Source organism: Colius striatus, chromosome 13, assembly GCF_028858725.1.
Source record: "Colius striatus isolate bColStr4 chromosome 13, bColStr4.1.hap1, whole genome shotgun sequence".
Classification (NCBI taxonomy): domain Eukaryota; kingdom Metazoa; phylum Chordata; class Aves; order Coliiformes; family Coliidae; genus Colius; species Colius striatus.
In genome coordinates, this window is record NC_084771.1 from 6,736,032 (window position 1) to 6,805,918 (window position 69,887).

General features: G+C 45.8%; 3 protein-coding genes across 9 annotated transcripts; 1 reads left to right on the forward strand and 2 right to left on the reverse strand.

Annotated features, from left to right (window-relative positions):
* Positions 1–274: 274 nt before the first annotated feature.
* On the reverse strand, positions 275–9,366 carry LOC104559170 (V-set and immunoglobulin domain-containing protein 4). The gene is made up of 9 exons (XM_062006490.1): positions 9,277–9,366; positions 8,201–8,465; positions 6,857–7,213; positions 5,984–6,265; positions 5,115–5,183; positions 4,425–4,493; positions 3,615–3,728; positions 2,867–2,888; positions 275–1,843 (listed from the first exon to the last, which is right to left on the reverse strand). Exons 2-9 carry the CDS (start codon positions 8,253–8,255, stop codon positions 1,651–1,653), a joined length of 1,161 nt encoding a protein of 386 aa, XP_061862474.1. The 5' UTR covers positions 8,256–8,465; positions 9,277–9,366; the 3' UTR covers positions 275–1,650.
* A 2,550-nt stretch (positions 9,367–11,916) lies between these two features.
* Positions 11,917–27,992, reverse strand: LOC104559171 (heat shock factor protein 3). Its single transcript, XM_062006612.1, has 13 exons — positions 27,837–27,992; positions 26,458–26,566; positions 24,828–24,955; positions 21,984–22,108; positions 21,034–21,109; positions 20,249–20,310; positions 19,730–19,811; positions 19,314–19,447; positions 18,230–18,475; positions 16,890–16,995; positions 16,310–16,375; positions 15,116–15,182; positions 11,917–14,539 (listed from the first exon to the last, which is right to left on the reverse strand). The coding sequence occupies exons 1-13, from the start codon at positions 27,954–27,956 to the stop codon at positions 14,208–14,210; spliced, it is 1,653 nt and encodes a 550-aa protein (XP_061862596.1). The 5' UTR covers positions 27,957–27,992; the 3' UTR covers positions 11,917–14,207.
* A 219-nt stretch (positions 27,993–28,211) lies between these two features.
* Positions 28,212–56,012, forward strand: HEPH (hephaestin). Of its 7 annotated transcripts, XM_062006553.1 has the most exons (22): positions 28,223–28,272; positions 28,639–28,712; positions 31,781–31,977; positions 34,106–34,350; positions 35,069–35,281; positions 35,769–35,948; positions 36,100–36,354; positions 36,940–37,108; positions 38,325–38,464; positions 38,837–38,968; positions 39,550–39,761; positions 41,345–41,495; positions 41,757–41,969; positions 42,725–42,935; positions 43,192–43,331; positions 44,358–44,489; positions 45,388–45,494; positions 46,237–46,462; positions 47,832–47,971; positions 48,319–48,481; positions 49,641–49,673; positions 51,274–56,012. In XM_062006553.1, the coding sequence occupies exons 3-22, from the start codon at positions 31,814–31,816 to the stop codon at positions 51,510–51,512; spliced, it is 3,465 nt and encodes a 1,154-aa protein (XP_061862537.1). In that variant the 5' UTR covers positions 28,223–28,272; positions 28,639–28,712; positions 31,781–31,813; the 3' UTR covers positions 51,513–56,012. The 7 variants fall into 7 exon arrangements, with proteins under 7 accessions (XP_061862538.1, XP_061862537.1, XP_061862540.1 ...); XM_062006554.1 differs by lacking the exon at positions 28,639–28,712 and having other exon boundaries at positions 28,212–28,272; XM_062006556.1 differs by lacking the exons at positions 28,223–28,272; positions 28,639–28,712 and adding an exon at positions 28,306–28,462.
* Positions 56,013–69,887: the final 13,875 nt, after the last annotated feature.

A 69,887-nucleotide genomic window follows, 5' to 3' on the forward strand; every position in this document is an offset into this window, starting at 1 on the left:
AGACCTGTGTGTGCTTTGGGTTTCCATAGCACTGCCTCAGTAGTGTTGCCTTCCACACACATTTCTGTATTGTATAAAAGTAGTTCATTTCATCTCCCTTTAAAAGTGCCACTAGATGATATTAGCTAATGTCTGCTTCCTTCTCTCCTTGGAGAAACTGTAAACACAGAGTCCTTATTCATCTTCTCCCCTCTGCTCATCATGATTACACTTTACTCATTTTGCCTCATTCTTTTTTTCCAAGGCAAGAATGTACACCACATTTGCACAGAAGTGGTTTCATATCTCTAATCATCCTTTATTCTCATTGTCAACAGCTATTCTAGCTCTGGTAAAACTTTGCAAGATGGGAGACTTACACACATGCACAGGTGAAAGCATTCCATGGGGTTTTACAGTATCACAACCCTGTTTCCTGGTGCACCTTTAATGCCTTTCTTAATAACACCTCAGACTCTTCAAAATACACCAGCGTTTGAGCTGATGCTTGCAGAGATGAAGATCTTTCCTGAGTGTGAACAGAAGCTCTGGGGGCCCACTAAGCCTGTATCTGTGTCACTGATGTCCTCCTTGCTCCTCAGATCACTCATTTTGGTTTACATCCATCCTCATGGCTTTTAATCAGACGTGATATTGCCCTAGCATTTGTTGTAAAAAGGTTCTTCCCTAACTCTGCAGCATTCATGTTACAGATTTGCTCAAGGTAGTAGAAATTGTGAACAAAACTCTTCAGGTTCCTACTTACCCTTCAAGCCTTCTAAGCCAGGAGGAAACTCTTTCATGTTTTTCTACTGAGGAGCTGCAACTGAGTGCCTGCTGGCATTTGAAAGATGAGCTTGGTCATGCAAAAGTACTTGTAGCAAAATAACTTAAGCATGTATAAGCAATCCTATCCACATAGTTATTTGGGAGAAACTAGATACTTTTGCATATTAAACATACATTAAAAGAGAGAATAAAGAAGGTGAACTCAAATATAATGTGTCATGTTGCAGCATCAGAATGGCCCAAACTGTCCAGTGCCAAGACTATAGAAAGTACATTTGCATCCAATGACAAGTGCTGCAGAAAGGTGTATTGAGTATGGCACAGTGAGTGCACAGGAGAGTGCTTTTTGTACTGCTGCTCTGTGTGGTAGAGTTCTTGGATTTATCCTGGCTTTAATCTCCATTTCAGTGTTTAAGTGCTATGTTAAATGCAACGGACATTCTACCCCCAGCAGCACTTGAGGGGGATAAGAGAAGCTCCCACTCTCAGGGAAGCCTCATTCTGCACCTCTTACCCATAGGTTACTCTACTCACACCACATTAAGGCTGTGAACACAGATCCCTTTGGTCATATCAGTGGTAAGTTTAGTACAGTGCCCTTGTCTTGAGATCTGCATACTCCAGCTTTGAAAGGGCTTTCTTCTGCTGAGGTGGTGAAAGGGACCCAAGGGAAGCAAAATCAGAAGTTCTATACAGCAGTCTAACTGAAGTTCCTAAAGGGTTTTGTATTTTCACTGCAGAGATTAGGATCCACAGATCATGGAGAGGCAGAAACTGCTTGTGCAACCTGTTTTTCCTCGGACGCAAAGGTGAATAGGAAGATACATTTTGCTTGGACGAAGATACTCTTCAGGACTGCTACCTGTAGAACACTGTAGGTTCTCATACAGTGTCTCCTATTTCATATTCAGATTCCTGGGTGTTTTCAACACAGTCATTGCCATTCTTTTTTACATCTTCAGATCTTCCATCTGTCATGGGCTCCATCACATAGTTGTTTTCGGTGGAGATGATGGCTTCCTCATAGTGACCTGTGCTTTCAGACCTTGGAGAAGCTGCTGCTCTCGAGTTATGGCTGAAATCGAAATACAATATGAAAGAAGAGTTGCAACTGGAGTAGACAAAGCATCTCCCAGCCAGCAAGATTTTGAGCAAGACTCTGCTCTGACTCAAACACATGTAAACCCGGGCCATTGGATTATGACAGTGTTCTGAAGGAGAGAGTCTCCTTCATTGCTTCTAGGGACAAGGGAACCTTAGACATTATAGCAGCATTGTCTCCAGTCCAGGGAGACTTTCAGAAGCGCAGAAGGTTTGTAAGCAACACAAGGATTACCATCATTTCTTGGAATGGCACAACCAAACACTTGCTCTTTGCAAGATAAATATGTAGGTTTATGTATTAAAAAGTGGTGGAGGAATGGCACACGTTGAACTGAATGCAGCCCACATCCACCACATGGCATATGGTGTCTGCCACCTTTAAAATGAAAGTAAATCCTCTGAGGAGAAATGCCATCTCAGGATTCTACTATTACTTAAAGTCTTTGGGTAGCACAGCACTCAGGCAAACTCTGGCACATTCCACCCTGGCACTCCTCATCAGCGCTTCAGTTTGCACCTAGATAAGTGGTGCTCCTGGTATGTTTTGACTGGATTATTGGGCTTTTCAATGTATCTTCCATAGGTTAAAAGTAAACCTGAGTTTAGAGATAAGAAGCAAGTTCATCCAAGGATATTTCAGGGCTAAATCAGACTGTGATCTATACAGCAAGAGCCTTAGCTCTCTAGACGGGCAATTCCTGTTCTTTGCATATGAAAAAGCACTGGGAATTTGTCCTTGGCAGTGCCCTTCAGTAGGCTTCTTTGGGCTGAGGAGTTAATAAATGGCTCTTGCTTATTTTTATGATTCTAATACTGCCAAGGAAAAGATCCTTCTTCCTACATTTTATGTTGATGTGGAAAGCCCATAGATCATCAGTACAATGTACTACTGAGCAGGAAGCTTTTCATCTTGACAACTGAGTAGCACCATTTTTTTCTGCTCTGAAACAGCCCCAAAGATTGATCAATACGTTAGACAAAGTCTTATACTCACAATTTTACGTCATAGACTTGAGCTGGAAAAGAATAATCAGAAATGTGTGTCAATAATCTGCATTTATATTCTCAAAAAAAGAATTTCTACTGTTTTGATACAGGAAAGTGACCTCTGAAGACAGAATAAAGCCAGGAACCTTAGAGTTCTTGTTAGTTGGGTGATGCCCCTTGTTCTTAGGATTCAGTCCAAGAAAATGAAAATAACTCATATCCCAGCTGTAGCACAACTGAGTCAAAATAACTGGCTCAAGGTCAAAGGCAAAGTTGAATTTAGAAACTAGAAGTTCCCAGTTCCAACAATTTTCCTATTAATTAGAAGTTCAGCATGGAACAAATTAGAAAGAGGTTATTCTGGCTTCCCTTAAAAACACAACAGAAAGAGACAGAAAAAGGTAAAAGGAGTATTTGATAATAATCATTATCAATTGGTATCATGGAGTTGTAGAAGAGCAATTAAAGAAGCAAAGGGAGAAGGAGAAATACTAATACTGGCCATCACCATCAGTAAACCCCAACCCACCCCATGTGCTCTCTGTACTCTGCAAAGTGCTGCTGGTGTGAAAAGGGGCCCTTAAGGCAGCATTTGGCCAGGATCTTTCCAGTACTAGTACAGAAGAGACAAAAGCCTTCAGGGAAATACATCCCACACCTGGAGATAGGAAAGGGAGTCCCATCCCCAAACCCTCCAGGGTTACCCCAGCTGGGCAAACACCGCACAGGCAAGTTTTCCAGAACGTGCTACTCACTGTCTTTGGGCTTCCGAATGCAAATGATAAGAAAGATGACAAGGAAAACCACAGCACCACAAACCAGAGCAATCAGGATGACCAGGTACAGAGACAAGTGAGTCCCTTGGAGATCTAGAGCAACACAGCAGAGGAGTTTCAGACAGAGCTGCCCTCCCTGGTGACAGCAGCAGCAGGAGTTGCTCGATGCTGACTTTGCCCACCGACAGCCACAGCCAGCCCTGCCGTGGGCACACAGGGCTGTGCTGCATCTGCCTGTCCCATCCCCACAGCACCTTCTTCCTAGGGCTCTGCAGCCACCCAAACTCACTGTGCCCACCCCCATCACCGAGGGACCATGGCCACGAATGAGCCGCAGAGCCTCAGTGCTGAGGCCAGCTGAGGCTGTGAGGGGGCAAATAGTTGCACTACACCATGTAATGCAGGGTCTCAGCTTTTCATTCAAGGATACTGTTCAGTTGTGTTTGGAACACGTTTAAACCTACCACAGCACTGCAAAGCTACAAGAGGTACAGAAGATCTGTGTGAGTTGCACACTGAGGCTTTTCTGCCCTTCTAACATCGACACTCAAAAGATTTAAATGAGCTACTGCTCAGGAGCACAGCAACGACTCTGCAGGCTCCAGCTATGAAAGCTCTTTTCTTCATCATCAGTACATCCAGAGTCTTTTAAAAAGTCACCTTGGATCATTTAGATGCCTTGAGAACAGCCACTAAAACAATTTGCAGGCAGAAGGCAGAACACTAATTTTGAGGCTGAAGGCACTGACTGCTGTCCCTAATTTCAGCTCTGTTTTGTTCTCCACTTACTCTGAGTTGTAGAATTCTTTTCTGGGTATCCCACACCATTCTCAGAAATCACTGCTGTTACAGGCAGATCTGCAGAACAAACAGATGTGAAAGGCTCACAGTGCATTTCCAGTCCTCATTTTAGCCCCAGGAGATACAGGACTAAGTTTCCATGAGCAGACCTGCTCTAGCTCAGGTCTGCATTTCCACATCCCACAAAAAAACAAACTGCAAATCACAGGCCCTCCTTCAAAACAACTGTCCTTGCTAAGATAGACTGCTTCCAGTCCACTGGGAAGCAGCTTTTGCATCGCTTTATCTGCCACTGGAGGCACTAGCTCTGCCTCACACTTCAGCTGCTTTCATTCAAGACCAGAGAACAAGTTTAAAAAGCCCTTAAAAAACCCCCAGAAAATAGAACATCCTGTATGGTCCACACATTAGGACACAGTATTTCTAGCAGCCCCAAAACACATGCAGAGCCTGTCCTGCAGCCACAACCTTCCCTGAGAGCAAGCCAAAAGCCCTCTGCAGACTGGAGAGTAAAGGACAACGTTCAACACTCAGAAATGTCTGGATCGAGAAGCGAGGCACATGGACTAAAACACAGTATTGTCAAGACTGTATTCCCCAGCAACAAAATCCCCTGCTAAGCACTAGTGTCATCTCCCACCCCGACTCCTCGTCAGCCCTAAGTGCTGTTTCCCAGACCTGTGGTTGGGGGGTGGCTCGCTGAGGCTCCCACGTCTGTCCAAGAGGCCACGGTTGTTGTCAGCACATCTGCAGGGTGAATGAGAGAGAGAGGCTCACACAGCAGTTTGGCTGTTTGTGATGCTGCTGCAATACAGAACTTCTCCACTGGTGGGATAAAGCCATGAGGAACCAGCCAATGGCGTTAACAAGCACAGCCATCACTACTGGCTGCTCCCTTGCTCTGTGCCCATGTGTGCAACTGCTGGAAAAAGCAACACGTCCTTTCAGACATCATGACCTCCCTTCCACCGAGAGCTCAGCAGACTTTGCCTCTTTCAAAGGTCACTGTGTGGTATCTGTGCTTGGCTCTGTGATCACACACTTCATGGCTCTGGTTACCTGTCACAGCTTCCACTGGGCACCCGTCATGCACCACCTTGCAGAGCCTGGATACACCAGAGCAGGGTGTGTATAACGTGGCACATGTTTTCCAGAAGCATGCAGCCAGTCATAAGGAGCAAAGGATGGTTCAATTTTTTCACCTCCTAAGTTACCACTTGTACATTCCTCATACTCAAAATGAAGACCTGGTTCAAAACTTGCTAAACTGCAACAGGCAGCATGACACAGCCAGCAAGAATTTTAAGAAGTTTTAAACACAAAACTTCTTTTGCATCAGAAAAATAACCAACAGTTCCTCTAAATAGGAGAGGGAAATTTAATACAGAAGGTAAAAAAAAAGATAGAAAGCCAGAGCCAGTGATGAGAAACGTTTTAGAGAGCAGAAGGCCACGGGGTTTTTGCATTTTCTTCTCTCAGGGAAGTGTTCCTTTCAGTACACGAGGATTCCAGACATTTTCCATGCAGCTGTGGCTCCAGGGACTCACCTCTCACTATCAGCTCCACGACGTTGCTCTGCTGTGCAGTCCTAGCCCCAACCCCGTTCTGTGCCTCGCAGTAGTACTGCCCGGTGTCGGAGGGCTGCAGGCTGTCCCACGCCAGCTCAGCCTGGCTGCTCAGGAGCAGGGCTTTCCCTCCCGGGGTGCCCCTGAACCAGCGGTAGCTGATGGGGGGGGACCCGCTGGCCACACAGGTCAGGCTGGTGCTGGCTCCTGCCGGGACCGTCAGCCCCAGCTCGCCGGCCCTGACGATGGGCTTGCTCACTGCAACTGGAACACAAAGCAGATGGGGCCCAGGTTGAGGTGTGGAAGGGGTCCTCCGTCCCGCTTCCACGGCAGCTCATGCTCTGGCTTCCAGGGCTTTCCCAGGAAAAAGAGGGGCTGTGCTGTCACATCAGCTCCCTGCACAGGTCAATCTTGGCTTATCTGTGCCCGTACCAGCTATATCAGCCATCACACCTCCTACACGATAGCCTGCTCTGCTGCCTTGATGCCATCTCTGTTTATACGTCACCACTGCCCAGGCAAAGGGATATCGGGCACATACTGATAAAATCAAAGCGATGCAATGCCATTGGCACTTCCCCTCTGGTGTGTGTCCCTTGGAAACATTGAGCCATTGGATACAGGTACAGCCATGGACAGACAGGTAATGAAAAGGCCACAAATCCTCCTCCAGCTCCCAAACCACAAGGTGAGGCATCGTGGCAGAATTCCCTCTGACCCATTGCTGCTTCTTGCTGCAGTCTGGCTCCACTCAGCAAACTGCTCCTGCATCACAGCAGATGGTCACTACCTACCTGACCTGTTGAGCTCCTAAAAGCCTTCCTGAGCCAGGTCTTACTCTCCCAGGCAGTTTACCTTTAACAACCTCCACTTGAGTGGTGATCTCTTTTGCTATCAGGCTGTTGTTGCTGTTTCTCCAGGTGACCTGGCAAGTGTAGGCTCCCCTGTCAGAGATCTCCAGGTTCAGGATGTGGAGAGACACATTCCCTGGGGCATCCTTCAGGACGCTGACCCTGCCCCTGTACTCCGTCAGGGCAACGTGGTCACCGGTTTTATCCCTCCGAAAGACGGTGCCAGAGCTCTGATCGTGTACCACAGTCCACAGCAGCGTTTCCTGCACAAACTCCTTGACAGGCACATAGGCACATGGCAAGGTGGTAGATCCTTTCCATACACCTTTGATCTCATTGGGGCCAGTCAGGTCTGGAAAAGCTGCAGGAAGAATGCAGAAAGAAAATAATTACCAAAAAGTGACGAGAGTGAAGGCAGCTCCTGGGTGATGAAGCAGTGGTGAGAGCATCAGCAAGTGGAATGCACCAAATCAGCAGCACGGGCAGTCAGCATAAACTCTGAGGGATGATCTGTTCAGGGATGAGCTAACAAAAAAGCACTGTGGCATGAGGAAGGCAGATGGGAGACAGCTGACTGCCAGGGCCACCGATTCATGCCCTGTGTGCAGCTTGGCTCTCATGCTCTGCCTGGTGCTTTCCTGCAGGCAAGGACCATGCAGAGCACAGGATCAGTATTGGCAGCCGACTCAGACCTGAGGAAAGGGGTTTGTGTCATGCCTGAGCTGCACAGCTGCTGCTGCTCCCTCTGCCCCACGTCACCCTCAGCCTTTCCTGGGAACACTAAATGTTATCAGCTAACAACAGGGTTTGTGGTTTTCTCTGTTGCCCATTTGTTCATCTAATAGACACTGGTTTTTCAGACTAAGCTGAATTTAAGCAGCTTAAGCATTGGAACAAAGAAGTCTAAAACTTTTAAGGTTTTCCTGTAAGACAACTCTGTTGCCCTTGTCCCAGGAGTTTTCCCTCACACTTAAAACTGAACCTTTGCTTCCATAGGCACTTCACTCTTTTCTCCTGCTTTCCAAACCTCCCCTTTCTTGGGAACACAAACACTAACCAGGCTCTTGGTTCTGGGCTTCTCAGGTGCTCTGGGAAATAACCACCACAGTGTCTACGGGACATTTGTACTCTGAGTGGGTGGGCAGCATTTCCATGGCCTTCATGCACTGTTGCACACAGCAGCCACTGGCTTTGAAACAGCTGAATGCTGAGTCAGCAGCATGCAAAGAAGTTGTCCTTTTTGCCATATTTCTAGTCCCAAAATAAAACCACCCCTGTACAAACACACACAGACACATCAATACCAGGGAGGAACTGCCCTGAGCAGGAGACCTTTCCACAGACTCACCGTTGCAGAGGAGAAGAAGAGTCACAAGCACGGCTGCTCTCACCAGCAGCCCCATCCTTCACAGGCAGCAGCCTCTCCCTCTCAAGTAGGGGAGACCTCTTGTCTCTGAGTCTCTCTGAGTCCGGGACCAAATCACAAACACTTTCCTTTCATCACTCACTTTGTCATCGAGAGCCCAGGACAGATTCTGATGGTTCTTCCTTCTGCTTTTTCGGAAAGAAGGTTCTTGGTGATGACTGTCAGAGGTGTGGGCGGAACAGAAGTTCTAAGGGAGGGTGAAGGGAAGAAAGTTTAAGAATTACTTCTCCTCTGTTTTGTATTTCCCATAGAGTATGCTTTTTTCCCCTTCTCTTTTTTAATTCCCCTTTAAAAAAAGTTTCCTTTGTTTCTTTTTGTTCCTAGGCACCTATTTCTTCCTCTTCTCCTGCTTGCATTGCTTTATCAATCATAGGTTTTTAACAAGCCTATTACATGTAAGAAAATCTGAGAGAGTACTCTTAAGAAGCTGAACACCCAATGTCCTTAACTATTCATTTTCTTACAGCTTTGTTGAGGAGCTCACCACAGCATTTCAAACTAAGATTCATGAAACACCCTAAATCGTCACATTACCAGTGCAAGACAGATGGTCCTTTTCAACTGAAATACTCTATTCTGTATCATCATATCTGCTTTAAGAGATAGAGAACTTAGATATACCGATCTGAAAATTCTTTCCAAGAGCTGCCCACACCTGGTCTGACCCTCCTACTCCACCACAGATGGATCTTCCTTTCTCTGGAAGCCATTTAGCTTCTTGGTTTAATTGATTAATTGCATTCAATTAAAAACATGGATTAGGGCCATATACACCTGCATTTCCCTCATAGACTCTACTTCAGAAACAGGTAAACAATTATATGCCTGGAGAGGAAAAAAAAGAACTTGTGAAAGTAGAAAATCTTTGGGACTATGGGAAGCTTCTTAATGGGATTAATGGGATTCATCTCTTAAACTGAGATTAAATGAAATCTGTTGTTGTTGATTACAGGTGATATTATAGTTAATCTGCATTATTAAGAAACTGAGTGCTAAACCTGTCTAGGAGAAGTATCTGTTCTCCACTGAAGTATTATCTTCAGGAGATTTTATGTTCCCCCTTCAGTCTTCTGGAGCCCTTAATCTTTCTTACGCTCTAATGACAGAAGTCTCTTCTGCTCCATTGTGGTGAGATAGACCCATATGAGCACTTTGCTGTCGTCACATCCAAACTCAGCATCCTGTACTCAAATGCAAATAGCCAGAGAAATTAAACACAGTTACCAAAATCCCAGACCATTTTGTGAAGTACCACCCTCCTTTAATGATAGCAAGACAATGTTTGCATCTGCAGAAGCACAGTGCAGGACACCAGAACAATAGACAATAGTTACTGCCTACCTGAGTCTGAAGTAGTGGGAGCCATTTCTTCACGCTGGTTCCACCTACATTGTCATTTGTGAGCAATTTTGTTAGGTTGTTATGTAATTTAACATTAAAAACAGGAGACTTGTGTAAACAGGCCTGGCAGCTGTGATCTTATCTTGTTCCTTTTGAGGTCTTTGGTAGTTCAATCTGCAGAACAATAGTGCTTCAAAGCATATACAAAGATAGAAGTGTGGATTTTTTTTCACCTTATTTGTTATTAACATGTAGGTAATTATAAGAATGTTGTTGATGTGAGTTTGAATTTTGTTCTTTTCAGGTTATAACGTTCTGATCTCTGTTTCCCTGAAGCTGGTGATTTTACTACAATTTTCATGCCTTTATTTGGTTAGAAAATCTTTATATACTTGTGGTTGCTTATCAGTCGTGGCCTAATCACCTGTTCAAATAATTTCTTACCATCTACTGTATTTGCAGTTACACCTATAATTGAAGAGGACATCTAACCAGCATGAGTTCAAAGTGCTTCAGAAAATATCCTACCTGATAGAGCTGAAAAGATGTTCAGTGGAGATTCAAGACATCTTGGGACCTGATTTCACATGCTCCTCCCTTGTAACCCTGCATTCCTCCATCAGAAATACTCTGTGAGATACAACTCCAATCTGTGGTCCTCAGGATGGAGAGAAGCAGGATGAGCTTGTGGGGGACCACAGTGTTCACATACTTCTTGGTTCAAAAAAGGAAGAGAAAAGAACACGTTAAATTCAAATTAATGAAACTCCTTCTGGGGAGCACAGCTGGCAACAGGAGGGCAGAAGCCAAAATTGACTAAGTCATAAGGGAACCTACAGTAGCAGAGTAAGTACCAACCAGGAAGCTAAAACTCAAACTGTGTAAGAAAAAACCCCAATTTATTTATATATTTATACTAAGATTCACCTTTTTGGCTGGGGGCAGGAGGAATCTCTTTTCCTTTCTATGCTTCAAGTAGACACCTGTACACCAAGATGACCCTTGGTAGCAATCTCCTGCTTCGGCTTTGGGGAACTATTGTAACACAGATACTACTTGTCAAAACAACTGTTGTTTTAAGAAGACAGCAAAACATTTTGAGTGTAGGCTGGGTGAGGTGGCATCATACAGTCCAGGAAAGATGGATCAAAGAAAGTGTTTCTGGTATTCTGGAAAGCTCCATGTTAGCAAGCACTCAGCATAGGAGATAAAAATGGATGGCTCAGCTGACACAGTCAGTGTGGGGAGGGCTAGTCTGGGACAGCATGTGAAATGCTTGTGAAAGGGATGTGTGACAGGCACTTCACTTTCTCAGGCAGCAGCTGTGTATGTTGCGGAGTGGGGGAAGGAAACTTGCAGTTTAGTGAAGAGACTGTGGTCACAGGTAACACAAATATGTCCCACATCCAGTTGCAGGGGCAGAGTGGTCCTGAGCAGCACTCTGGCCTGGGCTGAGAGGCTGGTGACCTGCTGCTGCTGGCCCCTGGGCCAGGGCTGTGCCAGTGGTATATAGGCATTTGGCATATAAACATTTGTTTTCTTGGCAGCAGAAATGATAAACAGAGCTCTTTACCTCAAGGATAATACCATAAAACCTGTGAGGGCTGCAATGCCCCAGCACAGCTCTGCCTGATGCAAAGGCTGTCAGTGCTGCTTCCTCTCCTGTGTCTCCAGTAAATGTTTTAATCAATACCTGTCTCCCTGAACCCATGAAAAACCCTGGCACTGGTGCACTGCACCTGGTAGAGCCCTGCTGAGAAATGGCTTTTTGGGAAGGGCTGTGAGGGGAGGACAGGGCAGGTGCTGAGGCCCCATACACAGCCTCCATCTGAGCAACTGCCCTGAGAGTTGGCAAATACAGGGGTACCCCTCCTCAGCTGAAATATTGTCTGCATAAGGAAAAGGTGGTAAAAAATCCACAGCAGAATTCACAGTGTAGTTGGTTGTTATGGAGACACTCTCCAGAGCCCTGGACAGTTTTGACCAGGCAGGGAGTTACAAAAGACAGATGCAGGAGGAGTTCACAGGGGGACCCAGTGGCAAGAACTGATGAAGAGGAGGAGCTGCATGGTTAAGAGTGGCCAGTCCCCTTCCCAGAAGCTCTGATTCCATAGTAGGTGCCAGGCTGACCTTTGCATTTCTGTTAGTTGTGAAGCACCAGCAGCAGCTGCACAGTGAGAGCCTCAGGCCTCAGGCAGCATTAAAGCTCTCCTTTCTAGAAAAGTCAGTAAACAGGTTTGGGAAATATTGGCACACACAGGAACACACACAAAAAGAATGTACAAGAAACACAGTCATGGTTTTGCAATTCTTGAGTTTAATTACCTCAGAATGTGGGTTTTTCTTCAGCCTCCCCCGTTCCATTGCAATCTTTTTTAGGAAACTTGCAAAAAACACACTTTTCCTAGACCAGTACATAAACCAGACACAGATGCACAAGTTTTTATTTGCACTTTTCTTAAGCCTTGGTTTCTTAACTTCTTAAGAGAGAAGGTGAACTAAAAAACTACTATGCAATCAGATCAAGTATCTGATGGTGAGATGCACAGAGATCAGAGGACTCCATGATGGAAGAACATGACAGTAATCCATAACAGGAACTACACTTCAGTCTAACCTGTTCAGGAAACAAGAGTTACAGAAGATCAGCCTCTCAGAGAATTTAATTGTCTGCATTGTGCTGTCAAAAGAGCTCAGAAGAAAAGTCTGGGTTTCTGTTCCACTCTTTGCAAAATTGAGGCCTTTGGGAAGAAGCTAAAAAACCAAACAGAACCCAAGACAGATATGCAATCCACCCATTTGCCCCTCTCCCTTTTGCTCACAAAAACTTGAGGCTGTCCAGCCCTTTGTCTCAAGAAGTAAGCAAAAGAAAGGCCAGAAAAGGCTAGAATAAGAGGTACTTCACAAAAGCAATTCATAAGATACAAACATGAAGGGTCACAAGGTAAGGAACAGTTAACAAGAGCCTGGGAATAAAAGGACACTGAAGGCATTACACATATACACACACTCAGTATGTAGCATGATCAGTAGCAAGATCCTCCTCTGCAGCTCAAGAGATTTGACAGCAAAGCACAAATCCAATTGTCAGGCCAGTAGAGATGACATGCATTGTGTCTAGTAAGCTTCAGAATATCAAATTACCTTGGATTCTTGTATATAAAAGAACTCAAAACCTACTAGTTTGGAAACTTCAGAGATAAAGCCTCTAAGTAGCCTCAATTCCTAAAAGTGAAATAAATTTCAAGTAATCGCTCTGGGAGGAAGTCACAGAACGGTGGGGGTTGGAAGGGACCTCTGAGCTCATCCAGTCCAACCTCTGCTATCATGTGCTATTATCCAACAGGTTTTCAACTTGCCTCGAGGCTTCTTCTAGCCCCAAGTTTTGTATCACTGCTGCAGATTTCAGTTTGTGTGGGCTAGTGCTCAACTGCCATACACCTGGTACCAGCGAAGCAGAACCTGCCACTCCACTGACACCAGCAGCTGATGTCTCCATTACTCCATTACAGCTGCTTAAAGAAGTCAGAAAACCAGTGTAGAAAGTAACATTGGGGAGAGATTTTTTAATTAATCAGACACTACTTTTGTGTAATTTGCTGTCAGAGGATTCAAATGCATCTGGTTCATTTATCTGTGAGATTCCAGAAGGCAGAAAATGGCAGCAAGAAGTCCAGTGTTCACATAGGGTCAGGTAAACAAGCAGCTACTACAAGCAGAAGAGAAAACAATGTAAATCTCAATGCAAGTTACCCCATGACTCCCCTTCCCCCCATTTTAAAGGCAACTGCTGGGCTTGGCTGGACTCAACAGTTCGACTCAAAATTTCTGAGGACACGTGACCTGTGAGCGAGGTGCAAGTTACCCTAGAACTGCCATGCAATGTGCATGAGAAATCAGCATTACGCAGGGTGGCGAGTGCTTCCTACCACAACACCTACAGCCCGTGGCAATGGATGTGTGTCAGCATGTTAAAAAGTAATATTCCACAGTCAAAATGTAATTTTCCATAGGAAAAACGTTCCCTGTACCTAGGAGCAAATCTAGGAGTACGAAAGTGATCGAAGCAGATGCCAACGACTGGAGCCACGAACTACCAAAAAGGAAACCTCAAATTAAAAACAACAGGATTTAAAAACACCTGAATTCCAAACAGTAGACAAGCCACCTATTGAAACAGGCTCTCAGAAAGAGTAAAACCCATGTTTAAGATACTACACACCACATGATTATCCAGCTAATGAAAAAAATACACCAAAAACCCAAACCATCCAAACTTTACAAACAGGATACAAACAGATTTCCTCTTGCAATAAGGATATTGGATAAAAAGTTAGGGCACACGCTGTGGTGTGTGCACAGGGAGGTTGCTCTTCCCCTCCACCAGTGCCTTCACTCCCACCAGCTCTCATCCTGAGCTTGCTTTCAGTTTTCTGAGGTGTACTCTTTGCTTACGGAAAGAGAGCTTTCTTTTGTCTGTACAATGACACCCAGAAAGCAGGTGGGGAGAGAGGTCAAGCTTCTTGCTGATCCATTTCTTTGTTGTCTGTTTCACCATCACTAAGCCAGTTATAGATGTTAGGTGAGTTCAGGAAGTTTCTATCTCAGAGGCCTCTTCTATGAAGTTAGCCACAGGACTGAGAAGCAAGAGTGGAAACAGTTTATACTCTCCATTCCCGTCTTCTGAGAGGAGAGGCGCATCGCCCATTCCCAGAGCATCCAGAGGCTCAGCCTGGCTTGCCGGAGCTGCCAGTGGCACCACAGCTCCACTGCCTGATGGAGGGTGCAGATCAGGCTTCTCCTCCAGGGCTGGCAGCAGAAGGTCCTTTGGATCCTCCACCTTCCCCACAGCTTCACTTGAAGGTAGTTCTTCAAACAATGAAAGCAGAGGATTGGCCCTGTACTGTATCAGCTGCATATCTGAGGGAAAACAAACAGTTTAAATGCCAGGCTCCTGTGTCACACCAGTGAAAGCTCTTACTCAAAACAAGGGAAATGGGAAAAGCTGCTTCAAAACTCGGTTCACTAAATAAAACCCAACAGCTGAGCCCTGACAGACTGTACCCATAGCTACAAGAGGGCAGCTGAGGCTCTCGGGTCTGCTGTGGTCAGTATCTGAAGGACAACCCCAACCCCACAGACACAGCGAGCAGTGGCAGCACTGAAGGGGTGAGATGAACAGCACTGCATTTGTGGGGCTCATAGCCCACATGGGGCACACTTGCCCAAGGACATTTGCAGTTCTGCTCCCTGTTGTGGCTCTCTGTCCTGTGTAAGAAAAAGGAATTAACAGCAACATGGGGCATAGGATGGGGCCTCTTACAACTGAGGCACAGCTTTAAGATCAGTGAGACATCCTACTCTTCACAAACATTTTAAGCCCAGACCAAAGGAGAAGATACATCATACTGCAAGCTACAAAAGTTTCATTTTAATACACCACTTGGAGCTGTCCAGTCTCAGTGTTCTTCCTGCCTACCTTTGCTTCCTGCCTACCTTTGCTTCCTGTGGTGTCTCTCTCACTCACTCCCAGATCTTCAGTGGTCTCTGCCAAGTTTGCAATCTGAAGCAAAATGGACAGAGTAAGACAGAGTGCTTAACAACAACAACAACATCCAACTCTCCACAGACTGGTTAACAAAATTAAAGGTGAAAGAAAGAGGGAAGAGAAATAGAACAGTTGACCAGTGAGCCCATTGCTGTACATAAGGGGGAGCAAACAGGAGCTCTCAGAAGGAGGCAGGGTGAAATACAGACACACATTTGACTTGTTGAAGGCAAACAAGCTTCTGACTAGGAAATATTTAGCTTCCAATCCAAGCTTCATTATTATAGTCTGTTTTGTTGCAATAACACTGTCAAACATGGTTTCATCACTGTCATTTTGCAAGCAGTTGAACACAGCTGCATTTCACCTCCGTTGTAGCTTCAGCTCTTATGACTGAGAAGTCCCAGTTTAAATATTATTTCAGGACAACAAAATAAGTGATACTTGCAAGTTTCTTTTAACATGAGGCAGTTCTAGGAACTGGACCAAAAGAAGTAAACTTGCACTGAACTTCTGTATGTCCTCTGAGGAAATTCCACAGAGCCACGTTCAGAATACAGTATATTGCATTCTCTTTTTCATTTAGTACTTTTCCTTCAGTTTTCAGACAGACTGAAGACACAATCTCATCTGAACTGTAACCCCAGACGTAGCTGTTGCTTGGGTGAAAGACATAATGGAAATCCCTGAGGCTAGGAGAAACGAGTCAAGAAACTCTTTTCACACACACCAAGAAAGGACAAGGTTTTGTAGCATCCTCATTCTAAACAAGTTACAGAAGTAAGAGATAGGAATAAAAACATTCAATACAGACAGCTGATTCAACAGTCACCAGGTTGTTTCCCTCTCTCTTATGCTCTCAGATATATTCAGGAAGCAAAGAATGTGTTATTCAAAGCAAAGTGGCCATTTAAATCAGCTCACTGAGTGCATTTCTGCAACTCTGAACATAAGACTTGAAATTATCTTGAGAACTCTATTAAATTCATACATGCCAACAGTGGTAACTGGAAACAGCAAGTCAGCAAGTCTAGATAAAATGTCAGCTTCATCCTCTGCTATCAGTCCAGTCCCTATCCTCAAAATTCAGCTCTCAACATCACATTAACCCTCCTCATCATAGATACAAATCTTACTCTTACATTTTCCATACCAGGAGAAGTCTCCATCAAGCTCATATCTAGGGCTGGCAGCTCAGGATTAAATGTCTGAAAACAAAAGCAGACCATATGTCTTATAATGTATAAGGTGCTTCAAACAAAGCTTCAGGGACTCCTGAAAGGACAGCAGGAACCAGCACACCACTCCACCCCCTAAGCACAGGGACAGGGGCCCCTCCACACACCTACAGCAATACTCTTTCAACCTGTGGCAGTGAACTAAAGTCACAGGAGACAAAAAGGACACTGTATTTCCCAGTTATTCCAGGTATATGGCTGAGTTTCATTCCATGCCATAATGCATAATCAAACACATAATCAGGATGTCATGATGTGTGACAAAGTCTTTCCTTTACCCTCCTTGAGAACTGGAAAAGGCTCTCAGTCTTACCCCATTCACTGATAGACTCCTACAATGATTATGTATCATTTTATCCAAAACTACTTTCTTTTCAGGATTTCCCCTCCCTTGCCCTTTACAACATGGAATGAAACAGTAAAATTTCATGATACAATGCAATTAGTATTTTTCATAAGGCAGAAATAGTGTCAAGGCACTCACATCGCTGAAAGCTTCAGAGCCAAAGTTATACTGCTTCCCAGACAGCATTGCTTGCAGCTCTTCAAGGCTGGCATCAATGCAATTGAGAAAATCCTGAATTTCTTCTCTAAAAAGACAAAATTTAGTAGTACTGTGAGGAGCAGTTGGCAGTTTGGGCCTCTTTTGCACCACAAGGCAGGTTGCTCACAACAGCTTGTTGCCAGTGAATGAAACTGGTTGTCACAGTCCCACTCTTCAAAGGACAGGGACAAGGAAAAGCCACCTGAACAGCGAGCCTGAGAATGGCTGTCACACCAAAAGGCAGGTTCTCCTTCTACCACCTCCTTCACTTAGTGTCTTTTGAATGTTCTCAGCCTATATACCAGCACTTCTTCAAACTAAGATCTGATGGCTTCTACCTGGGGACAACAAATGGTAAGCAAAGGGCTGGAATTCATCTGGATCTGAAGGAATGCTCCCTATTTTCAAACATCAGATTGTTGCCAAATTGTACAGGCTTCGAAGGAGAGTGAGCAGGATCCAGGGCACAACGAAGGAAGCAGAAGGGAAGCTGCATGTACAGTGCTGTACTGAGCTTCTGGCTGTGCTGCCAGATGCCTCCTGGGATTCAGCCTCACCCAACAGACAGGTCCAAGACACCGCCCCGAGCTGCAGTGCCACTGAGGCAAGAGACTGCAGGGCCTGCAGGTCACACTGAGTGCTGCGACACACCTGGAGTAGTCAGCCACAGCACGAGAGCTGTCAGGAGAAAGAACTAAAGCTTGTTCCTTGATCCAGCTCACCCTGCAGCACTGACAGCTCAGGGGCCAGGGCAGAGCTGGAAGCTGCATCAGCAGTGGTGTGAAACCACAGCCCACGGGGTCCTGATCCCAGGGTGAGCCTGACCTGACCATTCAGAAGCAAAAAGGAACCTTTGCAAAAGCAAGGGGCAAAGAAAGGAAGCAACAAGCGAAACATCATCAGATAACCACCAATCCCATCTGCAGTTCTCAGAAACAAAGCAGCAGGTGGTGCCCTCCTGACTCCCCTTCCTTAAGCTGCTGTCTGCCAGCACCAGACAGTGCCAATACTTGGGGATACAAGGGCTGATGTGACAGACTGACCTCACCAGTTCTCAGACTGACACATCAGAAGTCAGGCACAGTCACTGTCAGTGATGGGACAGAAGAACTTGCCCTGCTAACACCTTTTCAAGACTTACTAACAAAGGGGCAGGAAATTCAGTTCATCAGCAATATTAAAAAAGCTGATTCACAAGGTTCTGCTGAACATCCTCTGAAACCTTGGCAAGATTCCCCAACGTGACCACAGCACAAGAGTTCCCTGAAGCAAGTTAGTACCTGTCCAGCAGAGGATCATTTTGGTTTCCAGAGTTGTTCTCATTCAAGATGGAGTCAATCACTGACACAGGGTCTTCTGGAGTATTAGGTTGTGCAGTATGGAGTTCCACAGCAGCATTTCCTATTTCACTGGATTTGTTGACATCACTTACATGAACTGGTGGGATAGGTTCTGCACAATTTAACTCATTTGGCTGCGATACTGGACAAATAGGTAAGCCAGGATCCACAGCTGCCTGCATCTCTCTAAAACATGACCCAAAGAGGAACAACACATGGGACAATTTGTCAACTGTTTTACTACTCATTTCAAGTTTAGTACCTCAAATCTTAATACCTGATAAGGTCAAGCCAGCCAAGGGTTCTAACAACATCCAAGTCTTCAGAAAAAGATGAAAAGTGCCTTCCTAAAGGCAGATTAAGGATTTCTTATTACAGCTTACACAAATAGCCTGTGTCAGAGCAACACATCCCATTTTGCCAGGCCAAAAGCAGCAAAATAGGATACAGAAATTAAGGAGGAGGGAAACTCCTAACATATTGTCTCTGGAAATAAAAGATTCCCAACTGCTCCATATTTCACTCAGAACGTTAATAACTACATGGTTTTCACAAGAGGCTGATGCCACACCAAAGAATGCCTTCCCTTCAGTTATGTTTAGTGTAATACTAGCAAGAGCAGTGCTGAACCTGGAGACAAAATTACTTGGTTTGGTCATTAGGAATCTACATACACTTTGGATTCTTTATTAATAACCTATATATGGATTCAGGTCCCTGTTTGGTCAAAAAGTTAAGTATGTGCTTATTTGTTGAGCAGACAAAAGAAGCCTCAGAAAATTAAACTTCAAGTGCCAATCAGCCTGACAGGCTTTCAGGCACTCCTGAAGAGATGTGAGCTCAAAAGCTTTGCTGGCCACAACCAATGCTACATGCTGTAAGAAAAAAAGAGAGCCTACAAACAGGCCTGTCATGCACCAAGGGCACAAATCCAGAGAGGCTGTTTCCCAGAATTCATATTACATGAATATGACTACTTAGTTAACAGCTTAGGCATAAATGCTCCCACATCCTTTAAACATACCTGGCTCTGCCACTTGTGTGTGCCACAGCAAGGAGACCATCGGTGGCATTTTCCAGGGTATCGGTGATATCTCGAATGATGAGACCTGTACCATTTCCATCCTCATCATCTGCATTATGTTCAGAAAAAGCCATCTGCAGGATGCAGCAAACAGAATGAGTAAACTAAAAGGTCTGGCTTTTGCTGATGTTGAAGTTCCACTCTTCCTGCAGCTTCTCTTTCCTGTTCAGACTTCATCTTTGACTACTTGTACTGATTTGCTTGATTTTACAGACAGAGCAATACTTTAAAGCTGACATTTCAACATGGTGTGCACTTGATAATAAGATTAGGGTATTCATAACTGTAAGGAAGACTTTGAGACCACCATACATGAAACTGTCCAACCCATTGTCTCTTTCCCTGGGAAGACTTACTGTTTGGCCGCTCTCCACGGGCAGGCGAACATACTGACGACTGTATTTGGAAGGTGAAGCACCTGCAGCATCTGTCAGAGACCTGAGACAAAAGACAGCTTTAGTGTATAGTTCCACAGCAAAAAAGCTGTAGTGATGCCAAATGTGCAGGAATGGTAAGAAGAGTCATTCTCCCACATCTAAGACAACTGTCTTTTGGAAACGTTTTAGTAGCTGTATGGCAGACGGGCTGCATTCTAAACATGCCTTTTGTTTTGCAGAGACTCACCATTTCTGATAACTGTGCCCTTTGCAACTTAAAATGTATACTGCATCCTCTTCCCATCCACTTTTTTAATGATAAAGAAGAGAAAAATCTTTATTTCATGCTTCACTCAACTTCCATCAACTTCCTCAAGTTTGAATATACAACTGATAAAAACATTCTTCATACACTTTAGAAAAGTATCTTGCTTCTAAAAGTTGATTTGTCCCTCCGATTCACATCTGACACAGACTTGTGATCTATCCAGTAATTACCTTTTTCTTTTGACACCAACAATGTAATTTCCTCGCATCAAACTTAGTATGAATTGAAGAATCTAAAAAGGAAAAATAAAAGACCAAAACCAAGTGGTCAGCACAGCAATCCTAACAGGAAATGGTGAATTCGGATTTTACTACAAAATTACATAGTTTTGTGACTGAAATTAGTAGGTAAATTAAGAATCCGTTTGTGTTCACAACTTAAAAACCAAAACAGCAGTTACAAATAGCATTGAAAAGTTATCCCGCTTGGACAGTAGTTCTTTCAAATGCAATACAACACCACAAGTTACTGGAGGATTCCAGACCAGAAACAGATAAGCCAGAGAAAATATGATCTAGTGAAGAAGCTCCTCCTGTAGTTTCTGGGTTCCAAGTTGACTTCTTGAGTGGTCTAAATCTGTCTTGGTCCAAGATCTCCCACAGACCCCATTCCATGTGCCTGCAATCTCTTGTTTTAGGCTCCTGTTACCATGCACTGCCTCCAGCCCCACATTTACCCCAGGCCAGCTTGATTTACTGATTTCTCTCCAAATAAGATTCACTGAGATTTCAAACACATTGAAGTTTTTTCACTATGACTTTTCCTTAGCCTTTTGCTCGTGGTTCTTTGCTGTGCTACTGCTGGGACACTCAGGAACTGTGAACATTTTCTTTGTGCCGTATTAATATAGCCTGTTCAGCTCTGTGTCATTGTCATTCTACATAAGCAAAGAATGCCATCAAGTATCACAGAGGCAGGAATAAGGATGGTAGCACTGAAGATGCTGCAATGGTACCTTAGACAGCAGCTTCTGTTGTTGACTGTGCTTCTGCCTTAGAACTGCCACTTCTTTCCACAGGGCCTTATTTTCTCTGCAATGCAGAATAAATCAGAAGACAGAGGATGAACAGAGTTTACTTTATATGCTTTAGTTTTAGAGCTTTCAAACTTTCACAGTACCTTGCAGGACCAATGGCAACATTCCCTCTGTGGGAAACTAACAATCAATTAATCCAATCCTCTAGTATAAACTCTGGGTTAAATTAACTCTGTTTTATATCAGGCAGGACCAAACACTCACTATTAAGGACATTCTCAACCTCTGCTGCTCCAGCAATAACCTCGACCTAAGGTATTCCTTCAAAGCCTCAAAGCCTTAGAATAACGGCTTGGTGTCTGGAAACAGGCTGAGTGTAACACAGATGCCTCAGAACAGTTCCAGCTTTTTGTCTGAGGTTTGTTTGTGTTTGGTTGCTATGTTGTTTTTAAAGAACAGAGGGAGTGAAGATATCTCCTGAACTTTGGTTGATACCTGCTTGTATACCAATGATCTGAACAAACTATCAGTGCCTATACAAAAAGCATCTGAGGGAACAGAGATGAAGACAGGCAAAGTCTGTTTTCCATTAGAAAGAAAAGCAAAGATTAATTCTCCCTCACTGCATCTAACCCAGTTTTGTGTTTAGAAAAAAATAATGCTTTGAGCACCCTAAAAAACTACCACAGGTGATGGCAACCAAAATGAAATCTCAAGACAGTCAAATCCCAGTCTTAATCTCTGGTCTGTAACTGAATTATAAATACAAACAAGATTCAGGATGTTGTGTGGGGTGGAATGGGAATTCTTAGGAAAAAAATATAGCTTCACCTGTTTCCAGTTCAAATGAAACTCACATTTAGAGTCAAGCTCCATTAGATACAAGAAACATTCAGTGTGTAAATGCCTCTGAAATAGATGGAGTCTACCTCTTCATGTTAGCCAGTCTGACGTCCATGTTGTTCTGCTGCTCTCTCATTTCCTGGACTTCAGAAAGTACTTTGTGCAAATCCTCTGTACAGACCTTGAGATCCTCTGTTCTTACTGCAGATACCTAAAATAGGACCAGGTTACACATGCTTTACTACAAACAGAGCTTCACATACTCCTTTCTACAGGAACAGTATAGGTAGTCTGCAGAACAGGTACACACACCACCAAAACATGAGGCAACACTGTAATTCTCCTGGATGACAAAGCTGCATGGCTATAGATGACAGTCCTTAGGACAGCCTGTATTGCATGAAAAGAACCCAAGATGTGAATGAAAACGTGAGAGCAGCACTTTGTACATGTTGACAGCAGATTTACCATGGTAATTCGTGATAAAAACCTACACTGACTGAAAGTGGCCTTCCCTAAGGTGTTCTCTCTGACAGGTCTGGTGACAGCTTGCCCTCTAGCGTCAACAAGTAAGGCATCAGCCAAAACCAAAACAACTGCTAGCAGAGTTAAGAACCAGATGATCATATTCCTTTTAGGTGTAGGTAAATCTGCCAGCACGGGAATAACAAATTTCCATTAAGCTACCGGGTGGTATGTGTGTCTAATTAGAATGTATCTTGCTTGATTTGACAATTTGTTCCATACCACCTGGAGATTCCTGTATTGGTGTTTGCTCTGTTACTTTTCTGCTCAGTGGCATTCCAAAATTATGGAGACTTGTCTCCAGAAAAATCAGAATCCAAACTGCTCTTCCTCCCTCAGCAGCATCCACGAAACAACGGTGAAAGAGACATCAGAAAGCAAAAAGCTCACACTCTTCTCCTTACACTTCTATATTCAGAGCTTTTCACTTCCTTCAGCAACTGTCTCTGCAGTGGTGGCACTGATGGCTAACACACAGCTCAGGATCCTGAAAGAGACAGGTCTGGTGCCTCGCATATCTAAAGGACACGTCCAGGGTTTGTGGGCATAGTTTTAAAAATCATTTAGTCAAATATTGACCATAATTGAATCAAACGGAGTTGCACCAGATAACCCCCAGATGTCCCTTCCAATCAGCAGAATCTATGGTTTCTCTTACTAGCGTACTAAATTCCAAGAAGAGGTGAAAGCATCTGGAACTGGCCTGCTGAAGCGTGAGGTAACTTCCATGTGCTTCGGCTCACAGATCCCTTTTTTACAAATGAGAATGGGATGGTCAGAAAGGGATCTACTGTGTTATAAGAAACCATCTCATCCCTTCTTGATGAAAGAGAACATGACCACTAAACACTCCACAGAAATAACTAACCACTTTCTTAACATAATCCAGTGTTGCAAAGGATGGGCTGGACGGCCTAGCAGTGCTTTCTCTGCCTGTATTTTAGATGCTTTGCTGTTCATTGCAGATAATGTCTTATGCTGAGGTACACAAGTTGTATCTCAAATGAGATTCACGGCTGTCTGATTTCTTTGGCACAGCATCTCTCCACGGGGAAGACACCTCAGAGGTGCAGACAGCAGGGGCAAGTCTCAAATGTGGTCATCACACCTCCAAAAAGAGAAGCAAACTAAGACATTTTGCTCAGAAACTACTCTCAGAGTGTGTAACTAGGTAATGAGGGTGGCAGGACAAGCCCCTCAGCAGAGATAACACTAAAATGGAGTCAATAAAGGAAGTCCTGTATTCAAACTTGTATTCTTGTTACAGGCTTGAAACCCAGTTTTATATCAAGTACTGAAATACAGCTCCAATCCAGATGGACAAAGAGCAAGAAAAACTGGACATTTTGCAACTAAATCACTAACACTTCCTGTGCCACAACGACCACGTTTCACCAACCCATTCAAGAGTTTCCCACGACTGTCCCTGGCACTGGGTACAGCTTTTGTCTTTCCATCTAGAACACTCCACCCAGTCCACTGCTCCTGGGACACATGGTGCCACACATCACGTCAGCAGCTGACTGTCCCAACACACCAGCAAGCACAGTGTGCAAGTCGAGACAAGTGAGCAATTACAGCATCTGGGAAGAGCACATGCCTGACTCAGAGAAGCAGCTCTATGACTATATCTAATCAACTGTGATTCTGAGCAGAGACAGCTCAGTGAAAAATCAATCAAAACACAATTGTGACTCTCAAGCCAACCCTGTGTTTTTATTAACTTGGGCAATGTGGCTACCACATTATGGCATTCTAAAGACGAGGTTCTGCAGTTCAAATGTCAACATGATGTATCACGATGCTCTTTCTTTCTGGAAGACAGGATATTATGGGCAGTAATGTGCCAATAGAGGATAAATATCTGTGCAGAAACAGGTCAGACAAGGCCCGAGTGTACAAAAGAAAACTGGAAAGCAGTAATAAAGATGCAGCTTAGTGGCAAAAGAGTTGGAGAAACAACGTAATTTATGTAAACTTGCTCAGATGAACTGACAACTGATGCCCTTGCTGATTTTCAGTGAGCAACAAATGGGAATGTACTTTCTTTTACTTTGTGACTCTTTTCAACTCTGCTACGCCAGCAGAATTCATGACTGTGCTCAGCTATAACCAGGTACATGAACTATGTGTAAAAAGGGCTCTGGTTTGACAGCTATGAAGAAAGTGTCGTGCTCCAGTGCATCATGAAACAGCAACGGGGCACGTTTTGTCCAAGAGCTGGCTCGAGAAGACCAAGCCAAGCATTCACCTGGCATTCAAGAGGGAGTTAAAAAGGCTGCATCAGGATGCACAGACATGGTTCCCATGGAATTTGTTGCCTGTGAAGTGTTTGAAAGAACAGGTGTGCTCTTGCTAAGTTACTTTTCATAACAAAGTGAAGTAAATACATGCTCAGACCATACCTTGCGCTTGATGTTTTCCAGTAAATGTGCCTTCCCTTGCTTGAAGAAAGGGTGCTGGAACTCAATGACCGAGCTTTTCTCTGCTGTAATCATGCCATTCTCCAGAGCAATCACCTTCCTGAAACCATCTGTGGAGAGATTATTAACAAAGTCATTTCTTTCAGTGCAAAGATGACTGGTACAACAGACAGCTAAAGAAAACCCCAAGGCTACCACAACACCTACAGCACTACAGGTAATGTGAGCAGAAACTGAGAAAGCCAGACACAGTAGCTTTTCTTTGATGCTCAATGTTTTGACAGTCTTCACAGCTAGAGAACATGTCCACAATACCACAAAATGACCCTGCAGGCTGTAGGAACAGCAGCGTGGCAGAGGCCAGACAGTGCCCGCAAGCAAGATTGCGACATCCAAGTAATCATGGAAGTTAGTTAGAAATGAGATTTGTTAGGACAACCTGGATAAAACCTTGTCCCTGTGCAAGCAGCAGAATGGTTTCATGCTTATGATCCCAGATAACTACATATTGAAACAAATGCTGCCATGTACCACACCACGGTCTACAGAATAAAGGAAGGAAGAGACATTAGTTCTCAGCCTATGCAAACACATGCAGACAGAGCACTACTTTCTCCACGACAGACTCCCTGCATGAAAGAAGACATTGCCAGCTCTGTTTCCATCACTGCTTCAAGTACCACAGGGCAGATGCAAAATACAGTTGACAGACCAATCCATATCTCTCCTAGTTCAAGTTTTCAACATAGTTAACGTATTCCAGATTCACTGCACCCAACAGTGCTTGACTTGAAGGCAGGATAGGAAAAGGAGGCTGCCATTGCATTGCATGCCTTTGTGGGAATATCTGCACCACAGCTTTTACCCAACTGACAATTGTTTGCAATATGCTTTCACACTCAAGTGATAAGGTGTCAACACTTGACACAAACTGCCCCTTACTCCAAAAGGAAGTTCTAAACAGGGTGTCCATCTTCTGTGAGTTTGCCCCTTCCCTCAGCCATATACTTTTTGCTGCAAATCAACTATTCCTGCCATGTGTTGCAGCCCTGCATGTTGCACTGTATCTCTGAACCAACACCTCACTCCAGCCCCTTTTCCTATACAAGCTGTACGTGTGTTATGTAGCAGATGCTACATGATGCTCAAAAGTCGAGCACAAAAAACTTGGTCCAGCTCAATCCATCAGCACGACAAATCTTGTTTCAAAACAGCAACACAGGCAACAGCACAATCTAGGCTTTCCCCCCCCCCCCCCCCCCCCCCCAGTGGACACACAGGTATAGATACAGCCTTTGCTGCTGTAGGTATGCATATGTTTGCAGTCACTGTTACCATGGAGGCTACCACTGCCGCCCAGTGAACTCTACCCAAGCTTCAGGCAACAGCACATGAAACAGTACTTTTACAGTTGTTGCTCAAAAGGACTCAGAGCTGAAACACAGAAAACAAACACCAATCCAACTCTTCTGCAAATTAAACTCAAGACCAAAATTTAGGTTTTCAGGGATGAAAGACCTGCCAAGTCAGTTGGTTTGTTTAAAGAAATTCAGGCTGATGCCAAGCAGTGAAGAACTTGGTAGAAAGCATATATAAGAAAGTTGATGCTTACACATGTTGAGCTGTCGTATGAAGCTGGAGATATTGTTGTGCTTGAAGTACTTGGGGAGTAGCTCCTTGGCAAACCTCTGCTCATCCAGAATGCAGAAGTTCTCACCATTCTAGGAAACAAGAAGAAGTAACAGAGAGTAGGCACAGTGTTTCTAAGGTGTGCTCCTCAGTCAGGTGCATAAATCAAGAGAGACAGCTCCTACAGCCAAAAAGGGCAAACAACTCAGCAATAGGAACTATATGTGTGAGCTCTTGTAACTGCTTAGGACTGTACTAAGACATTTGAGTCCAAAAAGTTGTATGGGACACTTCTACTGAACAGAGGAAGTTTTGATCTTAATACAATGAAAAATTACGATAAACTCCCCTCATATCTGCTGCTTTCTCTCCACAGGAAACACAAATATTGCTCAAGCACAATGGAATTCACACCGCGAGAGGGCTTGGATCTCCCTCAGTTGGAGTCTGTCCAGCGCCTGACGAGATTCTTCCACTGTACACACTGTGTCACCACTAAAAATAACCCAGTAACATTGCAGAGTTCCAAAAAGCTCAGACAACACAATGCAGTGTGAAAAGGGGGTAACTGTGACACAAGCAGCTTCAGATTGATCATAACCGGGCAGGTGTTGATGACATTTGTATGCTGTACATAAAGAGAACAAAACCACGTTGTTTATCTTCATCTTGGCCTTTGCAAAGGCCAAACTTTTCCCCCAAAGTGGAGAAACTCCTACAGATTTAAAGATGTGAGGGGACAAGAATAAGCACGGTGTTTGCGCAGGTGTCTGACCGGCCCGTGAGCGTCGGTAACGGCCGCGCCTGAACGGGGCCCACGGGGCCCATCTCTGCACCCTCGCGGAGAGACACCGAAAAGTTAATCAGTTCTTCGAGTGCCTTTTCTGCCCGGAGACACCACTTGGAGCCAACTGCGAGTAATTCGTAGTTTCAATACTCGGATGTGCTCCGCTGCGTAACGCCGGGTCCCACGGGGCCGCCCCGCGCGGTCCCTGCGCCAGAGAGCGGGCCCGCCCGCGGGAGAGGCACCGGTACCGCCGCCCCGGCCGCGCCCGAGTCTTCCCGCCAGCACCGGCCGGGCCTAAAGCGGGTCTAACCCCGCTGCGGCAGCGTCGGGCTCCGCCGTACCCCCGGCGCTTGCCGCCGGGACGGCCGCCGCCCCCGTTCCGCCCCCCGGCCCGCGCTGCCTCCGCTCCAGCTCTCGCTCCTCTCAACGGGGCCGCCGCCGCCGCCCCCTCCTGGCCCACCTCCCGAGGCTCCCCGCGCCCTCCGCATGGGCCTCCCCGGCGCCGCCCCGCCAACCCGCTTCGTGCCGGGCTCCGCGCCCCGCGGCCAGGCCAGGGCCCTGCGGGCCGCTCTCACCCTGCTCCAGCAGATGACGTCGTCGCTCTGCGGGTCCTCCACGAGCGCCCAGAGCTTGGCCAGGAAGCCGGGCACCGGGGCGGCACCGGGGGCGCCGGGCAGCGCCGACCCTTCCCGCATCCTCGGGCCGGGCCGCGCGGCGCTGTCGGGCAGCGGGCCGGGGCGGGCGGGGCGGGCCGCGGCCGCCGTGACGCAGCGCGGGGGCGGAGCTCGCGGCGCGGAGAGCCCGCTGATTGGCGGCTGCCGCACGGCCCCGCCCCCTCGCCCGCCCGGGCCGGCGGCCGCGAGCGTGACTCCTGTTTTCCCGGGGGAGCGCGGCGCGCGGCCCCGTGACATCACGGGCGCCTTTAAAGGGGCCGCGCCGCCGCCTCCCCGGGGAGGGCGCTGCCGAGCCCGGGCCCGGCTCCGGGCCGTGTCCCGCCGCGCCGCCCGCCCGGTAGGTGCCGGTGCCCACGTGCTGCAGCTCTGCCTCGTGCCGCGCGTTCCTGGGGTCCGAGCCCCCCCAGGCTGTGCTGGGGCGCAGCGAGCCCGGGGCTGTGGCGGGCGGGAGCGCTCCGGGGGCGGCAGTGGCCCGGTGGGGCCCTGCGGCCCGAGCTACGTGTGCGGTGCCGAGGCGCGTCCCGCAGGTGCGCGGCGGGCGGAGCGGCTGGCCCGCGGGCGGGCGGGGGATGCGGGGTCCGGCGGCGCCCTGCGGGGCGGGCCGGGGCTGGGGCTGAGCCGGCCCGTGGGGTGGGACGGAGGCAGCGCCCTTTTACAGCCCAGACTTTGTCCCCTTGGGCGCTTGCGCGTCTCCGCTCCGTAGGCTGCCGTCGCGGGGGATGCCGCAAGCCGACCCTCTTGCGCTTTCAGCAGTGCCGCGTCCAGCCCGCTCCGCAAGTAAGGCTCTGGGTTCCTTTTGGTACTTTTTATTTCCCTCTTTCTTGGGCGATGCTTTCTCTGCAGTCGGGTGTCAGGAAAGATCCCCACGGTCAGCCTATTTTGCCTTAATAAAATGGGAGTTGGTTGGCTACCAAATAGGCTGAAATCTAACCCATTAATTTCGTGTACTGTTAGTGAATCGGCAGCGGGGAAGTCTCGGGAGTACCAGTTCTGATGTAAAGTATCAAGGTGCGGGGGTGAATGTAGTACAAAGTTACTTTTTATTCTCTTTTTTCTTCCTTAATCCAGACGTGTGTTTCAAAGAACAAAAAACTTCCTTGAAAAGAGTAAAAGCTTGTCAGTTTCCTTCGCACTGCACTAGTAGAGCAACTGGATGGTGATTAGTCATTGTAAAGAGACTGTGAGAACAGAGTTAGTCTGGCCAGCTGGATCTTCACTGGGTGGTGTTTTGCCGTTTCCCGAAATTGCCACAGGTATATGCAACATTGTGATCCAGCTGAGGTCCATATGGGTGTCTGTAAGGCTGTCCCAAAGACTTTATCCGTGCTTTTTTTTGAACACTAGAGCACACTTGCAGGACACTTCAACTGCCACGACTTCTGATTTATCAGATAAGTTTACTGCTGCTGCAGTGCAGGGCTTTGATGTGATAAGCAGGGCTGCTGGCACCTAGAAATAGTGGGCTGACAATGGGGGTTTGTCTCGGCAGGCATTTTCACAACTGACTTTAAAAGCTGCTATCTGTCCTTGCTATGAAGTCTAAACTTTGCTCTTTTGTAGGATTTGATACTGGTTGCAAAAACCATTAATGTGAGAGGACATAAAGCTGCTCACGGACTCAGCTGCTCCCAGTCCTTGAGGACAGCTGCCCTGCGCACTAGGCATGCTCTCCTTGTAAAGCTGCTGCTATGTACTTTGACCCGTGTTGACAAGAAGGCCACTTCTTCATCTGAGTCAAAGCATCCCCTTGCCCTTCCCAACAGGCTGTGTGCCAAGGGGGTGGGAGGTTTCAGGATGAGGGCTGGCGCCGATTGCTTTGTCTTTTTCTGGGTTGCTGTCACCGCTGCCTTCCGTGCTGTGTGTGAAGCAGCACAGGGACAGTTTTCCTATCTCCTTGCTTTGAAACCTCTTTATTGGCACAGAGAATGGATCAGTGCAGGCATTTCATCTCCCTGTGACCACAGGTTACTGGAGGAGCAGGGAATAAGGCTGGTGGGGTCAGTGGACTGTCTGTAGCAGCAGGATCAAGCAAGTGCTCTGCCGTCGTTCCTGCTCTGCTAGGGCCACGGGCAAGGGGCTGTTCTGTAGTTGAGCTTCTGTACTTGAGTTTCTTAAGGTATGTGACCAGGACTTTCCAAAGGACTTGCTGGTGGAGCAGTTGGAGCAGAGTTATGCTGTGTTGCTGTATCAAAACCATCTTGGATTTAGAGAGATCTCTAAAACCCCCCTTTGCAAAAGGGAGGAAAGGTTTTTCCAAGTTGAGTTGCTTTCCCTCCACTTCTCAATCTAATAACTGTTTGGAGTCAGTAACACTCGGTTATCATGAGCTTCTGAGGATAGCAGGGCATGTTTGGAAATCAGGAAGATGAGTTTGGAAGTGATTTGAATAGGTGCAGAGTCCGTTGCCATGCACCAGTGTTGAATCCAGTATGTTGGGTATTGGATGTGGTAAGAGGTTTCACAGCTTCTCTGAGCAGTGTAATGCCATGCTAGCTGAAAGCTTACAGGATAGCCAGCTTCACTGCAAACAAACAGGATATATTAATGTTGCTATTACCAATGGCATGGGAGATCAATAATAACAGTGTCTTCACAAAAAGTCTGTTCTGTGTTTGACATGGTGTTATTTTACCTCCCTTTCTTTTTGAAGTCAGAGAAAGTTGATTCCTTAACCTCTCTTACAAGGTCACATTTTTTGAATTCTTTTGCTTTCTGTTTCACCTCTGAAAACTTTCAAAGTTGCTGTTTTGTGTTTCAAGAGCTGGATGTCTGTTTTAGATCTGAGTTTGGTTAGTGGTTACCTCCAGCTTTGTTAATTATATCACAGGATGATACCTTTCTTAAGCATTTTCTTGTGAGCTTTTACTTAGTTTGTCATCCATTGTAACCCTAAGCTATTTTCTTATCCTTTGGTGTAATTCTGTTCTGCTGCCCTGTATTGCTTCAGTTTCTCCTTTGTACAGGTAGTTCTTTGAACTTGTATTCACATAATTACTGCATTTTGATGATTTCAGACAGTTCCTGCAATTTGCTCTGGATCTCTATTAAGAGTATTTCTGGTGCCTGGTGGCAATTGGAAGTTTTGTGAGTAGCTTCCTTTCTTTGTCACCAAATTGTGGGGAAAACATTTAGTGGAACTAGACTAAGCAAAAAGCCTTGTGAAGCCCACTTGAGATGCACTCCCTGGATCACAGAGAACTGTTCTTTCAGAGCAATCATTAAAGAAGTTAAAATTTAAAATTACTTCATACTTCCTCAGGTGCTTACTAGAACAGAGAGATCTCGGCAGCAGTTTAAAATAGAAAGATTCTTACTCAGTAGTATTTCCCCAGGCTTTGTATGTTGTCCTGTAAGATAATTTGGGACATCAGAGATGGTGAAAGAAGAGGCACTTGAATTTACAGTGTGCATGGCACTCTCTGCTCAGGACCCTACTGCCCTCAGAACACAGTCATGCAGCATTTAGGATTTCCAGGTGGCTTCTCTGCTAACACCGTGCTTGCTGTGAATATAATAAACTCATCTCCTACTGTGTGAAAGCTTACTGATTAGCAGTATTTTCTCAACACTATGGAACAAAGCATTTGGGGGAGGACTGCAGACACACACACAAAAGTTAACATGTTGAGAGAGGGGTGCAATTAGTATTGAGGAGTGATTAGAAAGGGTTAATGTCTATGCACTTTGTGCATTAAGTTTGTTACAGCTGTAGTTTCCTTCTTGTATATTTTTGAATAATGATCCCAATAGGACTTCTGCCTCATTTCTTCTTACCTTCTCAAAATGTTCTCAAACCATGTGGTCAGATTCTACTTCTACTCTCATTTTCCTTTTCTCCCCAATAGGTGTGACCTCCAAAAGCACCTTCACTTCAGGCTATGATGGGATTGTTTTGGTTGTTGCTGCTTTACATACACACGCTGTGGCCCACGTTTGCTGGAGGTGTCACCCGAGTCTATTACCTGGGGATCCGTGAGGTGGACTGGAACTATGCTCCCACAGGGAAGAACGTGCTCGCTAACCAAAGCATTGCCCAGAACCCGTAGGTGGAATTCCATAAGAACTTAGTCTAGTACTGCCTTAAAGTAGTAGTTTTGAGTAATTTAATGGTAGTAGTTTTGCGTAATTAAATGCAAGCATTCTGGGGCATCTAAGCAAGCAAGAGACATGACCTGATAGGTGTCTGGCCTTTATGAGCTTAATGTTTAACTTGTTTTATTGTAGGAACACAGAAACTGTATCAATGGGAAAATGAACACTCAGTTTAATGGAGCATCCAGTGACCAGTGCCTGTACACTAGAGGGACGTAGGAAGGCTCGGTAACAGAACAGATTAGGCAATACTCTCTCCTGGGGTTTCAGTTTTGCTTAGTTCCAGTTGGTGATCAGCTTGTGTGACATTTCCCTGCCTTGTTTTTGTTTCAGTGGAATTTTAAGCTTTAGACTTACTGGAACTTCCCACATGAAATTTTAGGGGCAGTTTGAAAAACATCTTTGTTTTTGTTGCAGAATCTGGAAACTGCAGTAATTATTTCGAGTCTCTACCAAAACACATTTTGGTTTTAGTTTTGAAAACACTAAACCTTTTTCTTTTGTGGGGTGGTTTTTTTGCTCATTTTGGTTTTCTTTCCCCACAGTCATTTGTGGGTTTTTCCACCCCTTCCCCTCATTTCCTGTGGCAAGTAGCCTGTATTTCTTGACCTGTGCTCAGTCACTTACCTCTCTATAACAAATAACACTTGGCTTTGTGTATGTTTTTCAGAAACAACACAGCAGGAATAGGAGAGGCTCACATTAAAACATCAAGGCCTGTCAGTTTAGTGTGGAAAAGTCTCTGTTCTCTGGAGATGCTGAATAGACTTAAACTAATTAACAGAAAAAGAAACACCACAAAATTCAGCATTAATTAGGATGTTGTTGCTGGCTCCTGCAGTGATAACCGATGCAGTGGTTTCTGTTTGCTTTCTCTCATAAAACATGAAGAGAAGGAAATTTACATTTAAGGTCCTTAAGCTTAAAAGCAATTTAAAAACTGTTCTGTCTCTGCAGATAATTAGCTAATGGGACTTCTTTGTATAATGGTTGCAGAAACTCTCAATTTGCAGATTGTTAGCAATAAGAAAAGGATGTAATATTGATATGAATGACAGAGATAGTAAAATGCTTGAAGGATTCTTTTTTGTTAGAAAGAAATGGATGGTGTTGAGGGGAAAAAAGAGGCAGATCTGTAAATTACCTGTAAATGCTTTGTTTAGTGTAGCTGCAGGGATGACTTTACACAGGGATGAGTTTTAGATGGTATAGCTAGAGCCCAGCCTGTCACAATTCTGAATGACAAGGGCAATACTTAATGGTTGCAACTGTTCATCTTCTGGAGGTACAGTTAGAGTTTACTTGTACTTCAGGGCTACTTGTATTACTGCAGAGTGATTAGTGCTAAGGGGGAAGTGGGGGGAGTAATCTCAGCTCTCATTTGGAACCATCCCACTGGACCATGATTCATCTCTTATCTACTAAGAATTAACTATAAAGAGCAAATATAATCACGCCTCAAACTTTAGTACCTGTGGTTACATGCTGGATATGTACCTGCCTGACTTCTCTGCCATTCTACAAGTGATTAAAAATCTGTTAAGTAGAAAATCATCTTCTAGACTGAATTGTGTCCAGAGTGCTCAGGACATTTCCCGTTTCCTGCTTCTTTCGTGTGGTTTTGCTGCAGATGCCTCAAAGGTATTTTGTCTGAGTTTGTAAAGGCTGAAACAGGCAAGAGAAGGGCTTCTGTCTTCCCTGCATCACCCATGGGAGTGTCAGAGAAGCATCATCCTTCCCATTCCTCATTTCCCCTGCCCAATCCAGGGGCGCACTCTGTGGAGAGCTGTGGATGAGGCTGTGACTGTGCCCAGCCCTTACTGTGCTGATATGCCCCAGTGTGTTTCCCATGCTCAGGAAGCAGACAAGTTGAATGGCCAGTGCTGCCTGTTTCTCAAGCAGTCAGAGATGTGGGAGGAGAAGGAGCTTTAAGAGTAGGTCACAGGCAGTCCTCTGTAATGCCAAAGCTTTCCAGCCTGCCTGGGAAAGCTGCATCTCATTGTCATTCTGCTGTTATCAACCAGCTGCTTTATCTAATGCATAACTCATGGTGCCTTTCCCTCTTCTGAATTTAACAGCAAGGCCTCAACATTCCTCCAGCCTGGCAAAGACAGGGTGGGAAGCACGTACAAGAAATCTGTCTACAAGCAGTACACAGACTCCACATACACCACTGAGGTTCCCAAGCCTGGCTGGCTGGGGTTCCTTGGGCCCATCATCCGAGCAGAAGTGGGAGATACCATCCAAGTACACCTAAAAAATTTTGCTGGTCGGCCGTATACAATCCATCCTCATGGTGTTTTCTATGAAAAGGACTCTGAAGGTAAATGAGCCACTGCTGTAAGGGAAACAGACTTTTTTTTCTCACTAGGAGCTTAGGAGTTTGCACTGAGAAGTGTCTGTAAAGCCTCAGGCTTGGTTAGCCCAAGGCTATATTGCTGGAAAGCAACTGTGCTGAAGTGTTCGGTGAAGTCAGCTGATGTTGAGTTAGCAGGTTTATGGTCTGAGAATAGTCTCCTGACCTGGGTTCTACGGTGCACAGCCCAGATTTCTTGATTTTAAAACCTCAAGCTTGCTAGTGGGGGAGTGGTGCAGAAGGAAGAGAGCTATGTTCATTACTTGAAGTGCTGTAGTTAAAGAATCGTGAATGTAATGAGCCTCAGGGATTTTGAGAACAGTGAAATATGAGACCAAAAAAACTGCTACTTGAAACAATCCTGGAGATGTAGAGAGGCTGACGGTGGCAAATTGCAGAGTTGTGGGCAAAAGAGCAGTAGGCAGAATGGAAGCCAACTTTCTGATTCTGTGCTGACCCATTAGCTGGGTAAGTTGTCTTAAAATGACTCTGACACAGTTTCTTCTTATGAGAAGGATGTCTTAATTATTATTTCAGCCTTGGCATGCTGAATCTTGCATTGAAATCTGCTAGCCAAGTATGTATGTGTAGCTCTCTACTGAATGAAAGCAGCTCAGTATAAGGTTACATGTGTGGGCATCTCTGCTCTTCTTGAATGGATGCTGTGATTGCTCAATTGTTCTAGGATCCCTGTATCCTGATGTGTCCCTCCAGGATCAGAAGAAGGATGATGCTGTTTTCCCAGGAGGGAATTACACCTATACATGGACTGTACCTGAAGATCACAGCCCAACTGCTGATGACCCAAACTGCTTGACCTGGATCTACCACTCTCATATTGATGCACCAAAGGACATTGCATCTGGATTAATTGGGCCATTACTTACATGCAAAAAAGGTAAAACCTCCAAGATAAAGGAACTGAGGGCTGCAGTTTCATGATGTGAAGACTTCGTGGTGACTTGAGCAAGGATAGGATGAGAAGATAGTCTGGGGTACAGCTCCTAGCTTCAGGTGCAAACGCAGTACCTGTGTTCTAGATGGATTTTGTTCATTGTCTTTATCCCTTAGTGGCTGGACTGCTGAGCTTGTAGCCCTCTTGATCTGAAAGCTCTCTTAAAAGCAGGAATCTTGTCCAAGACCTAGTTTGTGTATTAAAAATAGCTGTGTAGTGGGCAGAGCTGCTTGGGAGCAAGAAATGTGTTAGCAGGGATATACTAGAAAAGAGTGAGCTTGCTAGAGCTCTGCAATGAGCTGTGCTGAGATGGTGGGGGAAGCTGGGATTTGTGTGAAAAGAGTTACTTTTCTGTCAGTGTTTTAATCTCTTGACTGATGTCTGTTTTTCTGCATGAGTGAGTATTCTTTCATCCTTTCTTTCACGCTAGGAGTACTGACTGGAAGTTCTCAAAGACGCCAGGATGTGGACATCGACTTCTTTCTCATGTTCAGTGTGGTGGATGAGAACCTAAGCTGGTACCTGGATGAGAATATAGCATTGTTCTGCACAGATCCAGGCTCTGTAGACAAAGAAGATGAAGAATTCCAGGAGAGCAACAAAATGTATGGTCAGTGTCACTTTTGTGAAGCCACTGACTCTGCCCAGACACTCCAGGAGTGTCAGTGCTTTGGTATCTTGAAATGCACTTTCTGCTGCTGTGTGCAGAAGCTCTGAAGGCCCATTTCTGATACTGATTTTTGACTTGCTTTGTTTGGCAGCTATTAATGGTTATATGTTTGGCAACTTGCCTGAGATGATGATGTGTACTGGGGACCATGTGTCATGGCACCTGTTTGGGATGGGCAGCGAAATGGATGTTCATACAGCCTACTTCCATGGAGAAACACTCAATATCCGAGGCCACAGGACAGATGTGGCCAGCCTCTTCCCAGCCACTTTTGTTACAGCAGACATGATCCCCAGTAACCCTGGAAGATGGTTACTGAGCTGCCAGATCAATCATCACATACAAGGTAAGGCAGAGGTTGGATTATGTCCTGCACTCCACAGCCTGCCTTCTTTCTCCCTGTGCGGTCCCGTGATGTGCAGTGTGTTAAGGGACAATGTCCTGGGCAGCATTCCCACTAAAAATGGCCCTGGGTGAATGGGATGATTCCTTGTCTTGTGTAAACTGGGATGTGTTGGTTATTAATGTGTAGGCCAGACCTACCAGGGATGACTTACATCACTGTGATGGTTACTGATGGTCCATGTTGATCGATGGTGAAGACAGTAAGTTTGGTACAGCTGAAAGCTAAGATAAGACAGTGCCTGAAGAGCTCTAGTCCCTGTAAGAGGCACTTGCATGGTACATCTGAGGACAGCAGAGGCACTATTTGTTCCCTGCCCATACTTTCATAGCACCCAATATCTAATTAGGGTAAGAAGCTCTGCTCACCAACACAAAGTGGTTCCTTTGCTGTGGGAACCACCTACTCCCCTTCTCCCAGCCACCTGCCTTTTGGCCAGTTTGTGATGGGAAGGTGAGACTGTGTTCACTGCCTGGTCAGACTGGTTAAGAGGTTAAATGTGTGTGTTCTCCACGGTGTCCTGGGCAGCTGGGATGGCAGCGCTCTATGAGGTCCGGCCCTGTTCTCGGCAAGCCCCAGCATCCACCCTGCAAGGGAGAGTTCGGAAGTACTACATAGCTGCAAAGGAGGTGCAGTGGGACTACGGACCCTCGGGGCTCGACCAGAGCAGTGGGAAACGCCTGAGTGAGGCAGGCAGGTAAGCAAGAACCAGGGCAGCCTTGGTGCTCTCTACTCAGTGTTGGGGAGGCTGCTAAGGAAAAGGTGGAATTCCTTTCCTGTCAAGATATGTGCCTGTGATTCACGTGGGGTGCCTTTCCTGGGAGGGCAGATCACCCCATCTGGAAATGTAGGATGCTGTAGCTAGACTGTACTGTGAGCAGTACTAGGTATTTTGTGGGACTTGAAGTGGAAGTGTGCTGTGTTTCATAGCCTTACCCACAGACAGTGGTAGCCTCAGCTTATGTGGAACGTGAGCTGCCACATTTGTCTCTGGGCTTGGTTTCTGCATGCTGTGCCTGACCTGGGAACAGGTCTGTCTATCTGATGAACTACTAAGAAAGCACATCTTGCAGCAGACACAGGGGGGCAGAACCAGCCTGCAGCTCCGCTTCAGTGTAGCCTTGCTGCAGCAAGCAATTTCTAGGAAATCAAATACAGTGACCTTGATGACTGACAGCCTTCCATCCTGCATGTCAGGTGGTTGTGATAGTAGTTGGTGAGTGGTTTCTCATTCAGACTTTGGCTACCTGAAGCAGAGACATTCCTTCCCCTCCATTCCATTCCCTGTGAAGCTGTTGGAGAGGATATACCTCTTTCAAATGGAGAAGGAGAAATTGAGAGCAGTTAATGATTTACCTAAAGCCACACAGCAACTGTCTTTTAGACCTTAGACCTGAAAGCTCCTTAGACCTGTGAGCTGGGCCTTGTAACTAAGCTGCCTCTTCTCCTGGAAGGCATGTTACATCTGTCTGTTTGGACAGGGTGGTGGTAGAGGATATAAATCTCTCTTTACAGCTGTTGTGTGGGAATTTTTTTCAGTTATGATTGCAGTTATCTTCTGAGCTGCTGTCTGGCCCTTGAAGAGCTCTATTTTAGCACTGCCTTTCCATTTACTACATTGCAGTTTTGTTCACTGCCCTCTTTTGCACATCTTGTAGAGCGATGCTGTGCTGTCAAACCCAACTGTTCCAGAAGTGCTCTCTGAACACAGTGGGTTGATGAGTCTGTAGGAAGCATAAACTTCACAGAGACAAGCTGTGCTTGTTCCAAAGCAGAGATGCTGTTCTTGTCTGAAAAGGTGCTTGATTTGGAGATGCTGCTGGAATTGCCAGAGGGGCGTGGGGAGGGAGCAGGACAGCAGGACTGACTTTCACAGAAATGACCTGACATTTGGGGTTTTTTTTTGCATTTAGCCCTCCTGAGCAGTTTTTCACACGTAGCACCCACCGAATTGGGGGAGTCTATTGGAAAGCAAAGTATGTGGAATATACTGATGAGAGCTTCCGTGAGGAAAAGCAGCAATCAGAAGAAGAGAAGCACCTGGGGATACTCGGTAAGAATTCTCCAGCAATACAAATCCCTTTCAGTGTGGGTGAGAAGGATGCTGGTGTTGGGAGCACAGGTTGGGATGCAGGTGGGCAAGAGACATGGGCCTTTCCTGAGGGCATTTCAGCACACTTGGCTATTTTATTACTCATTCTGTGAAGGCCTGAAGCCTCTTTGACCCAAAACACTTTCAGACAATTTTTGTCAGCCTCCTGCTCCTGCTGTCAGGGCTGAATGGTGTGAGGTGGCGCTGATATGTGGGGACATCTGCCTCTTTTCTGTGCTGTCTGCTTCCCTCAGCCTGGGTGAAAGGTGGCCCTAGTGTCTTTGGTTTGCCTGTTGCTCAGTTGCTGACATGCTCTCTCTGCTCTTTGTGTAGGTCCAGTGATCAAAGCTGAAGTTGGAGACACTATCCTGGTGACATTTGTTAATAAAGCCTCCTGGCCTTTCAGCATCCAGCCTCATGGAGTGTCCTATGGGAAGGCGTGGGAAGGGATGCGATACCACGATGGTTTGTGGCTCTTTTCTTGAGTAATTCAATGTTGGTACTGGTGGGGGAGCTCCACAGCCTGTGGCCCCTCTGTGTGGGGCGGTTTCTGCAGCTGGGAAGGAATGGATGTTCTCAGAAACAGAGTGGAAGCCAGCCTTGTCCTGTGAGCCTGCCTGAAGCCTTGCTTGAGGAGATTTTTCCACTGAACTGGTACCCAGGGAGGATGCCAGAGGAAGTATGGTTCCAGAGGTGCTATTTTTCAGGTGAAAACTGTAAACAAAAGCTCAGACTGTTTCTAGCTGTTTGAGACCCTGTAAGCAGAGCAATATGCCCAGTGCACTCCAGCTTAGATAACCACATGCTCCCAACATTGTCTCCTGAGATACAGATGGATTCACTTTATTTCCCATTGCCATTCCCAATTCTGCACCCTCTGAGAGCAGTTCCCTGTGTGTCTTAAACATGCCACATCCCACTTCAGAGATCACAGGTATTTTAGTGACAGGAATGAAGTAAAGCCCTGTATGAGTGTAGCTGGTGAGGAAATATAACCAAGCTTGTCCAGGGACCTTGGGAATAACGTGCCAATCTCTACTGTAAAGGTCTGTCCCAGAATGGGATTCCTGTTGCACCGCTGCACAACTTTACGTACCGCTGGAGTGTGCCAGAGCATGTTGGGCCCACAGCCAGCGACCCTCCCTGCCTGACCTGGATGTACAGCTCAGCTGTGAACCCTGTCAAAGACTCCAGCTCGGGCTTAGTGGGGCCTCTGGTCATCTGCAAACCGGGCACTTTGGATGACAACAACAAACAGGTAAAAGGGGTTTTCCTGCCACCCTCTTACCTGGTTCTTTGCTTTTTTGTGCAAAAAGGGACCATCAACAAAACATCAGGGAACATAGGGAAAGTAAATGTACAGTCATGTGAATTTAGGAGGGCTAAATCAAAACCAGAAGCCAAGTTAATGTCAGACAGCTGGTGCCCTGGTCCCCCATGGCAAAGGCTCCCAAGGGCTGTCCTTGAAATGGTTTCTGGGCTCTGCTTTAAAGTTCATAGACTAATTGGCTGGACAGCTGTATCTGGGATATGTCTTCATAGGCAGCTTTTGTCCTGAGACTTGCATAGCAGGCTGCTTTGAGAGGTGTGTGGAATAAAAATTGCAGCCTTGGAAATGTTGAAAAGACATTTTCCCTCACTTACAGGTGATTTGCTTGAGTGATATAATGGTTTGAGGTTTGGGTGAGCCTCATTTCCTCTGCAAGATCAGTTCATTTTCAAGCAGAGCTCAGTACAAAAGAAGCACATGAAAATCCATGACAGTCTATGCTTTTGATGAAAGGGAGGTGAAATCTGAAGGGCAACCAGAACTACTTCTTGGAATTTCACTTGGATAGTCTGCACGTGGCAGTAAGCCTAGGGAAGACAGTAAATTAATATCCTGGGGAAGTGCTAGACAGATGAGCAGCGACTTATTGTGAAAAATGGTAGGCAGCAGAAAACCAATCTCCTGCCATCCTGCCTACCTTGCAGTGTAGATCAGGAGGCTGCTTTCCATGGTGACATGATGTGGCTACATCAGGCGTGCAGAAGAGATCAGCAGGTTACTCAGGGTGGAAAGTGAATCTTCTGAGCAGAGAGGATTGTGAGTAGATGCAGCCTGCTGTGTGAAGGAGCTGTGGTAATGATAAAATCTTTGCAGGTGTTGAAAGGGTGTAAACAAAACAGGCAGACTTGTTTGTAAAGGGAGGACAGGGAAAAATCACCTGGGGTAGCAATTCTGGCTCCACAGTCTTAAGCAACCCTTTAATGAATGCTTAATTGGGAAAGGTGCATCTTCGTGCCTCAGACTGGGAGCTGCTTGGCCCTCTCTGCAGGGTGTCTTCCTGGGTACAACTGAGGAAGCTGTTACCAGAGTGAGAATCTGGACAACACCAGGGATTTTCTTTTAGTGGGGAGGCACACCATACTTTGCAATGCATTTCTTGAGAGAATTAACATTTTCAAGGATTTAGGGTAATAAAAAAATCCCCAACCCAGGCCTGTGGTAGGAGAAAGGGGTGGAACAGTCATCATCCTCCCTTGTGGGCTGGGGTCTGATTCAGACAGATGGTGAAACCTGCACCTAAATGTAGGAGTGGTAGGGGAAGGAGGCATTGGCATCAAATCCACAGATTAATTTTGATCACTTATGTGAAATATGGAAAAATCCACAAGTGGAGCCTCTCATGGAACAAGAAAGGGACTGTCAGCATCAGTAACGGGTCAGAGTCCTGGCCCTCAGTGACACAAGTTGTAAGATAATGGGGAACATAAGAGCAAAACAGGCAAAACAGTTTTGACTGTAAAGATAGTTAATAAGTGCACTTTAAAACTTAACAGCCATCATTGTAATTATAGAAAGGGATCGACAAAGAATTTTACCTTCTCTTCAGTGTGTTTGATGAGAACCTCAGCTGGTATTTAAATGCAAACATAAAGTACTATTTGAGGATGGAAGAGACTTCTGTGAAAAGAGACAAAGGCTTCGAGGAGTCGAACAGGATGCATGGTATGGCCTGATGCTGCTTGAATGCAGCAGGAATGCACCTGCATGGCACGGGGAGTTCAGCCATGGGCCAGGCTGGGAGGAGCGGCTGTGTGGGAGATTGGGGGATGGAGCGGCCAGCACAGCTGTCCCGGCTGCAGTCAGGGCTGAGTTACAAGCAAGCTCCACTTCTACTGGCAGGCTTGCTCTGTCCAAGTGGATGCACAAAAGGAATCTCTTGGTTGGTATCTGCCTGCACAGGTTTAAACGTTTTCTCCCTTACAGCCATCAATGGACTTATGTTTGGTAACTTGCCTGGGCTGAATGTGTGTGAAGGAGACAACGTGTCCTGGCACCTTCTGGGCTTGGGCAGTGAAGCAGATGTACATGGAGCTGTGTTTCAGGGAAACACCCTGCAGATGAATGGGATGCGGAGAGATTCAACCAATCTGTTCCCCCACACGTTTGCTACTGCTTTCATGCAGCCTGACAACAAGGGTAAGTGCCTGCATGTCCAGCGTAGCCACAGTCTCCCATTGTGGCAGTTGCTGCGGTGGCTGATTCTTTAGTGCAATGGAAACTCTCACAGAGTGAGCTGTGCTTTGGATCCTGTTTAGTCCTCTACACCAGGTCACAGCTCCTGTATTTACATCTAATTCTAGAGAAGAATGGGAGATACAGGATCTTGGCCCAGACTGATTCTCTCTTTGTAGTAACAACCCTGATTGACATTGCTGCCTGTGACCCACAGAAACACACAAGCATGTCTTTCAGAGTGAAGTAGCAGTTGCCAGAGCTTAACTCCCCCAATCATGGCTTGGGGAGATTCACATTTATGATAGACTACAGCCTTTCCAGTTTGTGGGATAGGCATACAGTACTGTCACAACACTGGGGGCCTCAGCTGCCAGTTGTCTTCTCTTGGTGTTCACAGGCTAAATCTTTTTCCCTAATGCACATTTCAGCAGTGGTAGCACGCTTACATTGCTGTCTCAGTTTCTTCACAACTAATAAGCTGCTTATTGCATCATAAATCCTCCTGAGATGATTTTTGTGTAGGACTTTGTTGTACCACTCCCACTTGCTTTCTTTAACAACCCCTTTTAATCTCGTCCTGTGGCAACCAAGCTCCCTAAACAAACACCCAGATACACACATACCAATGTCAGCCGGTCCCAGGCTCTGCATGGAAGCAGCTGTTTCCTGGGATCTTTAAAAGCAGATGATTTCCTCATTCCTCTTTCCTCCTTCAGGCACTTTTGAGATCTACTGCCAGACGAGCAACCATTACCAGGCTGGGATGAGGGAATACTACTCTGTTTCCTCATGTGGAAACAAGGATCCTGCTCCTGCCCCCAAGTACCAGAGGGTGCGGACGTATTATCTGGTGGCAGAAGAGGTGGTGTGGGACTACGCACCCGACCGGGCCTGGGAGCGGGAACGGCACAACCATTCCACAGAGAGGTAGAGCCCTTCTAGGGAAACCTTTCTCAGGGTTTCTCAGACCTTGGTGAAGCCTGTTAGGTCCCTCAGCCAGCTTGTGACCTGGTGCATATGCCACTGCTGGTGGTGCTGCTGATGGGAGCTGCAGCCCCCCAACCCTGTGTCACTTCACCCACCTTCTGGGAAAGCTGTTAAGCTGGTGAACCCCCTGCCACAAATTAACTGTTTGTTCCCAGTGAGCTTTTGGGTATCTCAGCACTCATTCTGCATTTCTCAGCTATGCCGATGTCTTCCTGAGCAATGAGAATGGACTGCTGGGCTCCAGCTACAAGAAGGCAGTTTACAGGGAGTACACTGATGGGACCTTCCAGACTCCCAAGGCCAGGATAAATGGTGATGAACACCTAGGGATACTGGGTAAGGATATGTGCAGAAGGTGCATTTTCCACTCACACAGCCATGGGACTTGGGCTCTAGAACTTCAGTGACTAAGGGCTATAATCTGAAGACACCCTGGATATTTAGGCATCTGCTCTGCATGCAAGTGAGAAGTTTGTGCTGTCTTCTGCCCAGGTCTGCCAGCTTTGGAGGTGGCAGTAAAAAAAGACCTGGATGCAGCTTGCTGTCAAGACTGGTTTCTCCTGGCTGCCTTTGCACCAACTTTATTTCATGTCTTAGGCAAAGCATTTTTCACACCCACATTTTTTCTGATTGTAGGATGGGAATCAATTAATCACAGCATGTGGGGGTTGGAAGAGACCTTTAGAGATCATCTAGTCCAAACCCCCTGCTGAAGCAGCTCCCACCTAGATTAGGTCACAGAGGAACAAGTCCAGGCAGGTTTTTAAGACCTCCAGAGAAGAGGAGCAGTCAGAGACATGTAGGTGAAGATCTGTAGCTGTGAGAGATGCTTTTGGGGCAAAACCAGTCAAGCCTTGGGAAAGTGGAGAAACATGTTACAATGACTGATGGAAGCCCAAGGAGAGACAACTCTGTGTTGGGAACCCAGGACTGTAAGAGGTACCAGAGCTGCAAGACCGAGGCAGTGTTTGCCATGTAAAACAGGCTGCAGCTCTGTGACACTGTCAGGTCAGACTGTGGGGTTTTTTTAAACCAGCAGCAAGGGAAGATGTGGTGAAATTTAGCACAGCAGTGTTCAGAAGTCAAGCCTTAGTGGTACTTAGCACAGTCAATGAGTAACAACCTTTACTTCCCATATCTGGTTCAGACTCCTCTGGTGTGGTTTTCTAAGACTTACTTGAATTGTGACTGACTTCCAGTTCCCTTTTCTGGAAGGTAGAGGTAAGATAGAGAAGATGGAGGGGAGCATCATTATAAAGGACTGTCCCTTGGGGGGAAGATGTTGAGATAGAGGTGGGACTATCCTCAGGAGATACATTGGCAGTCTTTGCTGGTGTCTGAGTACATTCTTCCTACCTCAAGGTCCCTTTCTGTGGGCAGAAGTGGGAGACATTGTCAACATCGTGTTTAAGAACAACGCCACCCGACCCTACTCCATCCATGCGCACGGGGTGCTGGAAGGGGAGACGGGGCAGCCGCAGGTGGCAAACCCTGGTAAGTCACTGTGGTCTCCAGCCCTGCTCCTCTATAGGCTCACAAAGCTCACTTTAGCCTGTAGCCAGACTGGTTTCCTCAGGTAGCCTTAGATGTGCTTGTTTTCTTATGGATGAGAAATGGAAGCAAACAATAACTGGACTCCCAGCTTCACCGTGGTTTTAATGATATCGCTTGTGTGGGAATGGCAACCCTGGGACTTAATACTCTGCTGTGACTTCTAGGATAAGTATAGCATAGACTTTTCTGTGTGCAGCCTTATCTCCTCACTGAGTGTGGTCTGTCTGTAGAAAGGTGATGGCAGTTCACGCCTCAGTCAGTCCTTGGTAGCCCTGGGCCAATTGCCCATGTTAGGACCTGTACTTTTTGTGATGTCCACAATAGCATGAAATAGGAGAAATGCAGATTGTTTCATAGTCAAGATGCCAGTTTCCTTAGTTTTTGGTCCTACTCAGCTTGTGCAGGCTGCCTGAGCAACAGAGTTTTTTGGTTGGGCCCTGTCTGTCTGAAATATAGTGCTAACATGCAAAATAGTAATCAGAAAAGCTAATTTGAATGAGCCTCATAAATATGCTTCAAAGAAATGTCATCTTGACCTCCATCTGTTCTGAGGAGAGGTGGAATTGCCTTGATCAGGTCTGATATCAAAGGTAGCAGATAACAGGGTTATGCTGGTACCAGAGAGTATGTGCATCCCATGAGCCCTCTGCTTCGCGTGAGAGGGGAGGTTCTGCCCTGCTTCTCAGTGTTTGGGGAAGGAAGATGCAATGTCCAACAAAATCAGAATTGAATTTGCACTTTGGAGACAGGATCTTCTGGGGTTTTCTTGTGTGTGTTGCTCTGCCTGCTGCTCAGCAAACTGGTGAGTGGATGTTAATGGTGCTTCTCTGTCACTCAGGTGACATCGTGACGTACCGGTGGGAAGTTCCTGAGAGATCTGGTCCAGGGCCAAACGATTCAGCCTGTGTTCCTTGGATCTACTACTCCACAGTAGACCCAGTAAAGGTAAAACAGAAGTTAGAACCAGAAAAGCCCAATTAGACCAATTTTTCACACCCCCTAGAAAACAATGTGAGCTGGATACATTTTAGAGATTGGCTGAGCTGGGAGGTAGAGGAACCATCTGGTGGCATGTCCAGCATTCTCCTGAGAGAGAAAATCCTCCAAATTCAGCCTGATGTTTAACCTTCTTTTTTCTTGATACAGACCTTCATAAAACAATTCCACTGTCACCTTGACACTTTCCTTCAGTTATTTGCAGGATATGAGAACATCTCCCAGTAAGTCATGATTTCTGTTAGTGAGAGACAGGGTTAATCAAAAAAGACAGAAATTGTCCAAAATTAGGCCCCATGAGTAAAGCAAGGAGACTGCATTGCAGGGTTGTCAGAGCACTGATCTCACAGAGAAAAAACCTGGAGGATCTTGCAATAAACCATCACATTCAGCTCAGAGGTCATTGCATTTTTACCTCAAGTTGCAGATGTTTTTTGGAGCTACAGAGTGGAGAACATTCCAGTACCATTTGTGTTTGACTTTTGGATTTGCATTCATAAGAGCATGTGAAGTCTCTGTTCTTGTGCTTTGGTAGCTGATTTTCACCAATGAGCGCACTTACAAAGCAGCACTGTTTGTTTGAAGTGCTGCAGGGAACAGAAAATGCAGTTGCTGAAAGGCAGAGAACTGTGTGGAAAAGAGGGTGAGAGGATCCTTGCCTCAGAGGTTTTTTTTCCTTCATTCTGCTCAGGATATGTACAGTGGTCTCATTGGGCCCCTGAAGGTCTGCCGGAGAGGGGCACTGCGGTCTGACGGGGTCAGGAAGGATGTCAAGAGAGAGTTTGCTCTGCTGTTCCTGGTTTTTGATGAAAATCAGTCCTGGTACTTGGAGGAGAATGTGAAGCATTACAGTAAGGGGAATGGCAAGGAGATCAACCTGCTGGATGACAAATTTGTGGAAAGCAATAAAATGCATGGTAATGTCTGTCAGGCACCTCAGCACCCGTTACTCCTGGGCAATGCCCTCAGCCTTTTCCATTGTCAGTGGCACAAACAGTTCTGCTGTTCTTAATATTGCAGCACATACATAGCACAAAACTTTGATCTATAGTGAAGGCAAATCATTATGGCTGTCCTTGTCAGAAGAGATGGCAAGAAATGGGACAAAGAGGTTAAACTGATGTGTTGGGGTGACTTGGGATGGGAAATAACATCAAGAGTGAAGCTGACAGACTCATTCTGTTCAGCTCAGGACCATTAGGATACGTTAGATTTCAAACATGGTTGCAATACATGGCTCAGTCATTGTAGCTGGCTATCAAAAAGCTATTTCTACCATAGTAGGATGAGTACATATTTCTAAATTAACATGTTATTTGTGGTAGTTTTTCTGCATACTGCATCTGGGTAAATCTGAAGTATTCTCAGCAAAACAAGTCCCATGGCAATTGTGGAGATAAGAACAGTGAAGAGTTGCACTGTGTGCTATCATTACTGCTGGTTTCATAGAGGTGATATAAAGAATCTCCAAATATGTATGTCCATTGTTATAATTGTTAACCCAATATTATAGCTAGCAAAACCAACACACTGAAGTTGGATGCTTGTTTTTGAGTTACAGAAAGTGCCTGTTGCAGACCAGTGAGTAAAACTCTTGTGTTCCTGCCCTCAGATCGTGTCTCTTCCCATCTTGTTTTCCTACACTGTCATCTGAGTGTGAAAGTTTCCACATATGTACCATCAAATTCAGCTCACTCACTGTTTTGATCCCTTCCCTGCATTTGCAGTTAAAGCAGTTTTCCATCTGGCTGTGCTAATTATGAAATAAAGTCCTGCCATGTAGCAGTTTTACAAGTGATGGATGTGCAATGTGTGCAGCCAGCATGAGACACAGAATGACAGGGTTGCTTCTTGGCAGGATTTACCTGTTTTCACTGTTCAGCAAGTGAATTGTTCAGAAATTTATGTGTATATGGATTTTTATGTATTTACCCCTGGGCTAAGAAGGCCATTTTTATGCATCTTGACTTCTAGAAGCAACCACCTCTGGCTCACTGCAGGTTTTCAGCAAGAGGTAGTTTTTGAGATTCTTTGGAGCTGAGCTACAGCATGGCTTTGGATGCAAGTCACTTTTCCTATCTGTTAACAGAAGGGAAAAGTAGTTGAGCTAGAGGCTGCCAAACTTGTGTGGGACTGTGTATGGAAGATGCTAACTACTGATGCACTGGCTGCTATATGAGCCTTTTTGCACCTAATCCCTTGCATGTTCTTCCCCTGAGATGATTCAGCATTGTGACCATTTTAATAACAGCCTTTTCTGCACTCTTTATGTTATTTACTGCACAGCAATCAATGGGAGGCTCTATGCCAACTTGCCTGGGCTGACCATGTTCCAGGGAGAGTGGGTGAACTGGTACCTGCTGGGAATGGGTCAGGAGATTGATATCCACACAGTGCATTTTCATGCTGAGACCTTCATATACAAGGTAAGAATATTCTCCTGCTGAGAAAGCAAAGACTGGTCACTGATACCATCACTTCTGCTTGGCTCTGGTGCCTTGAACTTCTTCAATGACTTTGCAGCAGTGTCACCCAACTAGGAAAGGGATGTGATTTTGCACATACAGACTCACTCTGTGTTGTGCTGTGTCTAGCCTAACTCTTCTTAGGATGAAGCGTTACCAGATTGTGTTTGCTTTCCCAGCCACAGCCGTGAAGCTGTTCTTTGAAATCTTTTTGAACTTTTAAAAACTGTGGTAACACTGAAGTGGTCTCTGTGACACTGACAGATGCCCAGAGCACTGCACACTAATGCCTCCCTTCCCTTTGACAGAATGGCAAAAGCTACAGAGCAGATGTTGTGGATCTATTCCCTGGGACCTTTGAAATGGTGGAGATGTTGGTTGGGAACCCCGGGACGTGGCTGCTTCACTGTCATGTGTCTGATCATATTCATGCTGGCATGGAGATCCTCTTCACAGTCTTGCCAAAACCAGGTAGGGAGCTATCACTGACTGTTACCCTAAAATATCTTGCAGCACTTTTCCCTACTGCTGCTGAATTCTGAGTGTTTACATCACACTTACAACTCTTTTACATGCCTTAAACATCCAGTTAATTGAGTGGATAGTTAACTTAGGTAGTCCTGATTGAGGATGTTCCCTTTGAATATACTAATACCTGCAGCTGGAATTAATAACAAATTGGTTTCAGGGGTTTACATTGCCTGCCTATGTTTTTATTATGAGTTTTATTTTAGCTGGTGTCTGAGAAGCAATGTTCAGTCATGAGCCTAGTAGTTGTTCTTACTGAGAGTATTGGCTGTAATCTAAATGCACATCCAAAGGCTTCTCATTTCTCTAGGAAGCGTTGGAAGGTGCTCAAAGGTGAGTGACTCTGTATTGAGTTTGGCTGAGATGGAGTTCATTTTCTCTGTAGCTGCCCATGTAGTGCTGTGGTTTAGATTTGTTACCAAAACAGAGCTGATAACACACCCATATTTTAGCTGTTGGTGAACAGTGCTTGCACAGCATCAAGGTCATCTCTGTTTTTCACTCAGTAGGTTGGGGTGGGTAAGAGGCAGGGAAGGGACAGAGCTGGGACAGCTGATCCCAGTACTCCAGGCCATATCACAACATGATCAGCAATAAAAATAAGGGGACCATTTTTCTAAAGTAGCCATTGCTCAGGGACTGGCTGGACATCAGTCTGCTGGCAGCAAGTGGTTGCTTTTGCGTCACTGTGGAGGGTTTTGTGGTGTGGGGTTTTTTCCTCCTTCACTTATTAAATTCCCTTTGATCTCAGCCCACAAGGCTTTTTTTTTTTTTTTTCTTGCTTTTGCCCTTCCAATTCTCTCCTCTGTCCTGCTGGGGGTAAGGGAATGACCCAACAGCTGAGGTCAGCCCACCACATGCTCAGACTGTGCTTTCCTTTCAAAGGCCATCAAAGGTGGGTGCAGCGGGAAGGGACCTGCTCTTGAAGCAGGTAATACAAACCCACTCTTGGTATGATACAGACAGGCAAAGCATTGACAGGAGAAAAGAAAACCTGCAAGTGCTGGAAAACTGTTCTGCCTCTGGATTCCCAAACATGCCACCTTCTGGACTTGACCTGTTTAGCCCAACACTTTCTCACTCTCTTTTTGTTTCCTTTCAGAGACAGCGCTTGAAGTCATAAACTACAGTGCAGGTATGGTGTGTGTGTGGCACTGCTAAATACCGTGTGTGAGGTGGAGCAGGAGGGAGATCTCTGATCAGTACAGAGATTTAGATCTGTAGGAGAAGGGAGGAACACAAGCACCACTTACAGCCTCTCCTATCAGGCTGGCCAGTGTGTTAGTCTGAGGCCTGGCTGTCTCAGAGGATGGATAGCAGGAAGGGTTCCAGGTTAGGTTATCTGTCCTCCAGATGCCTATGCTCTGATTATGAAAATAAGTAAGTTGGACTAGTCAGGCTTGTTTTCCTGTTAGATTAAAAACTTTAGTGCCCTTGCATCCTCTTGTACTTGCTGTATATGGACCCATCTTCAGGGGTGGGTGTGTAAGCTTGGAAACTGGTAGAGATTCAAAGGGTTGTAAAGGAAGATGTTGTAAAGGGGGTGACTTTTCTTATCTCTTTCAATCCCTTTCTTATCCCAAGGGATGCCTTAGATGAATTACCCTCTCTTCTTGGACTGTCAATGACAGGGAATTTTCACATTCACTATTGCTAGCTGAAAGGACTGAGTCAGCATACAAACAAGCACATCTGCCTTCTGGTCTGCTCTTTCCCCAAGAAAAGAGTCTTAACACGTGCCATGGCTCTTTCAGGTATTTTAAAGAGCAGATGTGAGAAGACATTTGGTTGAGCAGCACCAGGGAAAAGAGGAGTAGTAGAAAAGATCCCTCAAACTTTCTGGGCTAAATGTCTGAATAGTTTATGGTGTTAATTTATTTCCTGGATTTTTTTTGTCTTTCTCTCCAACTCCATTTTTCAGCTGCTGTGAATAAATCCAGCTGAGCTGATTGCAGAGCCAGGTCAGACCACCTGGAAATACAGCCATCTGCCTACAACTCTTCATTCTCTACTGATGTTTCAGTCATTTCCTTCCCAACAATGTTTTCCTCACCCAAAATGTGTGTAAATAGGAGGAGTAGGGAGTATCTCAGAGCAGTCATGACTATATTAAATAATTCTGTTTGTATCTTACTTGGGCGTCAGCCTGTGTGTGCTCACCAGGCAGAAGTCTGGATCAACAGTTGTTACCTGTGCAAACAGCCACTTTTGCCAAAAGGTGGCTGCTTCCTCTGTGTGGGAGTGTAAGAGAGCTCAGGATCTTCAGTGACTCAGCACTGGCATGACTGAGCAAGTGCACTCTGAAAAGTGGTGCTTAGGACAATAGCCGTGTGCATGGGGAGCTTGCAGCAGGGTGAGTCCTCAAAGCAGCCTTTGCCCAGACACACCTTCTTATCCCCATTCTTCTGTTTCTGGCCCAGCCAGTGACTCCTCACAGCCCCAGACCATTCCCCTGTGAGTGGGGCCAGCAATGGTGAGCTGATTGTGCTGGGACAGCTGAGAGACATGGCGAGGTCCTAGGATGGAGTGGATTAGGGAAAGAACCAGCCATTCTCAAGGTGCTGTGTGACCTCTTGGATGAGGCTCCATTGTTGGATGGACAGTGACTGTCTCTTTTTATTTCCTATGACTGCATTGCATCTTTCTTTTGCTCCCTTTTTAATACCTGTTGGAACCTTTCAGTTGTGGTATTTATGGCTTTCATTGCAACTGGGGTTTTTTGTTTGTCTCTCCAGAGTCACCGCCTGAGGATGAGTCCCAGAAGATCATGCTTTTTGGGTCCAAGTTGGCTCAAGGGCAGATAGAGGCCACAGTCATTGCCCTAGCCATTGCAGGAATAGTGTTACTGCTGGCTGCCTGCATCCTCCTTGCAGTGGTCATCCGTCTGGAGAGGCAGAAGAGGTTAAGGCGCAATCGAAGGTCCATCCTGGATGATGGATTCAAGCTCATGTCTAAAAAGAATGCTGCTCTATAAAGCCATGTACAAACTGTGGGCTGTGTGCTTGGAGCAGAGGTTGTCCACAGAGAAGATTTTTGGGGCATCACTTCAATCATACACTGTACTTCTAGAAGCTGAGGAGGGAAGGCTGGAGTCCTGACCTCTTCATATATCCTCCTCAGCACTCTGTAAAGAAAAAGTCTGTCCAGGAGAGAGCCGAGGACCCTTTGAACTGACTGAAGACAAGTAACAAGAGTAAAAAGGTCTTTCTAAAGTACTCCTTTTGCCCAAGAAAGAGAAGAGAAATTTCCCCTATTTTCTTCTCTCCAGGACAACTCCACTTGGTCTTTCTCAGCAGCCTAGCTTAGGCCAGATTCCAGCCTTGCTCCATGGCCAGAGCTGAGTTGGGAATTGCCTCACAAGTAACTGTGTGCCTTTTAAATCATTAACCTGAAGGGGGGAGAGAATATTTCCATTGTCTGTGAATCGGTTAAGAATGTGGAAGAGAAAATGTTAATTTGTGTTTGGATTGCTGTTTGTTGATGAGTAATTGGACAGATGCAAGTTCAGGGCAGTACATGTCACAGTGTGAGACTGCCATCAAGCACCCTGACAACAGCTGTGCCTCACCATCAGCCTTGCTGTGACACAGCCTCCTGCTCTCAGTACCCCAAGGCCACGTGCTTTGACATTGGACATCCTGAGCCTTGTGCTTGGAGAAGCAGCTTCCCCAAGGACTGTAGTGTCCTGGGGACTTTTCTCCATCCCAGTTCTGTCAGCCTGTGCCTCAGGCCCTGTGCAGCTCCTTGTGCAACAGAGGCAGGGATGCTGTGATGTTCTGTGATGTCAGTTGCTCTCTTTCTTTCAAATACATTTTAGTGAAGCTCTCTCCAGAGCTGAACTGTTGCTGTGTTACTGCTGTGAGCCAGGCCAAAGCTTCAGTCCTGTGAGCTGGAGTTTATGCTTGGGACAGAAAACATCAGGGAGTGCTTCCCCTCTCATGGTACAAGGGCAGTTTTGTCCAGGCTAATGTGGCAATGGTGAAGAAGGAGAAAGCTGAAGTCCTCGTGGAATTTAGCAGCGTGGAGCAAATAAGTTGCTGTCTGTGGAATGTGGGGCAGTGTGACCTGAGCTCAGGGATGGGTGTATCTGGGGCCACTGCCTTTGAGATAGCACAGAATCCCAACTGTTAGAAGGGCCTGTCCCAGTAAATAAATGCTTGTGCAGCACTGCTGTCTGCTCAACCTGCTGTGGCTAATAGCTGGGCTCCTGGGGAGAGGAGCAGAGTGCTGGGGGGCTGCTTGGGGCCAGGATGGGGCAAAGGAGCAGCTGCCTCCCTCCTGGCCTTGGGAGTGTCCTGGGTTGAGGTCAGCACATTTGGCTGTCTGTGCTCCCCTCCACAGCTCCCTGCCAGCAGCCAAAGAGGGGGGAGAGCTCCTGCCTAACCCCTGAGCACTGTAGCCCACCCCCCAGGCTGTGGTAGCCATCTGTCCCTTGCAGCCCTGCTCACACACAACACTCATGTTGCCCTGTGTGGCAAGGACCAAGCAGGACCCTATAAAATATCTATCTTCCTGGCTCACCCACTGAATCCCCATTATCTAAGTGGATGCAGGTTAGTGCTTACATATTTCTGTCCCTAGTTTTAAATTGGAAAGGGTGTAAAAGTAATCCTTTCTGGGTGGCTTTGAGGCAATTAAGGCAGAGCTAAATGCTTGTAATGACAAGGGACTGCTGTAGGCTATTTAAGCATAATAGCACCATTTTATCCAGAACAATAGTTATAACATACTTAATCATGCTCAATTCATATTGGGTCCCTACATCTTTCCAACTGCCCTTTCCTTTGGCAGTGGGGACAAAGCTCATTAATTTCCCTTGATTACACTTCATTAAGCCTTGTGAGGAGCTGGAGGGCTGTTGAGTACTCTGAACATGGGTGCTCTTTGCTCATTGTCAGCCCTGGGTCAGCTGTTGTTGCAGACTAGAGGTTTCCAGGCCCATCAGTCTGGGGTGAATTTTGGCAGCTCTGTCATCAGAAGTAACAACCATGCAGGAAATCTTTTCTCTCTCCTTGCCTTTGGCTTGTGAGAATAATAGATCAAAAGTTATTCTTGGCCCACACTGAGGCAAAGGAGTTATTGTAAATATATTTACTTTCTTCAAGAAAGCAGAGGGAAGTCTCCCCCCTTCCAGTTCCTCAGCCTCTAGCAGGGCACTGCTTGGCACAGGAGGGGACTTGGGGTTCAGTGCTGGCTGGAGCTAGGTCTCTTTGTTTGAGTGCATTCCTTAAACAGCAGGCTGACAAATTTCCTCCACTGTAATGCTTTTTGTGCCCAGGAGCCCATGACTGGGAGAGGCTCTTCTCCAGTATTGGCAGCTGGGAGCTTGGGCTCCAGCCCAAGGTGATGCCTGTGGGGAGAGGCTGTGTCCTCTGCTAGGCAATGCCACCCCAGCCTGAGGAAACCAAGGAAAAGCTTTGGACAAAGCAGATCATCTTGCTAAAACTTTCTGTTGCAAGAACAGTTTCTCAGCAGCTTCACAACTGCCTCTAAGCAGAAGCTGCCTGTCCCAGCCAGGGGCCGTGCAAGGGGTAGGAGGAGGCAGTGGGATGTTTCAGTTCTGGTGCCTGAGCTGGAGCTTGTGGAGAAATGTGCATTGTCTGGGCATCTGACAGTTGTGCTTATCGCTGGGGCATGTGTGGCTACCTGGAAGCCCCTTCTGGAGAAGACTGACGTGGGCTGGGTCAAGGGCTCTGCACAGGGAGGCAGTGGGAAAGCAGCAGCTGCCACGCTGAGCTGCAGCAGCACGTCCTGCCAGTGCTCCCGCTGCTTCTGCCAGTGCAGAACAAACCAGCTGGGGTAAAACTCTGCTCCATAGTGGTCCAAGAGAATTGACTTACAATAGCGTGCACTGAAAAGGATTAACAGTGCTGGGGGGATGGGTTAGTGTGGCTCAGCTCACAGGGACAGGAGCACAGAAACGCTTGTACATGCTTTTAGACAGTTTGCTATTGGAAACTTAAAAAGCCTCCCCTCAAACCCCACCCTACTTTAACACACAGTGCCAATACAGGCTTATCTTTGTGCAAGAACTGGTTTTGTAGGGGATAAACATAAGAAGCACCTAATATTTCCTGCTGTATTCACTTCAGGTAGTGCCTTTTGTCTGCAGTTCTAACATTACCTTTCCTGGGCCCCAACTGGCTGTGATAAACTTTTCGGGAGTGTACCTGGATGACCACTCACCCATTTAAATTACCCACACTCTTCCAGGCTGTCTTGGGTGACTGCAGAGCTGAGTTACTCGTTTACATAGCAGCAGCTTGGTTGGCAGCCCTGTTTGCAGCAGGGCTGAGATGAAAATCCCTTTATTGGCACTGTGCTCTTGCTCAGCAACGGGCAGTGTCACCACTGTCTGGCTTCAGCGGGCACACAGTTGTTTCAGGGCTGGGCTGACGAGTCATCTGACATCCCTTTGTACTCCCACTGTGGATGTGAGAGATGTGCAAGTCAAAGCAGGTGCCTTTGGGGTGTACATAAGGAAGTATGAAGTGATTCTCTTTTTTTTCCCTGAAAACACAGAAGTTAATGTCAAATGAACCCAAGGCACGCTGTGAAAAAGGGCTAACTGGGAATTGTCAGCAAAGGGATGTCTTCCAGGTGCAAAGCACTCTTTGGTTCTGAATCAAATGTGTGCCTTCACATGTGCCTTTCTTTGCAGCATGTAATTGCCATATGGACTGTTTGCAGTGGTTATCAGTTTGTTGGCACAGCAAATTACAGCACTGATGGTAGGTTTGGAGCTCTGTGCATGTTTACTGCCTGGGGAGAGGAGCTCAAGCACAACAGCTGCCAAAATAGGGTGATCTGCAGGATCACAATGAGAGGATGGATCTGAGCAGAACTCAAAGCTGGCCTCCAGCTTATTCCTGTGTAGAATATATGGAATATATATGGAATATAGGAATGTGGTGATATGCACACAGCAAGAACTGAACTTGCCAAAACATCAGTCTGGGAAACAATTGGTGTCTCTAGTCACAGACTATTCTCGAGCTGTGGGAACAGCAGGACTGGGCATGTGGTTGATGAAACAGCTATTACTGGAAATTGCCATTTATAGTGTTAAAATTCAAAGCTAGTCTGTCTTGGGAATCAATTTTGTTTGTTAATTTGCTCCTGTTTTGGGGAAAGTAAATCTATTACTCAGCTTTATAAACCTCATATCCTTTGATATTCTTCAGAGGCAAGTTTCACTTTGCTTTCTTTCTTAAGCTGGAGGAAGGGCAAGAGAGGTGAAACGGTCACCTGTCCTCAATGAACCCTTGAAGAAGAGTGAGGGAGTCATTCAGTTTATTGGGAGAAGGTATGGGCAGAAATCCCGCTGCATAAGGGACAGCTCAGCAGGTAGGATGCTACTGGCAATGTGTCCAAGGGGTGCAGGGGAGAAAAATGCTCTCTACTGTTCAGTGTCATCAAGAGTAACAAAGAAATTCTGTCTCATCTTGTACAGAGAAATGTTGACGTGCAGCAGGCAGGAGGGACCTCCTGGTCCTCCGCTGCAGCCAGTGGGGAACCTCCCGTCCTGCACAGGAGTCTGGATGTGCTCTGACACCTGCAGCCCTGTGTAAAGCTGAGCAGTGTGACCATTTTCCATTTCTCAAGGCATGTCATGCTTTTAAGGGGTAATCTCTTTTTGTTACACAAAAAATATCCCAGCAGAGATTTCCTGAGAGGTTTTGCTTCAATAAAACGAAAACAGGCGGCTGGTTCTGATTTCTGAAAACCTGGGGGAGATTTATGTCAAAACTCTGAACTCTCTTTCAAAAGGCGTTCTCAATGGAAATGGAAATTGTCCCCTCAGCTTACAAAGATGTTGTGATGCTACTGGAAGGTTTCATTTGATTTTTACAAGGTATGACTGAAACTGAAACTATTTTAAAAAATAGACACTAGTAAGTCTTGGCAAATGTTCTTTCCCCATCTCTTACCTTTTTGCATTTGAGATTTGCATTACCCCATCCCTTCTGTCATCTGAAACTTAGAGGATAAGTGCTTCTGGGATTAAAAACACTGGCCATCTAATAAACCATAAGGCAGGAGAAATACAGTTGCCTGTTTTCACACCTGAAAATTACTTAACAAACAAATACCTGACTTGCTCAAGGTCAAAGACAGAGTAAACTGGTTAGAACGGGACTGAAGCCTACAGCAACTTGATTTTTGAGTTTGTCCCTTTCTCCTGCCATTGGCACAAAACCAAAGCAGTCTTCTGGGAAGTCATAAGGAACATCTTGAGGTAAAGCTGCCATCTGAGCTCAATGGGAGCCCTTTCCTGGTGAACCCACCACCTCCATCTCATTCCACACTCTGCTTAGAGATTTGGCTGCAAGTCTTGTATCAGAATAGTTTGTGGCCCTTGGTTTTCTCTCTTCAGCCTTTAGATATCCTCAGCTTGGAGGTGTTTGATGAATTAGGTCAGAAGAAATATCCAGGAGCCATTGGCATTGCTAATTGCCAGCCTGAGAAGCCCAAGGTGTGATGAACCACCCGTGGGTTTTGTAGTCGCGCCTTTGTTAATGTTCCAGATGCAGAGATTGGAAATGGCTCCCTCGTGGGTTCTGTTCTCTTCCTGGAATGAATGGGACCCATAGGCTGGAGGGTTCACTGTGACACTGCAAATTGTAGATGTGATAAATACTGGGTTTTACTGTTGCTTTATAAGGAACCTTCTGGGAAATCTGCTGCTGGTGTCATGGCTGAGTTATGTGATTTCTCTTGGGTGAAGCTGTACAAAGGTTTGATAAAACTGATTGCAGCAAATTCCCCAAAGGCTGATCATCCATCATAGCTTCCAGTCACTGTCAGCAATGATTCAGGATGTGAGACAAGGCCACATCTTTTACCTCTTTGAGAAACTCAGATAAATCACTGTCAAGGTAAGTCATCGTGTTCAGTTGTGTTAAAAGCCTACAGACTGGTTACAAGCCTCAGAACAGAAGTGAAGGGGCTCTGGGGAAAGGAGTCTTGAACAGTTCAGCACAGTCATGGTAATGCAACGGGTGGAAACACCCAGGGCCACCAGTTCAGTTAGAATGATGGCTAATGACTACATGCTGTAACCTGAGGGACCAAAAGGAAGCAGCTGCCTGGCATCTTGAGAGCTTACACAAGGCTTCAGGAATAGATTGCTGCTAGCTTCTTCATTTTCCACGAATTTAAGTAAAACCAGATGATGATGGCATTCATGCTGTGTTACAGATAACAGTCTCCTTCTTACCTGGGGGAGCATCAGTCTTGCTGATAAAAAACCCCATATAACAATTTGGTATCTTTTCAATACTCAGCTGAAATGGAGACAGGATTTAAATGTCTTCTCATTCCATTTTGCCCAAATAAAACCTGATAAAACACCTCTCAGATTTTGCCTATATTCCATCAGTCCTGAAGCAGTAACTTGGTAATCATCAGATTACTGGTCAGTGACCTCTTACAGCTCTTCAGTTGCACAAGCATGGGCCATTCTAGGTTTCCCAGTAATCCTTTTCTCTTAGGGTGCTTTCTCCTGCTTTATTTAACTATCTCTCTATAACCTCACTGCCTCAGTACTGCTTCATGGCAGCAGCTGCTTTGTGGGGTCCATCCCTGCACACCCTCCAGGGTCTGCTTGGTTCCCTACACACTCCTGTTGAGCTGGTTCTTTGGGTCATTTGTAACACTGAGCTTTACTGCCTCTTCTTTAAACTGTGAATCTTAGAAAAATCACCTATTTCTTTTTGAAATGTGTTGCCAAATCTGGATCTTGTCAATATTTTGCAAGGGTATATTGTTCATCGAGGAAAACAAGAGACACTTCCATTATACATTTGATGCCTATTTGTTACTGAACCCCTTCAAATAACTGAGAGGGTCTGGAATCAGTAGCTCTTGTACCCAGGAAGATATTAAAGCACATGCTCAGAGGAGCCCGGGTTGATGACTTATGCTGTGAATACTGCCCAGCTCTAGAGGAATCTAGTAAATTCAGTACAAAAAACCACTTTTGACCTACACTCACTCCTCTAACAGCTCTGAAACTACTGCTGATATATGTTCTCTCTGCCGTGCCTGAAAAGGAGACAATTTGTTGCCTCTTGATGGCTGAGCACTCTGACCTTATCTTAAATGGAAAGTTTTACATGTAGATGGATCGATCAAGCCCCAGGTTCCTTCAAACTCCCATTTTTTATCTCTGTCTCACAGTACAGTGTGGGTAATCAGGCATCTTTCTCACGTATTCCTCACTGCTTTGCAAACACAGTGAGAGTTTGTCATCTCACCTGGAAGCCATATACATTTATTCTGGCAGCTGCTTTCGGATTACCTTCACTTCGTGCAGAAACCAGTGTCATCTATAAACGTTGAGAAAAGCCTGGGAACTTGCAGCTGGTTCTCAGCCACTTCAGCCCCTGAGTGACTCTGCAAATGAGTATATCAAAAAGAACTCCTTTTGCTAAGAGCTATGCAAGGGGCTATGAGCTTTCCCTGCTGTGAAGAAGTCTTCTAAAAGTTGAACAAGCGACAGCCTCTGAGGCTCTTTCCTGCCCGCTCAGCCCATGCCCTCACCAGGCGCTGCTGCTGTAATTGGGCTGCGAGTGCAAGGCACGTGCTGGAACAAGACCACAGTCTCGCAGGGTCTGGCAGGGGTTGAGGCTTCATGCTGCTTGACAGTAAAACTGTAAGTGTACAAAATATGTGCTATCAAGGAGTTGTGTTACTAGGCATGATCAGATCCTGGTGAGGAGGTCAAACCCTCTCCAGACCATTCCAATATGCTATCAAAACATCTTTCTTTGCACTGATACTCCTCACTAACACTCCAAGATTTGTTTTTCCTTGATGTCAAGGCGTTTACCACAGACATCAGCACACCTTTTGAGTCCTGTGTTTCAGCTCTGAGAAGATGGCTGCATAGAAAACAGGAAAAAAATCATTATTGTCTGAGATGCTAATAAGTAACAGACTGACCAAGGTGGAGACTAGGAGCTCGGGGCTGGTTTTGTGCTCACTGAGGCTGCTTTCTGTATAGCAAAAAGGCACTAAAACAAATAAAAAATCCTACACCAAATGTTTCTACTGAAGTACTTTATTTTTTGTTTCACCCACATAAAGGTCTTTTCAGTGTTCTTGAGAAACTGGCCAAGGGCTCATGATTATTCCTTCCTTACCTTCCAGCAACCCTGGCTGCCCAGCATTTGCTTCAGAAATGTACTGCCCAACACATGTCAAGGCACAACCACAGATCATGGGATAAAAAGCTACCCTTTGTTTGCAGAGCTTGTTGTTTTGCTTCATGTTGACTCACAGCAAATGTTCCAATGACTCAGAAAGAGCCGATATTTAATTGTGGAGACATGCTGTACCAGCATCCGAGGTTCAGTGACTTAAGGTGCCATTGCTGATTGTAATAACTTTGCTCTAATAGCCACTTCCATTCGAGACTCTAGAGGTTGTCTGAGCATTATCCTTTTAAGTTGGCTGAAGGAGTTTAAAAGACTGCCAGGCACAGAACTCTCTGCTCAGCTTGGGAGAAGTTTGGATGTAACCCAAGGCTACTTTGCTTCACATTGTCTGTAATTAAAAATTCATAATACCTTCTGAGGGTAAGATTTATGTGCAAACCAGAAGCACCCTGGTGGGCAGCCACATAAAACCCTTTTTGGCCAGAATTTGCTGTTGTTTTGAGCTTATGAAACGAGATATCCTGGGGTTTTTAAATTATTTTATAGCTTTCATGGAGCTAAATTCTGGGATGTTTTAGGAAAACACAGACAATAAGAATGCCTTTCAAATGGATCAGGATTAGAGCTAATCCCAGGAATAACAGTTGCCTCTGCTCAGCCACCTTTGTGAAATCAGGGGCATCTCTATTTTGGCTTAATCTTTGTTCAGCATCCTTTGAGCTGCTGGAATATCATTTAAACATTGGACTTGTGCTTCCAAACACACTTCAGCTCAGCTGAGCTAAAGGAAAGCAATACAGGATGACAAGGGCATAAATCACCTTGCTTCAGGCGATCCTCCTTCTTCTGGTCACCATCTATCTCCTTGGTGCCAGCAGTAGTGGAGTGTTGGAGCAGCACACCCCAAAAGCCCTGATGTCCACCTATGCCCCACCAGTGCCCAGCGAGGCAGACCCTCAGCAGTCAGACCAGCGGCTCCACAGCAGAGGATTGGGCTTTGCAAACCCAACATTTTGTTGCTGAAGCTGTCACATGTTGTTGTTTGTCAAGTTACAGCTGTTCCTGGTCTAAGACATTAAAGAGGGTCCCAGGTGCTCATTTTACAGGGATGAATAACTAACTGGCAATTTTATAAAAGAAGCCTTGCTTGATAGCAAACAGTTCCTCAGGTGTCCAGCCTCCAGGAGAGCTCTTCCAGAGTAAAATCCCATGGTTCCTGTTTGCTTGAAAGCAGATCTTTTGTGAGCTTGAAGATACCTGGACACTCTTAGCTTCTCTGGAAGGTGAGTGACTTGTGACTTTTGTCAGTTGTGCTCTTGTTCTTCCCTTAATGCTCTCATGTACTGACTCCAAAGTTACCATGGACCCATGAAGTAAAGCTGTAATGAGTGAAACTGAGTAAGTTAAAAGGAAATGAGTCCCCAAAAACGTGCCCTCCAGGCGATTTCAGGGCACTTGCAATTGCTGTATGAGCTGTAACTGAACAAAGCAAATAGAAATCTTCAAAGAAACTGCCTGATTATTTCTTTAATGCCTGAGTCTGTGCAACCTGGAGAGCAGTTCCTTAATTTAAGTAATAAGCGGCAGGAAGGAAAAAAAATAGAAAGCTGTAGTTTGTGTTGAAACTCTCCAGAGACTTTGGTATTTCTTTTTTGTATTTTCTTATTGAGGTAATGCAATCTCAGACTGTCTTTCTTTCTCTTCTGCATTTCCTTTCTTTCAAGCATTTATTCCCAGCTGAAGCCTCCTGGACACGTTTGTGGTCCTTCTAGGAAAGGACCGCATCGTTCATTACGATGATGACCGAAGCCCCAGTGACATTATTCCTGTTTGAAATTCACCAGTACTACAGACATGAGTGACACTATTAAAACAAAGGCAGTTTGGAGGCATCTGAGGTCCTGTCAGCCTGCATCCTAAAGCAAAACTTTTAGGATAGTTTGACTCAGTCACTTTTTTCTTTCCCTGGCATGTGCTCCCCTGCACCAATGGACTCCTGTTTTCAGTGCCTCAGTCTTTAGTCTGTTTAAAACAGCCCAACAAAGAAAAAGAATGCCTTTCAGAACACTTTTGCCTGTACTGTTATGTTAGGTACTTCCAGAAGTAGTAGAGTGAGTGGTTTAGAGCTTGCTGATGGATCCTGTTGAGCTATCTTCCTTCTGATTCATAGAGAGAACATGCAAATGTTCTTCTCATCCTTATTTTAGCTGGATGAGGTACAAAGGAGCCTCTCTGGATGGGATTTTTTTGGCACTCACTTTTGTAGATCGTGTTTCAGAGAAATAGATAAGCACAGCTAAATCAAACCTCTTTTCCTGCTGCTTTTTTCCACATTTTTCTTTCAAATCCAAGCTTCACGTGGAGTGCCACAAGACAAACGCTGGCTGCCCCTGCTTTGCTGCACAGCACAAGGAATCTGCAGCTGCTCAGGGCAGGGGAACCTTCCAGGGAATGTGAGATCAGTAGGGATGGGAATTGCTTGGTGGGAGGTGGTGGATGAGCATGATGCAGGGTAGCTGCTGGCTCGTCTCCCCTGAGATGTGTGGGAACCACCTCCCCACTCTTATCCAGGCAGAAATGCTCTGAAAACACCTCCTGCAATACTACTGAAACCCAAACCCAAATACATGTGTTTGAGGCTTTGCGTTTTAGCTTTTCCTAACTCTCTGTTTGAGGCAGGCCCACCTGGCTTCCCCCAGCATGTGGAAAAAGAGGCAACAGGCTTCAGGAGGCAGAGGGGGAATGCTGGGATGTTATATAGAGAAGTTAGCGGCTGTGTAATTTTACATCACAAAGCAATTTTGGGGAGGTTTCAGCTCATTCATCTGTCACAGTGTTATCTTCTTGCACAGCTGATGCAGCAGCAGTTGGTCTGTGCTCTGGATCAGTGTGAGAGAAGGGTCGTTGGAAGCACAAACCTTTGATCGGGTACTGAAGTAAAGCCATGGGTCTGTCTTTGATTCCTGCAATTGATTTACGTCTCCATGAAAAGATGCCAAGGCACAGGGTGGCAGGAGGTAAAATCATGCTGGGAGATGGTCAACAGCCCCTTAAAAGTGTGTGCCCACTGCACTGCAGGGTGGGCAGAATGCTGCTGGCACAGGCATCCTGACAAGTTTTTCTCCAGCTGACAGGCACTTTTTTGGAGCTCAGTTTTTGTGCATCAAAGTAAAAACCACTGACAGCAAGGTTGTTGCTTTCTGGAGAGCTCTGTGGAGCAGAGTAGGAAAGGGCTGTTCCTGCTGATGGTGCCCTTGTCTCCGTACGTCAGTTTGGAAGTGAGGTTTGCCTTCTGGGGTGTGTGAGGTCTCTATCTCTGAGTGTTTGAGTGATGGAAAGAGATGTGGGGGTTCACAGAATGTTCAGGAGTGTGAACACAGCATCTAGTATTTAAAGGAAATAGTAGAACTGATTTTTTACCTTAAAAGCTGTGAATTTTAGTGAGCTGCAGCTAGGGATGTGGCAATCGTGTTCAGGAGAGAGAATAAAGCGCTGGCAGTTCTGCTTTTCTTGGAGCAGAGTTGAATGAAGTGCAATTGAAAAGAGAGGAGGGACTGAATGCAAGAGATGCTTTTCATAATATGAATGCAGATTAATCCAAGCTGGAATAGTCATCAGTGTTTCAAGAACTTGGCCCCTGAAACACTAAGATATTTGAAGAAATGAGGGGAAAAAAACCAAACCACCATCTCCCTAGAATGAGTAAGAGCCAATGAAAGAGACTGGGAATACAATAAGGACAAAAGAACCCAGAGGGAGATGCCTGGACTAGAAGAGGATGCTGTGGAGCAGATGAATGCTGGTTGGGTGAAGCTCAGGAATGCCACCTGGCAGAGCTTCCACATACCTGGGACAAGGCTGTTTGCTGCTTCCCACGGCTGTTCTGCTGCCCTCTGAAGTCTTTTGCCTCCTCCAGCTCCAGCTGGCTGCTGCTAGCTCATGAGAGTCTTGCTAAACTTGATAGCCATGGTCTGGCTTGAGACAGTGAAGTGGAGAATTTGGGTTTTCCAGGGAAATATGTCCTGAGGAGAACAAGATTTTTTGTAATTATTATTTTTTAGTTGAATGAGGTAAAATGTACTGTCCACAGCTTAAAATCTCAGGTTGGCATTGAATACATTTATGTCCTAACTTTCATTCAGATTTTCAGTGAAAAACCAACATTTTTAGGGGACAAAGATAACCTGCAGAACACCATCTGCTCTCTGGTCACTTCCAGAGAAAGAAAGCTGCTGCTCAGGGATGGATTTTGCAACTGTATGTTTCAGGGCTCACATCTCTTGTTTCCAAGGAGCCTTCAGAAGTGTTTCAAGGCAGCTTTTTCACTTTTCCTTTCAAATGATGCTTTATTTTCTGCATCACTTATTAAAGGAAGAGGACTCTCAGTTCCCATTTGAACATTTGTTGCTGCTAGCAGAATCAGATTAGGAGGCTTTTTTGGTTATTTTTCAGAGACTTCAGAGCAGGTTTTTTGTCTTGTGCATCTTCCTGTCCTCCCAGGGGAGTTTTCTTCAGACTAAGGGTTAAAAAAGGCAAGCCACAAACTTCCACAGCAACTCGCCTACCTCTGCTAATGGGTGTTGGCTCCAGAACAGGCTGTCTGGCTCTGGCTTTCTCCTGGTATTGAACTCTCTGCAAATGAAAAACACCAACCAAAACCCTAACCATGTTACCTGAACCTGGCAGTGCTTATTTCCATCTCTGCATGTCTTGTCTCTGCTATATCAATCAAATCTTCCTTGTGAGAAGCAAGTCTTTTGGATTAGCGTATGTTAAGTTTCCTGTCCTGAACCCAGTCGTGTGTCCCTTGGTTTCTTTGCCTTGTTTTTACTTTGCAGCCATTTGACAGTCACAGGAAATAACATGAAATTTTAGAACATAATTTTGTGCTTTCTCATTGCTTAGAATTATGTGCCAGTAATCCACTTAAGCATTTTGCTGTGGATGACCTATATGTGCTACAGCTGATCTCTGCCATGTGCCTAACACATTGAATTAGAAATAATTGCAGGTACATTAGAGAAGTAAGGTACATTTGTACCAAGCTTTATAAAGGCAATTGGACAGTGTGGACTCCCACTCATGATTTGGGAAGTTCTCCCACTCCAGGCAAGGGATGCACATCAAACCAGTGCTGCTCTCTAGGAAAGGAGCAAAAGGGGGTCCCTGAGAGCTGAGTTCCCTCTCCAAAATGGTGCTGGGTATCTAGAGCAAAAGTGCTTATTTGGCAATAAAATGTACTCATCCTTGTACACATCCTCTTTGTCAAAGACCCTGGAATGTGAGCTGGTACAAACATAGGGAGACTCCCTTGAGAAGAAATTCAATGGGGAGACTTTTTCTTTCAGGAATAGTTCTGCTGAGATGAGGGAGGCTGCAACTGATGGAGAGGAGCAGTGGCTGGTGAGTTCAGCCTCCCTTGGCCCCTCTGATGCTGCAGAGCAGCCATGGTCCAGCCCTGATGGCCAGCAGGGAATCTCCTTGCAGAGAGGCTCTGGGTGGCAAATGGTGATGCTCCTCTTAAATAACAAAGGTTTGTGCTGAATTAAACTGCTACTGCAAAAAGAAAGTAGCAGACAGGATTGAATGTCCCCTAGCACAGAACAGAAAGCTCTTCCTTGGTTCCAGGCTGTGGCACTTGCTATTTTTAGGTGTTTCAGGGAAAGCATGTGTGGTACCATGTGTGGCTCCTTTTGGTTATGTTTGCAAAATCTGGTCTATGGCAATACAGCATTTGGATCCCAAGGCCATGTAGTTCCTCACCTCCCACCAGTGTGCTGTGGATATTTTTGCAGGTTGCTTATATGTCAGTCTTCATTACAGAAAGGCTGGACCAGTGAATCCAAAGTAGTAATTCTCAGCTTCTAACTTGGCATCCTGGGCACTCCCACACAGGTCCTCTGATCATCTGTCCCTTTCTTCTCTCTGCAAAAAGGGAATTGTATTTCACTGCCTTCTCAGACCTCTGTGAGAACAAAAGCTCAAGTACTGTTTTGGGAGGATTTAATGACCTTGGCAGATAGTCTGTGCCCAGCACCTTTCACATTTTTCCCCAAAGAGTAATCTTTTCCCTGTGGAAAAAAAGACATTGAAACTGTACAATGTCTGTTAGCCTTGAGGCAATCCATTCCACTAAAAAGAAGGCACAGCACTTCAAGGAGAATCTGAAAGTAATGAGTGAGTTTACTTTGCCAGGACTAAATACACTCTGCTCTACCCACTCCCTTTTTTGCTCAGCATCTGATGATATGATTCATTTATCTCTTTGTCTTCTGATGCTGCTTCTCCCCAGGAGCAGGTCAGGATGAGTGGCTGCTGGGGCAGCACTGCCCTGGCAGAAGGGTTGCAGGGGCAGTGGGGCTGTGGTGTGGAGCCTGCCCCAGACCCCTGCCCCGTGCCCAGCAACCCCCCTGTGCTCCCGGCAGAGCTGGCAGCTGACATCCCGCCTCTGCTTCCCACCAAAGGCAGAAACATGATTTCTCCAAGTGATACACAGAATTTGTAGGCTGAAATTGGCCCTTGGGCACAATTAAGCACATCCAGAGCTTTGTGCATTGCAATTCTCAGTGGAGGCAGAACCTGTTGTGAGAGCAGATGAAAATGAATCTGAAAGGGGTGTTCATTGTTTCTGTGAGCTCAGCCTGAGCGTGTTGAGTGAGTGCAAGCGAGGACGTACTGCCCAGCTCTGCACAGAACCCCATCTCAATTCACCATAATTGGCTGGAATAGGTTTGCCTTTCCTTTGGAGCTTGTTCTGTATAATGTGTGCTCTTAATAGTGGACTCTTCCATATCTAAAACCATTGACAAGCCTGGCAATACAAAGAACTGGCAATTTCACATGTTTAAAGGTAGTGCAATGAAATTTATCCATTTTCCTGGCAGCCCTATTAGCTGGCAAGAAGGTTTTTCAGTAGATTTGCTGTCCCTCAGCACAAGCTCTTGCATAAAGGTGTTCTGCATAAGTCCCCACCGTGGAGGGTCTTTTTCACAGGTGGTCTGCTGGGTCTCCCAGAGAGAGCAGACAGACATATGGATTTCAAGAAAGGAGTTTGTGCACTCACAGACCTAGTTAGGATTTGGCTTCTGCTCAAGAATTCTGTATTAGGAAGAGTAGGTAACTGGGAGATATAGGGGCACCCTAACACCAACAGATTGTCCTTGCATGTGAACTTGTAGTGCTGTGCCTGGGCTGCATGGATGGCAGCAGAGTGATCCTGAGACACCAGCAGAAGTGAAGTGGAAGGACAGAAACATAGCTATTTATTTCATTGTATTTAAGGGAATCAGTAAAACCAATGACTAAACCACACCTTTTACTCAACAGTGGGAGCTGAATGAGCCTGAAACAAAGAAGAAATACTAGGAGGCCTTGCCTACCAAAAGCCACTATTCTTTACTGCAGATTGCTGAGAACAAAGTATTTCATGCTGTGACATTTTTTTGACCCTCAGCAGGTCCTTGAGGGTGCTGGAGGTAGCACTAGCAGTGGGTAATGGTATGTTACCACAGGCAACAGCAGCCCTGGAGCAAGACACTCCCTTCGGTTCTGTAGTTAATGCTCTTTCTCTTCTCAAGAGCACCTCTGCACTGGATTCACTGACAGTGATTGTCAGGCTGCCCTTCTGCAGAGCAGCGTTCCTCTGCCTGGAAAGGATGTGGCTCCACGGGTCAGGGCCCCTCAGCTCCAGACTGCCAGAGAGCCAGAGGCACGGCCAGCAGCTCTCTTGTCTGATGCTAAATGATTGAAGCACTTTAGTTTAGTGTCCACATCATCAAATACAGCAGTAAGCGATGCTAAGATGGGTTGGCAGACGTGAGGTGGGATGTGTAGCACCTTGCAGGAACCCTGCCTGGGTCTGAAGTCAATCACCTTCACAAGAGTGTTGCACCTAGCCTGTTTTTGGGCTGCACTGAAGTGTTCACAATGTGAAGATCCAACTGTGGGCTTACTAAACTCCATAAACCTTATCTACACCAGATACCCCCATCAATTGTATTGCCATCAGCGGACACAGAAGGAATTGGTTGTCAGGGAACGTTTCCAATTTAACTGTCAGCAGCTGTTGTTTTTTGAGTGACAAATTTTATGATTTTGACTAAAAGTGTGATCTCAGTAAATGGAAACATTTTGTAAAAGCTGGATTGTATCTGCAATGTCTCTCATAGTGAGAGGGGAGTGCAGGAGAAAGCCTACAGTGAATAACTTTAGTGGAGAGGAAGGCACACACAGATAAAACTCATGTTGCCAAGTGTCGAAGGCTCAGCAGATCTTTTCCTCCCCAGCTGCTGTGAACCCTGAATGACAAAGCAGAGACATTTTCTTTTTCAAGAAATCTCATAGTTGCACTAGAAGACCTTATTTGAGACTTTGCCCTAGTTTGTGTGCTCCCTCCTCTCTGTGGCGCAGAGCCCTGGGGACCGTCACCTGGGAGGCCAGAGGGATGCTCTGGGCGGCACAGCAGGTTCTGGGCAGGTTGCTCTGGGAGTCTCTGTTGTGTGTTCTGAAGCAGAAATAGCTCAGAAGTGGCAGCAGCTTCAGAGCAGCACCTTTCTCAAGCAGCTCTTCTGGCCTTTTACCTGTTGGTGTGGGAGCCTGTGTTTGAGGCACCAGCGGCACAGCTCAGGGTAGGACAGACGCACGCAGATGAGACACTGAAAAATGGACTTTTGGAGTGTTATGGGAGCTTTCACATTGGGAAAAGTGTTCGATGCAATGGCCTTGTGTTCTCAGTATTTCTTGTATGAGGAGTTTGCATACCTCATAAATACAAAATACAATTATCTGCAGGGATCTGTAGGGACAATTTGCTTTGGCTTTGTGAGCTCAATACTCCAGTATTGAAAGCATTTTCTTTACATCTTCATGGGAGCAGGCAGGGACAAGGATTTTAGTACATACACATACTCAGACTGTGGAAACACAGCCTGGGGAGGAAGAATCCATTACTGTTATGATCTGACTCATTGTTAAGTACTGTCCAGTAATGAAGGTGAATGTCTTTAGGAGTCATTTCTTTTAAATTAGTTTAAATTAAGGTCCCAGAGTGGGAAGCCTTAAACCTGGGTACTTTCACATACTGTGCAATGAAATTACTGAGTTGTCTGACTTGTCTTCATCAGACAGGAAAAGGTCCCTGCAGGGAAGTACTGGAAAGATACCATGGACTCTCAAAGTCCAGAGACTCATCCCCAGCAGCCGACTTGGCCTCCCTCAGCAAAGGCAGCACAGTCCATGCTTTGCTCTGAAGGATCTGGCTGTCCTTTGGTGCTGGTCCTGAGAGACTTTGCTGAGTAAGAGGCAAAGAGCAAGCAAAGCACCACCTAAAAATGAACTGTGGCAATGGCCCGTGAAAATGCTCACAATGTGGTGGTTTAATGCTCCCAAGTGGGGCAAAATCCCCAAGAGCCTACAGATGCAGCCCCAGCTGCTCTGCTGAGCTGCACTGGTGAGAGCTGAGTTTGCATTTAACATCTGAGCATGCCAACAAAAAGAGGACAAAAGAGTACAGAATCGGGAATGGCCTCAGATTACATCTGCTGACAACATGAGTTACATAACTAGTAGCTGGTGATAGTGTTGGAAAAACTTCACCTGAGAAGTTCAGAATTTCTCTGATTTTTACCTGTCAGACCCCAGTCACGTGTCTGTATTTTATTGTTTTAAAGTAAGCACTTTGGCTCTCTGGTATTTGGGTTTCCTGGACTGACCAAACAAGGATCTGAGGTTTTTATAGAGCAGCTCTGGTTTCTCTGGCCCTTGGCAACGCTTTGTCTATGTTAGATCTATTCAGAAAATCTCATCTGAGATTCCAGCAATTTGATGTTCCTTTTTCACACATAAAAAAGCACCAAAAATGAAAATGCTCAATAATCTCATGAAAATGGAAAGTTCCAAAAATGTTTTACTCAAGTAGTGTCAAAGTGAGAAAGCCAAAAATCTTCCCTACAAACAAAGGGTGACTCTATGCCATTCACGTGGATGTGTTGGAAAAGGTACATCTCTGCCTCGCTCTGTTTGACGTAGAGGAGCCAGAGCTAACATTATGATGCATGACGAACACCAAAGTCATCTGAAGCTGCTCAGAATGTTTGTAAGTGGATAATAACTGCAGCAAAACAGCATATGATTGCCTAAGCGTTTGAACCTTTGACAGGATAAGCCAGTTCTGCAGAGAGTGCTGTAGT

Coding starts and splice junctions, on each gene's coding strand:
- LOC104559170 (XM_062006490.1), bottom strand. CDS start 8,255: ATGGGGCTGCTGGTGAGAGCAGCCGTGCTTGTGACTCTTCTTCTCCTC. Junction 7,214..8,200: donor TCTTCTTCTCCTCTGCAACG/GTGAGTCTGTGG, acceptor TTCTTCCTGCAG/CTTTTCCAGACCTGACTGGC. Junction 6,266..6,856: donor TCAAGTGGAGGTTGTTAAAG/GTAAACTGCCTG, acceptor TTTGTGTTCCAG/TTGCAGTGAGCAAGCCCATC.
- LOC104559171 (XM_062006612.1), bottom strand. CDS start 27,956: ATGCGGGAAGGGTCGGCGCTGCCCGGCGCCCCCGGTGCCGCCCCGGTG. Junction 24,956..26,457: donor CATACGACAGCTCAACATGT/GTAAGCATCAAC, acceptor ATCTCTCCACAG/ATGGTTTCAGGAAGGTGATT. Junction 14,540..15,115: donor AGACACCACAGGAAGCAAAG/GTAGGCAGGAAG, acceptor GTTTTCCCTCAG/ATATGCAGCTGATACAGTAC.
- HEPH (XM_062006554.1), top strand. CDS start 31,814: ATGATGGGATTGTTTTGGTTGTTGCTGCTTTACATACACACGCTGTGG. Junction 39,762..41,344: donor TGGATGACAACAACAAACAG/GTAAAAGGGGTT, acceptor TTGTAATTATAG/AAAGGGATCGACAAAGAATT. Junction 46,463..47,831: donor GGAAAGCAATAAAATGCATG/GTAATGTCTGTC, acceptor TTTACTGCACAG/CAATCAATGGGAGGCTCTAT.